At 42.3% G+C, this 71,786-nt stretch overlaps 2 protein-coding genes across 9 annotated transcripts; one reads left to right on the forward strand and one right to left on the reverse strand.

Annotated features, from left to right (window-relative positions):
• Positions 1 to 1,903: 1,903 nt before the first annotated feature.
• On the reverse strand, positions 1,904 to 8,795 carry ZNF740 (zinc finger protein 740). Of its 2 annotated transcripts, XM_003405048.4 has the most exons (7): positions 8,653 to 8,795; positions 7,498 to 7,812; positions 4,898 to 5,047; positions 4,465 to 4,554; positions 3,844 to 3,967; positions 3,334 to 3,452; positions 1,904 to 2,352 (listed from the first exon to the last, which is right to left on the reverse strand). In XM_003405048.4, exons 2-7 carry the CDS (start codon positions 7,504 to 7,506, stop codon positions 2,263 to 2,265), a joined length of 582 nt encoding a protein of 193 aa, XP_003405096.1. In that variant the 5' UTR covers positions 7,507 to 7,812; positions 8,653 to 8,795; the 3' UTR covers positions 1,904 to 2,262. The 2 variants fall into 2 exon arrangements, with proteins under 2 accessions (XP_003405096.1, XP_023412708.1); XM_023556940.2 differs by lacking the exons at positions 7,498 to 7,812; positions 8,653 to 8,795 and adding an exon at positions 7,297 to 7,491.
• On the forward strand, positions 8,118 to 51,234 carry CSAD (cysteine sulfinic acid decarboxylase). Of its 7 annotated transcripts, none has more exons than XM_010597045.3 (16): positions 8,118 to 8,275; positions 30,005 to 30,037; positions 30,294 to 30,430; positions 31,140 to 31,266; positions 31,353 to 31,443; positions 31,865 to 31,971; positions 32,410 to 32,525; positions 33,221 to 33,300; positions 33,604 to 33,658; positions 46,792 to 46,908; positions 46,958 to 47,049; positions 47,341 to 47,422; positions 47,859 to 48,058; positions 48,279 to 48,330; positions 48,459 to 48,548; positions 49,701 to 51,234. In XM_010597045.3, exons 3-16 carry the CDS (start codon positions 30,305 to 30,307, stop codon positions 49,872 to 49,874), a joined length of 1,509 nt encoding a protein of 502 aa, XP_010595347.1. In that variant the 5' UTR covers positions 8,118 to 8,275; positions 30,005 to 30,037; positions 30,294 to 30,304; the 3' UTR covers positions 49,875 to 51,234. The 7 variants fall into 7 exon arrangements, with proteins under 7 accessions (XP_010595347.1, XP_010595355.1, XP_010595360.1 ...); XM_010597053.3 differs by having other exon boundaries at positions 8,195 to 8,404; XM_010597058.3 differs by having other exon boundaries at positions 8,195 to 8,404; positions 46,985 to 47,049; positions 49,701 to 51,233.
• Positions 51,235 to 71,786: the final 20,552 nt, after the last annotated feature.

Consider the following 71,786-nt stretch of genomic DNA (forward strand, 5'->3'; position numbering starts at 1 on the left):
CCCTCCACCCCACACCCCAATCCTGGATTAGCTACAAGTGGCAGGGAGAGAGATCCCCTCTTTTCAAAAGTGTTTTTGGGAGAATAATTTTTTCTAAATGTATCCTGCTTTCCAGAATATATTCCCAGAGACGAAACAGAAAAACCCCAGCCTCATCAGAGCCCTCTACCAGGAAGGGGGCTGGCTCATATGCAGAAAGATGCGCCTGCTTGCAGGGACCACAGGACAAATTCAAAGGCTGAGGTCTAAGATCTTGACAGTATCAAACGGGAGCTTCGGTATAAAGCTGGAAGAGTATAAAACAGCAAACACATTCTCCGGTCTCTCCCACAAGGCATCTCAGATGCTGTCAGGGAAAATCTAAAAGGTCCCCTGCCTTTTTCCCCTAAAATGTTCATACCTCAGAAATATGGAAGACCCCCCTTGAGACTAGCCAGGAGTTTGCTGCTGCTGTTTATTCCCTACACTTCCTGGGAAATGAAATCACACTTCCTGGAGGTTGCCATCTCAGGCCTCCATGACAACTTGGTGTTCAGATTTACCCAGTCTCCATGATTATTCCTAAGATAGTTCCCCTGTCCCCATAGGTCAGGGCAGGCCACAGTGGGGGTCAACCAATCCCTAGCACTTCCCATAAGGATCCTTTCCCTAACAGGAAGAAAGCGTTTTTATTTCACCTTAGAAAGCTCATGTTCACAAGCCCCTGGCTTGGATCAGAACACCCTAACAACCAGTCTATTCAATCAATTTTTTAAAACCCTCCAAAACAAAGCTCTCCTGTCCCCTAAACTGAGTTCCTCAGCTCCTGCTGGGTTCCCAAGTACCCTTCAGGTTTGGGAGGGAGGAGGTTGTTTTACCCACACCCTCCCTGAAGTTGAGGGCCTGAAAAGGGTTTGGCTCAATAATACGCCATCTCCTCCAAGCACACAAACACGAACACTCACATACCACATACACACCTGATCACTTTTTGGGGAGTCAATAGGGTGGTGGTGTGGGAGCAGAGAGGAGCAAAGAATGTTGGTTAAGAATAAAACCTAAATACTTTAGGTTTCTCCCTCAGTTCTTTCTCTGCAGACTCCACCCTCTCTCACCATTCACTGTTGGGTAGGAATGGCCATCAAGAAGGAAGCCAAGATCTTGTTCTTTGGGACAAAAAACCAGATCCCTTCTCTACCTGAATACAGTGATAGGACTCGGGCAGGCAGAACAGCCCCTACTGCTCAACGGTCATGTCAGAGGACACCAAATTTGTTTTTTTTTTCCAACAGCTGTTGCCCAACTTTGGACTAGTCTTGGGCTGTTCCTAAGAGGGCACAAAGAGAGAACTCACTTTGACATCCATTTCTCCCACTCAACACCTCTGTCTGGCTTCAGAAGTCAATGGCAGTGAGGTAGCCACAAACTATCTCCAAAAACTGCCCAAAGAGAGAAGGAAAGGAAAGGGCTTTATGGGCCACTCCCACCCAAGTTTCCTCCAAAAAGGCACTTGAGCTGACCCCATCAGGTACCTGTGTGGCACGGGCCATTACAATACCCATGGGCACAACTCACGCTTGTCCCCTGAGGAAGTAAGAGGTACCTGTTCACTCTTCTTGGATCCAGCCCTTATCTGTTCCTCCCGCTGTTCTTCCTTTTGTCCCCACAGTGTGTAAGGAGGCCCAAGTAAGCTCAGCTGCCATCCCTGATCCTAGTCTCCCTTATACAGGAGGTGAGGTACAGGGCTGTGGAATACTGAGGATCGACTGCAACTAAAAACTCAATTTCCGGGGAGGGCTGGACTAGCCATAGTCCCTGCTTTGTACCAGGACTCTATGCATCCAGATGACCTCTATTCATAGTTTACCTGCTGAAATTGCTTTTGAATAAACAAAAACAAGAACAAAACAAAGAAACAAAAAAATTCTTTTCCCCAATCTTTTCCTTTTCAGCTGCCAGCTGGAGTCCAAGGTTGTGGGAGCCACACTTCAGTCTTGGTCCTGTACCTTGAGTCCCCCTCTTACAACCTCAGCCAAGGGTCCAGAGACTAGTTCGCCCACCCAGGAATGCTGTAGAACTTCCCCGAGATACTCATAGTCTCAGATTATTTACAGAACTGAGGCTCTGGGGCTTCTGTCCCCTGATGTACTCTTCTGGTCTCTTGGGTCCACTCCTCCAGGAGGGGGCAGATACAGACAGGGTGGTGGTGGGACCATCGACCAGAGGGGGTGAGCTCTTCGGTAGATTCTTCTGATCACTCCCACCACCTGGGGCCCCTTGCACCTATAGAGAAAACTGCCCGTCGGAAGTCTTGGACTGGCACCCTTGGCACATCCGTTTGTGTCTGAGTAATCGATCTGTCCGAGAAAAACACTGAGAAGAGAGGGAGGGTTAAGTGCCTAAAAGAAACTCGGCCACCTGTTGGCACACATCACACTCTATGTCTCCTCAGTATGTACACAGATGGCATAAGCACACAGCAGTTAGGAATGCAAGCTCTGGAGCCAGAGTGCCCAGGTCTGAGTCCTGGCTGCAGACTTACTACCTGTGTGACCTTGGGCAAATTATCTAACAGTCCTGAATCGGTATGCTCATTTGTAAGAAAGGGCTAAAATGATCTGCTCACAGCAAGGCTCCTTTAGTCACCAAAATTTACTGAATATCTATCTTGAGGCAGGTACAGCTCTTGGTGCTGAGGATATACTTGAGAACCAGTGGGACAAAGTCTCTGCCCTCATGGAACTTTCATTCTCGTGTTTTGAATATTCGATGTAAGAGCATGGAATAATGCTTGAGACCCAGCAAAACATCCAGGAAGTGTTAGCTGTTATCATTCCCATCTCTTGTTCTTGTCCAATTTTGGTCCTGGCTCTGACATTCTCATCAGATCGGACACTGCCATCCAGGGCAGAGATTTTCTCTCTTCCTCCAAAGTACAGGAGCTTTGAAGTTTGATTGAATCCCAGCTCTGGTCTTTATCTCCTGTGTCCTTGGGAAACTTAACCGCTCTGAATCTCAACTTCCCCATATATGAAATGAGGATAAAGACAACTTTACACAGTAGTTCATTACAGAGCTACTGTGAGGATTAGATGAAATAATCTACGTAAAGTAACTTGTTACAGTGCCAGACATAAACATTTAAGAAATGCTACTGTTATCTTTATTATGATTATTCTAACGGCTCCCACCATTAATCAACTGCATAAGAACAGCAAGTTGCACCTCTTCTGAGGCACTGACCCTATCAGGGTAAGGAACACCAGGTGGCTCCTTGTCGAGGCAGAGTGGGGAATGGCCCTGGTCAAGGAAAATTTTGTGTGTGGAGGTTGGGGGATGACATATAAGCCTTACCTGATGGCACCGTTCACATTGGTAAGGCTTTTCACCACTGTGTACACGCTTGTGGCGCTCCAGGTGGTACTTCTGGATGAAGCGCATATCACATATATCACACTCAAATGGCTTCTCACCTGGTCCAGGTAGAGAGAGAAGTGAATTTCAGGAGATATATATATGGTAGGGAAACTCATTCCAGGTGTAGTCCCAAACTAATTCTTATTAACGTATAACAGAAAAAAATAAAATCAAACCCACTGTCATCGTATAATGTATAGACACCTAAAAAACCCAGAAAAAATACCCAGTGCCGTCTAAGCTACCATAAATGGGGAGAGGTCCTCAAAGCTGATGGTCCCACTGGCAGCAGACAGAGAGCCATGCAACCTCTTTACCTCATTCACTTACCTTCTTCCTCCATTTCTAGTATGTGCACTTTAAAATAAATCCAACTAAGGTTCTACACACACACAGAACACAAGCGATAGACTACTCTCTCCCTTTGAATATAGACAAGAGACTTACCAGTGTGAATGAGGATGTGCCTCTTGAGGTGGTAACTGCTCCTAAAGGCTCCAAAGCAGTGTTGACAAATAAAATTTTTGGGAATCTTTACTTGAAAAGAACCATTTTGTTCCACTACCACCACCTAGGGCAAATATCAGGCAAGTCATGAGGCTACTCCTCTGTGTCTTTCCTGGAGATACCATTCTACTGTGTCCTCCTCCAGCTGCTGGACAAAGGAACCTGTCTGTGGCTTGGTTTGCTCTTCTCCCTGCTTTGACTAAAGATGCTATCATCTCTCATATTGCTTAACATTAATAGACCCCCTTCTGGGGAAGGAGGTGTGGTGGGTAAGCTGTCTGCCTTGTCAAACCTAACACTCTGAATATGACCGGAGGGGAAATCTGCCTGGACCTCTGCCAAAGGGTCTCATGCCTACCCACTTCTTTCCCTTAGCAAAGGTGTTCCAGAGAGGGCAGAGATCAACTACCACAGTGGTTTCTGGATGAAATCAAGGTGACACATTTACTGGCTGTGACGGACCAAAATGTCCAGGAAAAGCTCAAAGTTGAGTCACAGGGGAGGAGGAGGATTACACCATTACCCAACTGCACAAGTTGAGGGAATTACCCCATTACCTGCCTTTTTAACAGTCTTCTTTGAATGAGAGGCCTCAGCCAAGCTGTCATCATCTTTGCGGCTCCGGGACTTATCACTGTCTTTTCGGTGGCCCTTTAAATACAAATCAAATCTAAACTCATAGTCCACCTCAGAATACAAGACAGGAAACCAGATGCTGTTTTCAGACATACAATTATAAATGAGAGTAAACCACCTGCACCAAAGATTTAGAGAAAGTATCCACTCATCTCCTCTCTATGGACCCTGGCCTTAAGGGGTATAGAGAAAACACCTTCATTAGCGCTCTAAAATATCCACTTCATTCATTCCCCAACTGGATTCCTTTTCCCCACTTCCCTAAAAGAAAGCACTGAGGAATCAAAGCCTGGCATCTCCAGGCAGAGAGCTTGGGCCACCCGACCCCCAGGTGCCACAATGGACTCAAGCGCTGTACCTGACTCGAGCACCTCAGGACATCAGGGCTACCTGCCCGCTCGCCATTCTCGGCCTGCTTGTTGGCAATCTGGCTCAGCATCATCTTCTTGCTGGCTGCAGTGGGAACCAGACTCACACCTGCTAGGCCTTCACAAGCCAGGAGACTTGCCTAAGTTGAAAGGAGATAAGGTGTCAGGTCACCTGGCAGGGCAGGGCAAAACAGGCCGCCAGCCTATAGAACTACGCAGGGCAAAACAGGCTGCCATCCTATAGAACTACGCAGGGCAAAACAGGCTGCCATCCTATAGAACTACGCAGGGCAAAACAGGCTGCCATCCTATAGAACTACCTTTTATACCCAACTACAGACAAACTGCTTCTCTCCAGAGTGTCACTCTTCACTTCCAAACCCTGCTTCTTTCAAGAGTCCTCCCTAACTCATCTCACCAGGAACTAATTACTTATTCTGAAGTCCCTCACCATTTATATACAGATCAAGCGAATAATCAAGTATTATCAACACGTCAGTGTCATCAGTACTGTTACCACATACAATATGTGTACGTATGTATTACTTTGAAGATACCTCTAAGCCTCAACTGTGAATGGGCATGAGGGTCTGTTCTGTTGACCCACTGAAATGACAGATTCCTAGGGGACCTTTCTTCTTCTCCCAATAGCACTCAGGTTCACAGAACCCATTTCTGAGTGGCAGACCTCACCGGTGCCAACTATATATTCTATCATGTCCCACAAATATGTTTATCAGTAAACTCAGGTCATTTCTCCCTTCGCATTTAAAATTCCCCAAGCGTTGTCAATTACAAAGGGTATAAAAATTAAACCACTTGGAAAGATTCTAGAGTTGAATATACAACTTTTCTTGACCCCCTAGGCCATTTATATGTGTGCATGTATGTCCAAATTTCTTCACTTTCCCTGCTTCACATATAGTTTAAAAAGCTACTTAAGCAAGGGATGTTTAAGCAAATTTTCACTTTTCATCACTACATGCTTCAAATGAACTTTGCTTAGTTAGCACTAGAGAGTATACTTTTTTTTACCGAAGAAAACTTTCAAAAAACAGTTGGTCAGCAAACTCCCAAAAGCGACTTACAGAAAAATTTGTTTTTCTATTATTACTATAACCCGGGACGCCTTTGCCCTGCTTCAGGGACTCTGGAGCAAAAGGTCTGGAGTTAAAAAAACCTTAGCTCTGCTGTTCACAAACTGTGTAATCTTGGGCAAGTTACTCAACCTCCTTAAGCCTTAAATGCAAAATGCCTATTGGAACACCTATCCTCATAGGTTTGATGAGAATTAAATGAAGACATAAAATGCTTAGTGGTGCCCAGTGCTAAGCTACTGCTTAGTGAAAGGCAGCCTTCTCAGAACAAGAGTTGCTGCAAAGTGCGATGCAAACAGACAAAGGAAGAAGAAACTGAGGGGTTCCTACTCAGCATGGAAAGGAGGAAGCTGTGCATGCGAGGCAGCTGGAAGAAAGCCAATTATACTATAATCAGGCTGCCATCCTGGAGAGACTGGTAGGGGAGGTTCCCTGGAAGAGAGCTTAGAGCAGCTTTGGGGATGCATGCACACAGCACTTCTACACATACAACTACAATAGCCTATCTGGTCATTCTGATTCTCCAATCCATCCTCCACTCCACAATGACAATTACCTTCTAAATACACCGATCTGCAGTCACTCTTGTTTAACATTCTTCAGAGTCCCTATTCCCTAAAGAATAAAGTCTAATTCCTTAGCAAGACATAAAAGCCCCTTGGGTTAGACTCTGTTTTCTCCTCCAGGAGACAACTCTCCCCTCCACCATTATCCACGTGAAAATCTCTCACCCCATTAGCAGCCAACTACCCATAGTTCCCCCATCTGCATCACGTTCTCCTATGCCTCTAAGCCCCAGCCCATGCAGTTCCCCTTGTCTGAATGTCCTTCTCTGTCTGAATGTCTTATCCAGCAAAATCCTATGTATCCTTCAAGCCTCATCTTTGTTCACTCAGACAGAGGTATTATTCCCTACTCTGCAATGTACATACCTCTATTATTAAACATTCCTTCTATCAATAAAGATTCACTGAATTTCTACCACTAGCCAGCCACTACGCAAGGTGCTCTGAGGAGAAAGATAAAAAATATAGTGTGTCTCCATCCCCTATCCCTGCCAACTAGCCTGGAAGCTCGCTGAGGGCAGGAACAGTGTCTTATTCATCTTTACATTCCTAGCACAATGCCTTACATGTAACAGCAGCTCAATAAATTCTTGCTGAAAAACAAATGAAGCATTCACCAGACTGTTCACTCCCTCATGCCCCTTAGCAGTTAATATGCCAAGTATGAACTGAGTACATGTTGCTTTGTAAATGTCCCATCGGTGCCTGTGATTTAGTATAGCCTACCTCCTTCATTTGACTGGAAGCTCCCTGAAGGCAGGGGCTGTGGCCTGTCTCCTTTCCTTCCTCTAGATTTCCCCCTGGTGCTTAATAGAGAGCTTGGCTCACTGGGGTTGCTCAATATGTTGACTAAGGCAGCATTCGAGAGTGAAAATGCAAACACGCTTCCCAGTGATCTTGAAGTAGGAGGACTCTAGAGCTTTTTACCTGAGCCATGCTGATTTCTCACTTAATGCAACCCCAAATGTTCAGGAGTTTCTTAATCCACTTTTCCTTAAGACACTGTAGCTTGAAGAACTGTCACCAAATCACTGTAACGACTCCTTTGTGTCCCTTCAGTCCTGCTGCCATATTGAACTGCCTTTGCCTTCAAATAGAACTTAGTGTCCTCCGAAGTAAAGACAGGTGTTCCAAGAATCCCTGGACTCTGCCTGCCTCCTGCCTATTGTCTGAAAAAGAGTCTGCCAGTCTTGGTTTTCCAGTTGAATTCTCTCGTTGAGGCTCACGATCTGTTTCGGAAACCTGAAACCAGAAAGGGAGATGGGGCCATTAAGAGCAACATCCTCAGGCCATACAACCTGTGGTGGGGATGAGCTTTTTTGCTGGAAGCTCTTGAGGCTCAAAAAGTAGTCATGAGACTAGCAGAGTTTTCTTTCTAGGTCAGTAGAAGAAACAGGTCTCTAGGGCAAGGAGGGGTTGCCAACAGGAGCAAAAGTAACTGGGGCTCCTTATGGAGGAGCTTTGCCCACAGAGCAAGCACTGGGATTTGCTAATACAGGAATGGAAGAAGGGGGCGGAGGCCCTTTGAGGCTTCTGTGCCGAGTGGGCTGGCCCAGAAAACTAGCAGTCTACATAGGCGGCCTGGAGAACCGAGGTGAAAGAAACCTCAGGGGCCATCGCTGAACGCCTGGTGGCCAGCAGAAACTGGACTGGCAGTGTGCGCCCAGACTGGCTCACTCCTGCGGGTTCTCTGAGTCGCCCGAAGGTACGGAAACTCGCTGCGGAGGTGAAGGGCAGGGAGGCGAAGCTCTGCGCGGCACGTCCCCTCCCTTCTGCCAGCCAGCAGCTGAGCGGGCGGCACCAACCCAGAGAAGAGCGCCGTGGAGCGCGCAAGGTGCGTGCTCGCGCCCGTGCTCCCTCAATCAATACCCGCTCTCCCGGGCCAGGGACGCGGCCGGACGCGCGGGTTGGGGGCGGTGCGCGCGCGCGGCCCCTTCCCCTCCTTCCGCGAGCCCCCTCCCTTCGCCACGCGCCCCTCCTCTCTTCCCCTCCCCCTTCCCGCGCGGCGCCCCGCGGCCTGCGAGCTGCTGAAGCGCTGCCGTCTGCCCGGACGACGCTGACCTCTCTGGGGCGTATTCCTACCTGCCAGGCGTGGCCTCTCACTGTCTCCCCCGCCACGCGGCGCCTCCTCCAGGCCCCAGCAAACCGTGCCAACCCCGCGGCCGCCACTGCCCCCGCCGGGACTGAGGCAAGTTTACAAACACCAACCCGGGGCCCGTTTCCCCGGAAGCACTTCCCCCTCCCCCTCGTCCGCTCCGCCGAGCAGCAACATCCACTTCCGGGCTTGGGAGTCTGACGGGCGGGGGCAACCTGAAAGAGGGTGAGGCTGGGGACGCAGAGAGGGGTGGGTGCAGCCAGTGAGTGGGCGGTGCCGGCGCTGGGAGGGACGGCAAGAGGATGGGCTAGCGGGACGGCGCCTGCGTTATGGCGAGGGTGAGCCTTGGCGGCCATCTTGACTGAGGGCACGAAGAAGGGTCCTGAAATAATTATGTGCTGGGTACTCGTTGTGAGGGTTTGCTAGGTGAGTTGCTTAAATCTGTTTGAAAAGCGCTATCACTTTCCCTCACTCAGGGACGTTTCCTTCGTCGCTTCTGGACCTGAAGCCCCAAGTAGGGCCAGAATAGCTTGTACCGGTATTTTTACGGAACTTGGCCAGGGTTGTCCACCCTGAGGCTTTCCATCAGGCCGAGATCTGTAGATTCTGGGCCTCCCTACCGTGAACACTCAACCACAGGTTGAAAATGAGTCCTCTCTCAGACGCTTTCTCTACGCCGCACTGCTCAAGTCTCTGCAGATGTCCGCACGCCCCAGGCCGGCCCATTTACCTTATGCCGCTAACCCCCTTTATTCCAGACGGTCCAGCGTCTTAACATTGGCCTCCTCGCCTGGAAAAGGCCATGGGACTCCCCTCAAGGAGGCGATAGGTTCGATAGAGACTTAGCGCTACAGATTGGCCCCTGAGCTAGACTTTTTGGGAAAATAGAAACGAACCTTTCCTCAAACTCTATCCCCAGCTTTAGGCATTAGGGAGGGCCCCTGCTGAAGATGGACTATGTGTAAAGTTCACTTGATGAAAGGAAGAAAGCATTTAGATCTCAGTTTCTGCTGTAGGTGCTAACAGGTTGTGAGTTTAGGAGAATTATTGGCGATACCTAAAACTCTATGAAAAAAGTCAAGGATTCCCAACCATTTTCTGTACACAAGCTTTATTTCTTTGAGCACCCCACATTTTGGGCCATTGAAAGTAAGTTCTTCGTGCTCTAAGGCTTGTCATAAAATTGAGACAAAGTGGAGAGAAATGTCACCAGAAATAAGTTTTTTAATTTATTATTTTCAATATAAAAATTTTTTTTATTGTGCTTTAGGTGAAAGTTTACAAATCAGCTTCCCAGTAAACAGTTAATACACAAATTGCTTTGTGACATTGGTTGTCAATCCCGCAATGTGTCAACACTCCCTTTCACCCAGATTCCTTGTTTCCATTCCTTCAGTTTTCCTGTCCCTTCTTGCCTTTTGTCTTTGCTTTTGGGCTGGTATGCCCGTTTAGTCTTGTACACTTCATGGAACTACAAAGCACACCCCTCATGTGTGTTATTGTTTGCCCTGTAGACTTGTCTGATCTTTGGCTGAAGGGTGAACCTCGACAGTGACTTCAGTACTGAGTTAAAAGGGTGTCCAGGGGGCCATACTCTTGGGGTTTCTCCAGCGTCTGTCAGACCAGCAAGTCTGGTATTTTTGTGTGTGTGTGAATTTTAATTTTGTTCTCCATTTTCTTCCCGCTCTGTCCGGGACACTCTCTTATGATCTCTGTCAGAATAGTCAGTAGTGCTAACCAGGCACCATCTAGTTGTTCTGGGCTCAATCTAGAGGAGATTGTGGCAATTGTGGTCCATTAGTCCTAATAAGTCTTCTTTAAAAGTAGTTCATACTTATTGAGCCCTGGTGGTGCAGTGGTTAAAGCACTGGACTACTAACCGAAGGGTCAGGGGTTTGGAACCATTAGCGGCTCCTCAGGAGAAAGATATGGAAGTCTGCTATGAATCATAGACATTTACAGCCTTGGAAACCCTGTGGGGTTGCTATGAGTCAGAATCGATGGCAGTGGGTTTGGGGTTTTTTTTTGTTTGTTTATTTTTCAAAAAATCCAAGCAATGCAAAAGTATAAAAGGCAAAAAATGTTTAGTGTCACCTTCTACTATCCCACGCTACTGAATGCAGTCACTGTTTTCAGTTCGGCATATTTTCCTATGCTCATACAAAAATATTTTTTCATCTAGTACATATTTATTGAGCACCTGCGATGTGCCACACAAATGTATTTTAGGTGTCTTCTAAGTCAGTTTACATTTTTTTAATATTAATTTTATTATTTTTTAAAAATATGCACGGCAAAACCTACTCCCATTCCACAGTCTCTAGACATAATGATGGATGAAGTTGGTTACATTTTTCATATTGTGTCAACATTCTTGTTATTTCTTTTCTAGTTGTTTCACTTCCATTTACCTAAAATCCCTGCCTACTAACATTCTCGCTTATGCTTTAAAATAGTTGTTGAAACAGATATATAGACCAGTGGAACAGAATTAAGAATCCAGACATAAATCCATCCACAAGTGAGCAACTGATATTTGACAAAGGCCCAAAGTCAGTTAAATATGGAAAAGACAGTCTTTTTAACAAATGGTGCTGGCATAACTGGATATCCATCTGCAAAAAAACGAAACAAGACCTGTACCTCACACCATGCACAAAAACTAACTCAAAATGGATCAAAGACCTAAATGTAAAATCTAAAACGATAAAAGGTCATGGAAAAAAAAATAGGGACAACGTTAGGAGCCCTAATATGTGGCATAAACAGTATACAAAACATTACTAACAATGCACAAGCACCAGAAGAGAAACTAGATAACGGGGTACTCCTAAAAATCAAACACCTGTGCTCATCCAAAGACTTCACCAAAAGAGTAAAAAGATTACCTACAGACTGGGAAAAACTTTTTAGCTGTAATATTTCCGATCAGCATCTGATCTCTAAAACCTACATGATACCACAAAAACTCAACCACAAAAAGACAAATAACTCAATTAAAAAATGGGCAAAGGATATGAACGGGCACTTCACTAAAGAAGACATTCAGGTAGCTAATAGATCCATGAGGAAATGCTCATGATCATTAGCCATTAGAGAAATGCGAATCAAATTTACAGTGAGATTCCATCTTGGTCCAACAAGGCAGGCATTAATCCAAAAAACACAACAGAATAAATGTTAGAGTGGCTGTGGAGAGACTGAAACACTTATATACTGCTGGTGGGAATGTAAAATGGTACAACCCCTTTGGAAATCTATTTGGCGCGTCCTTCAAAAGCTAAAAGTAGAACTACCATACAATCCAGTAATCCCCCTCCTTGGAATATATCCTAGAGAAATAAGAACCTTTACACAAACAGATATGTGCACACCTATGTTCACTGCAGCACTGTTTATAATAGCAAAAAGTTGGAAGCAACCAAGGTGCCTGTCAGCGGGTGAATGTGTAAGTAAATTATGATATATTCACACAATGGAATACTACGCATCGATAAAGAACAGTGATGAATCTGTGAAACATTTCATAACATGGAGGAATCTGGAAGGCATTATGCTGAATGAAATTAGTTGCAAAAGGACAAATATTGTATAAGACCACTATTACAAGAACTCGAGAAATAGTTTAAGCAGAGAAGAAGATATTCTTTGGTGGTTACAAGAGTGGGGAGGGAGGGAGGGAGAGGGGTTTTCACTAATTAGATAGTAGATAAGAACTATTTTTGGTGAAGGGAAAGACAACACACAATACCGAAGAGGTCAGCACAACTGGACTAAACCAGAAGCAAAGAAGTGTCCTAAATAAACAGAACACTTCAAATGCCGGAGTAGCAGGGACGGGGGTTTGGGGACCATGGTTTCAGGGGACATCTAGGTCAATTGGCAAAATAAAATTTATTAAGAAAACATTCTGCATCCCACTTTGGAGAGTGGCATCTGGGGTCTTAAACGCTAGCCACTGGCCATCTAAGATGCATCAATTGGTCTCAACCCACCTGGAGCAAGGAAGAATGAAAAACACCAAGGACAAAAGGTAATTATGAGCCCAAGAGGCAGAAGGGGTGACATAAACTAGAGACTTACATCATCCTGAGACCAGAAGAATTAGTTGGTGCCCGCCCACAACCAATAACTGCCCTAACAGGGAACACAACAGGGAACCCCTGAGGGAGCAGGAGAGCAGTGGGATGCAGACCCCAAATTCTCGTAAAAAGACCAGATTTAATGGTCTGACTGAGACTAGAAGGACCTCGGAAGTCATGGTCCCCAGACCTGTTATCCCAAGATAGGAACCATTCCCAAAGCCAACTCTTCAGACAGGGATTGGACTGGACTATAAGATGGAAAATGATGCTGGTGAGAAGTGAGCTTTTTGGCTCAAGTAGACACATTAGACTATATGGGCAACTCCTGTCTGGAGGGGAGATGAGAAGTCAGAGGGGGACAGAAGCTGGCTGAATGGACATGGGAATACAGGGTGTTGAGGAGTATGCTGTCTCATTAAGGAGAAAGCAACTAGGAGTATGTAGCAAAGTGTATGTAAATTTTTATATGAGAGATTGATTTGTAAACTTTCACTTAAAGTACAATAAAAAAAAAATAGCTGTTGACCCTTTAGGCTTATATAGATAACGCTTTTTTTTTTTGAGCACAATGCTCAAGGTTGACAATGTTTTAAGTCATTTTATATTTAAAAAATTGTTGCATACTATTCTGTTTTATGTTTGTACTTTATCTAGCCCTAGTAGTAACATAATGAACTCAAGTTAGTTCCAGCTTTTTGCTTTTTATACAGTGCCTTAATGAACATCCTTATATAGTTAACCTTTTGGATTTATAGATTTGTAGATAAGATATGTGTATTTTAAATTTTGATATGTTCTGTGAAATTGACTTTCAAAAATTTGTAACAGCTTATAAGCCCACTCAGAACAGTGTGTAAATATCCCCATTTCCTACAACTTTGGCAATTCTGGATGCTGTGAATTTTTTATACAGTTGACAGTTTGGTAGGTGAAAAATAGCATTTTATTGTTGTTTTACTTTGTGTGTTAATAATAGTAAAGTTGAGCATCTCATTGCTTTTTGACCCTTTTAATTATTTCTTTAAATTGCCTGTTCATATCCTTTGTCCATTAAAGAAAAAGTAGACAATTTGTCTGTTTCTTATTGATTGGTAGAAATCCTGTCACTATTCAGGGTATTAACTCTTCATTCTTTGTCATATGTATTTCAGTTTTTTCTGTCTCAGTTTTTCATTTATCTTTCAACTTTTTAAAAGGCTGGAAGTCTGCTTTATGGGAAAATAGTTGAAATATTTCTGTCAAAGACAGGAACAAGACAAGAATGTTTATCATCAAAACTAATATTCTACTAGAGGTCCTAGCCACCTACAAGTCTCATTATTTTCATACAATATATTCATCTACAAAGAGAATCAACTTACAAAATATTAAAACAAGGGAATACAACAACATGGCCGATGTAAGATTAACAAACAAAAATTATACAAATAAACTACAAGAACAATACCAGCTGTAAAATTTCATAGATTATCTTATTCACAGTAAAAAATTATATGTCAAGAAATTTAATAGGAAACTGCAAATGATGTATTAAGAAAACCATACTATTTTAGTGAAAGACAAAAAGGACTTGATCGAGTGGAGAGTTTTACCATGTCTACGAATAGGAAAACTCTATATCGCATAGAAAAACCGTTGCCATCAAGTGATTCTGACTCATAGTGACCCTATAGGACAGAGTAGAACTGCCCCATGGGGTTTCTGAGGAGTGGCTGGTGAATTCGAACTGGCCGACTTTTTGCTTAGCAGCCAAGCTCTTAATCACTGCACCACCGGGGCTCCTAATACTGCATAGAATTTAATTTAATGTAACATATAATAAAAATTGGAAACCCTGGTGGCGTAGTGGTTAAGAGTTATGGCTGCTAACCAAAAGGTCGGCATTTGAAATCTAACAGGTGCTCCTTGGAAACTGTATGGGGCAGTTCTACTCTTTCCTGTAGGGTCACTATGAGTCAGAATTGATTCGACGGCAGCGGGTTTTGGTTTTTTATAGTAAAAATTAATGCCTAATACTGCATAGACATTGATTTTTGCTGTTAAAAAAAACCAAACCCATTGCTATCAAGCTGATTCTGACTGATAGGGACCCTATAGGACAGAATAGAACTGCCCTGTAGGATTTCCAAGGAGAGCTTGGTGGATTCGAACTGCTGACCATTTGCTTAGCAGCCGTAGCTCTTAACCACTATGCTATCAGGGTTTCATATATATAGATTACATTAATTAAACTCTAAGTAAAGTAGGATTTTGTGTGGAACTTAATGCTGATCTAAAAATTTACAGGGAAAAGAATAATTGCAAGGAGAGGCAAAAACATTTTGAAAAATATTGAGTAGGTAAAATATTGAGAGATAAAGCCATGAGTGATTTTGAACCACTTTAATGGTGTCTTCCTTTACACAGAATTTTCAAAATTTTATGTAGTGAGATTTGCCTGTGGCTTCTGTGACATGCTACCTTAAAATTATTAAAACATCTCCCTGTACTTCCTTCTGGTAGTCTTATCCTTTTGTATTTTCAGTTTCTTTTTATCTTGGCTGATGTTTGTTTTCATGTATGGTGAAAGGTAGTGAGAAATGTCAGAGTTAAATGGAACCAGTGTTGTAATGAGAGAGGTAGGAACTTAGTAGTCAGAAAATCAGTGATCTAGGCTTGCTCCCATATCGCTTTGTAATCTTGGACAAATTAGTTCACCTTCTCCAGCCAAAGAGTCCTCATCTTGAAAAGGAGGATGAATAAATAAATACCTACTGTGGCTAATTTCTAGCACTACCGTGAGGGTAAAATGAGATAATAGGTGAGAAGGCTTTGAGAAGAAAACATCCTTTGCTAAGCTATCATTAATATAGATTCCTCTTGGTTTATGCAAATCAAGTATGAGTGGAATGCAGCATTATTTTTCAGTACCTGGAAATAGTTGATTGTTTCAGCAAATGTTTACTGAGTCCCTTTGTGCAAGAAGGAAACTTAACATTTTTTCAGGTGCCTATGTTTGGAAACCGTGGTGGCGTAGTGGTTAAGAGCTGTGGCTGCTAACCAAAAGGTTGGCAGTTTGAATCCACCAGGTGCTCCTTGGAAACCTTATGGGGGCAGTTCTACTCTGTCCTTATAGGGTTGCTATGAGTTGGAATAGACTCTATGGCAACGGGTTTTATTTTTTTATGTTTATCCACCCAGAGGTACCTGGGAAGACAGGCCTGGCAATCTGCTTCCAAAAGGTCCCAGCCTTGAAAACCGTGTGGAGCAGTTCTACTCAGCATACATGGGTCACCATAAGATGGAATTGACTCATGGGCAACTAATAACAACAACATTCTGTGTTTGGTGCTTTATTAAAGAAGGTAAAATTTAGCCCTCTCCCCCCAGAAATTTATGATCTAGAAGCAGAGAAAACAACATACACAAGAAGAGAGTTGATGCCTCTGTATTAATGTGGGTGTTTAATCAGTGGGGCTTTTTGACAGGTGGCAGAGAGGGCAGCGTTTTAACTAACAGTAAACCTGATTGGAAGCGCTTTTGAGAGGCAACTACCTTTATCCCTTTGCCCCAGGCAAGCCTCTTCCTTTGTGACCTTCCCTAACCCAGTTCTCTAGCGCACCCCTCCCCTTATTCAAATTGCACGGTAAAGATTACTAGTAGGTCTTTCCCCCACACCAGCTCCCTGTCTCCTCCTGCAGAGCCTGAGTATTTTCTCCTTGAAATCAGCCCTGGGCTAATTGAGTGGAGTTACCCATTCATTCCTGCCTTTCCTTCCTGAGCTCCCCACTCTGTTGTGGGGATCATGCCTTTATTTTATACTCGAGTCTCTGTGCTGACCTTTTGGCCACGCACAGGGCAGACACAGCATCTGGGCTAGTAGACAGTACATGGTGGCTGAACTAGCTGAACCCATTCCCCTGTCAGAGAGCCAGCTGGGGCTCTGTAATAGAGAGATGAACAGTATATGCATACCTTTGCCACCCTTTAGTCCATTTTGATGATAGTGAATTGAGGAATTGGGAAAGCACATCAGGTACTCACTAGGGACATTTCCTTGAGTTTGATGATTTGTATATTTTGGAAGTTCTTGTTACCCCTTAATCTTTTTGTAATTTAAAAATAATCTTTACTTTTTTACATTACGTAAGTAATATTAAATTGCTGCATAAAATTATAAAAACCAGTTCCTGTCAAGTTGATTCCGACTTTCGATGACCCCATGTGTGTCAGAGCATTACTGTGCTCCATAGGGTTCTCAGTGGTGGATATTTTGGAAGTAGGTCTCCTTTCGGTTAGCAGCTGAGCGCATTAACCATTTGCACCACCCACGGACTCCTATAAAAATATAGGTGAGTATAAATAAGAAAATTAAAGACACCCATAATTCTAATACCCAAAAATAACCAGAGTTAATATTTTGAAGTCTTTTCCCTTCTTTTTCAGGTTTTTTTTTTTTTTTTTTTTTTCCGATTAAACACATGTATACTGGAGGGAGAGGGGTATGGGAAGTGACTGCTAATGGGTATGGAGTTTCTGTTTGGGATGATGAAAATGTTCTGAAATTGGGTAGTGGTGATTAATGCAGAACTTTGTGGGTCTACTAAAAACGACTGAGTTGTACACTTTAAAAAAATGAACTTTATGGTGTATGAATTATATCTCAGTAAAGCTGTTATTTTTTAAAATGCATGTAGCTACATTCATATAAAAACCCATTGTTGTCTAGTCGATTCTGACTCTGGCGACCCTACAGGACAGAGAAGAACTGCCCGATAGGGTTTCCAAGGAGCGGCTGGTGGATTCAAACTGCTGGCTTCTTGGTTAGCAGCCAAACGTTTAACCACTGTGCTACCAGGTATTGCTTTTTTCTGAACTATTTAAGAGAAAGTTGCAGATAGCATCTCCTGTGTTGCTAAGCGTTTCAGCACTTTTTCTAAGAACCAGAACATACATAAGCACAATACAGTGATCAAATTCAGGAAATTTAACATTGATAGAATACTGTTATTTATCACACCGTCCATATTCACGTTCCACCAGTTGTTCCAATAATGTTCTTTATAGTAGATTTTTTCATTCCTTATCCAGGAGTCAATCTAGATTACCCATTACATTTGGTTATAACGTCTCTAGCCTCCTATTTGGAACAGTTCCTCAACCTTTCTTTGATTTTTATGACATAGATGTTTTTGAAGAGCATAGGCTAGTTGTTTTGTAGAATGACCCTCAATTTAGACATACCAGTTTCCTCATGATTAAATTCAGGCATAAGTGATTTTGAGTGCTTCTCTGTGCCTCACATCAGGAGGCCCATGATGTCAGTCTGTCCCATTATTGGTGATGTTACCTTTGGTCACTTGGATCAAGGTGGTGTGTCCCAGGTTTCTTAACTAAAGTTACCATTTTTCCCTTTAAAGTATTTTTAAGGAAAGGAATATTAAAACATAGCCCAGAGGTGAAGCTTTACGCAGGTTTTAATGTTGTGCTGATATTTTTGAAGGAGAGAAAGAGAAAGGTATAACAGCATTGGAAGATTAAAAGGAAAAAAAATTAGTCAAGGATTAGGAGGCAGGAGATCAGTTGGAACTATTGGAGTAAACCAGGCATGATCCTGGCAGGGAAATGCCAGTAGAGATGGAGAGAAGTGGAAGGATTTAGGGAGGAGGGGGAGAGAATAGTTCAAGGATGGCATTCAGCTCTCTGGTTTGAGCAACTGGTAGTGGATGATGCCATTCACCAAGCTAAAGACACCAGAAAGAAGAGCAGGTTTGACAGGGCCGATAATGAGCTCAGATTTGGACATATTGAGTGTAAAATACCTGTAGGAGGAGTGGCCTCATGGATTTGGGGCTCAGGAGAGAGGTCTGGGATAGAAAAGTCACCAGCATGTAGCCCTGGCAGTGGGCAGGATTGCCCAGGGAGAAGTGCAGAGTGCAGATGGAGGAGGCCCAGGGACAGAACCCTGAGGAACTCTAGCATTTAAGGGAGGTCAGAGGAAGGTGAAACTGCCAAGAAAATTGGGGAATGGTCAGAGAGAGGGGGAAAGCTAGGGGTAGTAATATGGAAGCCAGTGGAAGAAAATGTTTCAAGTTGGGACTGGTGAACCATGATTGATGGCTCCAGAGGGGTCAAATAAGATAAAGATGAGATATGTCCATTGGATTGGAGGCAGGGAAATTCTTGGTAACCTTGAAGGTGAAAGCCACATGGCAGTGGGCTGAGCAAAGTTGAGAGAAGAAAAAGTGAAGACAGAGTGGAGGCAACTCTTTCAAGAAGGTTGGCTGTGAAGAGGTGGTTGGAAGGGGACATGTGAGAGGCTTGAACAATTTTAAATGCTATGAGAAAGAGGCAGTAGGAAGGAGAGTTGAAATGAGAGGGAGTAATGAAGAGGGCATTACTGAGGGGAAAGGGGAGGAAACCTTTAGACCAGCGGTTCAGAATCAGATGTCTGTGGTGAAAGGTGGGTAATGCAGACTGAGGTGAAACAGAATGCAAACCCCTACTAAAGTGCTTGTGTGCCATGGCCTTGTAAGGGGATTTTACATCTTCATTCTTTGCTCTGTATTTTGCAGTGCCCCCTGTGGAAGGAATATATATCCTCACCCAACTGCCCTACGGCTTAGCCATGTGACTTTATGTGGTCAATGGAATGTGAGCATATATGCCGTATGCTAGGTCTGAGCAGAAATTTTTAGGGTTGTTGCATGGTTTTCCCTGCCTTTGCTCTTTTCCCTCTGTCACGAGAACAGTGTGTCTCAGAGGCTGTTCCTTACAATGGGACTCAGAATAAAGATATGTGAATGAGCTGCAGTCAACCCCAATGCCAACATAAGCCATGAAAGAGAAGTAAATTTCCGTTGTTGTAAGCCAGTGACATATGGAGGTCATTTGTTACCACAGAAAAACTAATACAGGAGTGCAACCAAATTAAAAATACACTGAGATACCGTTTTTCACTCTTTAAGTACGAAAGGTCCAGAAGTTTGACCACGTGTTCTGTTGCTGAGGCTAAGAACACAGGTATTTTCATACATTGATACAACCTGTATGGATGTTGATAATCTCTATCAAAATTATAAATGTAGATGACTATAATAAAAAAGATGAATAATAACAAGTGTTGGTGTGAGGATGTGGAAAAATTGGAACCCTTATGAATTGCTGGTGGGAATGTAAAATAACGTGGTTCACCACTTTCTCAGAAAGTTAAAACACAGAGAGTTACCATATGACTCAGCAGTTCTACTCCCACGTACTCAAGGGAAATGAAAACATATATCCACACAAAAACTTATATATCAGTATTCATAGCCACGTTATTCGTAATAGGCCAGAAGTGGAAACAACAAATGTCCATCAACTGATAAATGTGTAAATCAGATATGGTATGTCCATAGTCCATACAATGGAATATTATCCCACCATAAAAAGGAATGAAGTACTGATGCATGCAACATGGATGAACCTTGAAAACATCATGCCAAGTGAAAGAAGCTCATCACAAAAAATCACATATTGTATGATTCATTTATATGAATGTCCAGATGAGGCAAATACGTAGAGACAGAAAGTAGGTTAGTGATTACCAGGACCCGGGGGCAGGGGAAAATGGGAGTGACTGCTAATGAGTTCCTTTTTGGGGTGATGAAAACGTTCTGGAATTAGATCGTGATGATGATTGCACAACTTCGTGAATATACTAAATACCACTGATTTTTATATACTTTCGCCCATTGCCGTCGAGTTGCTTCTGACTCATAGCGACTCTATAGGACAGAGTAGAACTGCCCATAGAGTTTCCAAGGAGTGGCTGGTGGATTCAAACTACCCGACCTTTTGGTTTTATGAGGTATATTTTATAGTATACGAATTACATCCCAACAAAATTGTTATATGAAAAAAAGGGGAATTTTTTCATGTACTGACATGTTAAGATGACCCATACGTTGTTAGCTGAAAAAGAGTAAGGTGCAGACCAGTGATTATATGCCATCTTTTGTGTGAAGAAGGAGGAAAATAAGAATATATACATTCACATTTGTTAGCATTTGCATTCAAAACCCTGGAAGGTACCCAAGAAACTAATGGAAGGGTTGCCTGTCAGAGTGGGGAGCAGGAATGGGACGTAAGGGACGGGGTCAGAATTAGATTCTTTACTACATTAATATTTTTATATTGTTTTGATTTTTGAACTATGTGAATGTATTGCTTAATCAAAAAATGGAAGGCATCGAAAGGACCATAATGAAATACAAATAATAATAATGAATGATTTAAAAACAATATTAAGAGGCAGCTCCAACAGCAGCTGATTGTTGCTTTTTATTAATTCAGGCACTGTGTTGCCAGGTATTCTGATTTTTTCTCAAGAAGCTGGAAGCATTTTATTAATGTGAAATAACTTCGAGTGCTGGCAATTATTTTAAAAAGTTTTTAGACATACTGTGTAAGCCAAACAAAACCCTGACTGTAGGTGGGATTTGGCTTACTCCCAGTTTGTTACTTTGGCTTTAGACTGTGAATTTCCTGAGGGCAGAGCTCTCCACATTACCTCCAGTGACCACCTAAGCCCTTGGCTGTAATCTTTACGGAAGGAGATAGCTAGGGAGCTAGGGAGTGGCTGGGTGGATTTGAACTGCCAACCTTTGATAGTCTGAGTGCAAACAATTTGCACCACCCAGGGACCATACATACTAGGTACCTGTCCATACCTGTTGCTCTGGAGTTGATTCCCACTCATAGAGATCCTATAGGACAGAGTAGGACTGCCCCATAGGAATTCCAAGGCTGTAATCTTTGTGGAAAAGACTGCCAGATCTTTCTCCTGTGGAACAGCTGGTGGGTTCAAACTGCCGACCTTTTGGTTTGTAGCCAAGCGCTTAACCACTGTGCCACCAGGGCTCCTTACATACTAGGTACTAAGTAAATATTTAATGAATGAAGAGATCCAGAGCTCAGGTTGCAAAAAGTTGTGAATTTTGATGGCTTTTTTTTTAACCCTAAGAAAATTGAAATTAGAGAGGGAGGGAGGGAGGGAGCAGGTAGATGGGTCAGTAGTTTGACAGGTGTGGAAAAATTTTGAAAGAGTTGCTACAGACAATTAGAGCTGACAGTTGAAAACTAGTTGTGTTGCGGGGCAGCATTGAGTGTCCAGTTGAACACAGTCCCCACTTATTTTTCCCTCTGAAGACTGATAGTCCGGTGTTTTTCTGGTACCACCTTCATTACAGCTTGACAAATCCCTTCACTTCTCTCCTTTGTTGGAGAAGTTTGATGCAATCTGGTTCTCTTTCATTTCTGGTCTAGTTTTGGTTTGGTTGGTTTTATCTCTGGAAGTCTTGGGATCTTCCATTACTCTGAAATGATTTTATAATACGACTACATGTTGGGCATTCAGTGGATTATTTGAATCTATCCTTCTGTTCTGAAAAACTTTGTTTGAGAATTTCTTTCCCTCCTTTTTTTTCTTCTCTAGTTTTGAAACTTCTTGTTTGTTGAATATTGGACTTTTTGGATTGACCTTCTAAAGTTCTTATGTTTTCTTTCTTATTGTCCATCTCTATAATTTTTGTCTTTCTGTGTGTTTTTTTTGACTTTATCTTAGTCTTTTTGTGTGATTTTTCATTGACTCAAGATACAACCTAATCTTGGAGATTGAGTCCTGCTTCATTAACATAACTGCCTCCAGTCCTGCCTCATTAACATCAAAGAGGTAGGATGTACAACGTACAGGAAAATCACATCAAATGACAAAATGGGGGACAGTCACACAATGCTAGCACTTCTCCTTGTTCTCTGCGTATTTCTTTTTGAGAGCAACCTATTTTTTTCATGGATGCAATATCATATTTTTGAGGCCTTCTGCTGCTTCCTGTGTTTCTCTGCTTGCACCGAATGCCTTTGTTCAGTTTGTCTGTTCATGTAGGTCATGGTTGGGGTTTTCCTCAAGTGTGTGGTAATCCTTGGCTCTCTGCTCACATTTAAGAGCAAGGCACTTAAGACGTATTGGAAGGTATTGACTGTATTTTATTGTATTGACTGGTGATTGGGCAAGGACTGAAATAAGAGCATCCGTACATCTCTTCTCTGGGGCTCTGGAGTTGAGTTTCTCCAGAGAGGAATCTTCCAGTCTCCTGGCTCTAAAGGGTTTACCTCTGGCTACCAGTTCTGAGAGCTGATTGGGGGGAAGGGATTAATTTGATATGTAATGTTCTCTTAATCCTCCTATTTTCAGTATAGTGCCTCATCTTTACCTCCTGCTGCACCTGGTGCCCCTAAGTCCCAGCTTCCTTGTTTCATTTTCTCCGGGGGACAAACCTCCTGCTTCCTTGGAAATAGGTGGAGTGGAGGGGTGTTGCCTGGGTGATTATGCTGGGGGAGGAGAATGAGGGTCTCACTGTTCCTTGCACAGATTTTTATGTAATCCCTGTGTTTTCGGCTGTGCCCTTCCCTCCTGCCCTCCAAGATAGCTTGTTGTTGTTAGTGCCTTCTAGTCAATTCTGGAAAACCCTGTGGTGTAGTGCTTAAGAGCTATGACTGCTAACCAAAAGGTTGGCAGTTTGAATCCACCAGGTGCTCCTTTGAAACTGTATGGGGCAGTTCTACTCTGTCCTATAGGGTCGCTACAAGTTGGAATCAACTCAATGGCAATGGGTTTAGTCAATTCTGATTCTATGGATTGAATTGTGTTCCCCCCAAATGTTTCAACTTAGCTAGGCTATGATTCCCAGTAATGACGCAGGATTAGAGGCAGTTATGTAATGAAGCAGGACTCAGTCTATAAGAATAGGTTGTATCTTGAGTCAGTCTCTTTTGAAATATAAAAGAGAGAAGCAGAAGCTAGCAAGGGGGGAACCTCATGCCATCAAGAATGAAGAACCAGGAGAGGAGAGCGTCCTATGTACTTGGGGTCCCTGTGCTGAGAAGCTCCTAGACCAGGGGAGATTGAAAACAAGGACTTTCCTCTAGAACTGACAGAGAGAGAAAACTTTCAGCTGGAACTGGCACCCTGAATTTGGACTTCTGGCCTCCTAGACTGTGAGAATAAATTTCTCTTTGTTAAAGCCATCCATTTGTGGTATTTCTGTTATAGCAGCACAAGATAACTAAGGCAGAATTTGGTACTGGGAATGGGATGCTGCTCTAACAGATACCTAAAATGTAGACTTAGGTAGAGTTTGGAAGAGTTTTAAAGTGCCTAATAGTAAAAGCCTAGATTTCCTTCAAGAGACTGTTGGTGGGATTGTGGACATCAAAGATGATTCTGATGAGGACACAGAAGGAAGTGAGGAGAGCTGTTACACCGGAGATGGCGCAGATGGCGAGAAGGAGCAGAACCGAGAACCGGCTCGACACAGCACTGTAGCTAACCCATGGAAAGAGAGAGCTGAGTTCTATTGCTTTGCAGGAAGTCTACTTATCCTTGGAGTTAAAGAGATTTGGAATACTTGCCCAAGTAGGGCAGAAGCCAGCTGGCCCAAGGGCCTGAGGGCGGAGAGGCCAAGGAACCAGGAAACAGAAGCTGAAGAGAAAAGGAACACAGGAAGCAGAGCTGCCTCAGTCTCAAAGAATGGAACCATGGCCTGCTGGATCTCAGAGAGTGGAGCCATAGCCTTCTAGGTTTCAAAGAGTCAGATCTTCACCATCTTGGTTCTGGAGTGTGGGGCTGGCTTTCACAAGTGCCAGTGGGATGGGGTCAGATCTGCTGCCCAAAGCTGAAGGGGCAGGGCTGCCATGCCCAAGGGGGAGAAGAATGGGGCCTCCCGGGGCTGAGGGGGTAGAGTTGCCATTCAGATGGACTAGGAGAACAGGGTCACCCAAAGCTGAGGAACCAGAGTTGCCATTCCAGTGGGTCTAGAAGGTGGAGCTGAAGCCCAGGGCCGAGGGACCTCCACCCAGAATCCGGACAGGGCAGGGCCATTACCTAAATGGTCTCAGAGAACAGAGGATTATTTTTCAAGCCTTGAAAGCTAATGTAATATGTTCTGCTAACCTACTTGGTGCCTGCTATCTGTTCTTTCCCTCCAATTTCTACTATTTGTAATGGAAATGTCTACCTTGTACTTTGTGCCTGTTCCACCATTACACTTTGGAAGCAGATATATTTTAGATTTCACAGATGAAGAGGAAGTTTTGGATTTTGGACTTTGAGTTGATTTAAGACTTTTGCTATGATATGATGGGGTAAATGTGTTTTGCATGTGGCAAGGACATGAATTTTTGGGGGCTAAAGGGTGGAATATTACAGATTAAATTGTGTCCCCTCAAAATGTGTGTCAATTTAGCTAGGCCATGATTGCCAGTATTGTGTGATTGTCCACCATTTTTTCATCCGATGTGATTTTCCTAAGTGTTGTAAATCCTACCTTTATGATGTTAATGAGGCAGGATTAGAGGCAGTTATGGTAATGAGGTTGAACTCAATCTACAAGATTAGGTTGTTTCTTGAGTCATTCTTTTTTGTGTGTGTGTCATACAAATTTTATTCTTTTTACAATAATTGTTGTTAAACTTAAGTTGGAATCCAATTGAATGTCAATGAGGAGGCAACATGAAATATGAAGATAGAAGGTATAAAGGGAGCCTGGCTTTAAATTATATGACAGATGATATAAAAAATGAGCAGACGGTATGTATTTTATATCCCAGATCACAGGTTGAAAAACTTGGCTCTATGAGGGCCAGATTTCTATTTCTTAGACTTCGCAGACCACATAGTCTTTTTGTTGCAGTTACTCAATTCTGCTGTTAAATGGGGCGAAAGCAGTCTTAGACAGTCTGTAAATGAAGAGCATGACTGGATTTCAGTTAAACTTTCTTTATGGACACTTATATTTGAATTTTATATAATTTTCACATGTTACGAAATATCTTTCTTTTTATTCTTTTATTTTTATTGTGCTTTAAGTGAAAGTTTACAAATCAAGTCAGTCTCACACACAAAAACTTATATACACCTTGCTGAATACTCCCAATTGCTCTACCCCTAATGAGGCAGCCCGCCCCCTCCCTCCACTCTCTCTTTTTGTGTCCATTTCACCAGCTTCTAACCCCCTCTACCCTCTCATCTCCCCTCCAGGGAGGAGATGCCAACATAGTCTCAAGCGTCCACCTATTCCAAGAAGCTCTCTCCTAACCAGCATCTCTCTCCAACCCATTGCCCAGTCCAATCCATGTCTGAAGAGTTGGCTTTGGGAATGGTTCCTGTCCTGGGCCAGCAGAAGGTCTGGGGACCATGGCCACCGGGGTCCTTCTAGTCTCAGACCATTAATTCTGGTCTTTTTATGAGAATTTGGGGTCTGCATCCCACTGCTCTCCTGCTCCCTCAGGGGTTCTCTGTTGTGTTCCCTCTCAGGGCAGTCATCCGTTGTAGCCAGGCACCATCTAGCTCTTCTGGTCTCAGGCTGATGTAGTCTCTGGTTTATGTGGCCCTTTCTGTCTCTCGGGCTCGTAATTACCTTATGTCCTTGGTGTTCTTCATTCTCCTTTGCTCCAGGTGGGTTGAGACCAATTGAAGCATCTTAGATGGCCACTTGCTAGCGTTTAAGACCCCAGACACTTCTCTCCAAGGTGGGATGCAAAATGTTTTCTTAATAGATTTTATTACGCCAGTTGACTTAGACGTCCCCTGAAACCATGGTCCCCAAACCCCTGCCCCTGCTACGCTGGCCTTCGAAGCATTCAGTTTATTCTGGAAACTTCTTTGCTTTGGGTTTAGTCCAGTTGTGCTGGCCTCTCCTGTATTGTGTGTTGTCTTTCCCATCACCTAAAGTAGTTCTTATAAACTATTTAATTAGTGAATACCCCTCTCCCACGCTCCCTCCCCCCTCTCATAACCATCAAAGAATATTTTCTTCTCTGTTTAAACTGTATCTTGAGTACTTACAATAGTGGTCTTATACAATATTTGTCCTTTTGCAACTGACTAATTTCACTCAGCATAATATCTTCCAGATTCCTCCATGTTATGAAATGTTTCATAGATTTATCACTGTTCTTTAGCGATTCATAGTGTTCCATTGTGTGAATATACCATAATTTATTTATCTATTCATCGATTGATAGGCACCTTGGTTGCTTCCATCTTTTTGCTACTGTAAACAGTGCTGCAATGAACATGGGTGTGAGTATATGCATTCCTGTAAAGGCTCTTATTTTTCTAGGCTATATTCCAAGGAGTGGGATTGCTGGATCATATGGTAGTTCTATTTCTAGATTTTTAAGGAAGCACCAAATTGATTTCCAAAGTGGTTGTACCATTTTACATTCCCACCAGCAGTGTATAAGTATTCCAGTCTCTCCATAGGCTCTCCAGCATTTATTATGTTGTGTTTTTTAGATTAATGCCAATCTTGTTGGAGTGAGATGAAATCTCATTGTAGTTTTGATTTGCATTTCTCTAATGGCTAATGATCATGAGCATTTCCTCCTGTATCTGTTAGCCACCTGAATGTCTTCTTTAGTGAAGCGTCTGTTCATATCCTTTGCCCATTTTTTAATTGGGTTATTTGTCTTTTTGCGGTTGAGTTTTTGCAGTATTGTGTAGATTTTAGAAATCAGGTGCTGATCAGAAATGTCATAGCTAAAAACTTTTTCCCAGTCTGTAGGTAATCTTTTTACTCTTTTGGTGAAGTCTTCGGATGAGCAAAGGTGTTTTGATTTTTAGGAGTTCCCAGTTATCTGGTTTCTCTTCTGCGTTGTTAGTAATGTTTTGTATACTGTTTATGCCATGTATTTGGGCTCCTAGTGTTGTCCCTATTTTTTCTTCCATGATCTTTATCGTTTTAGATTTTACATTTAGGTCTTTGATCCGTTTTGCGTTAGTTTTTGTGCATGGTGTGACGCATGGGTGTTGTTTCATTTTTTTTGCAGATGGATATCCAGCTATGCCAGCACCATTTGTTAAATAGACTGTCTTTTCCGTATTTAACAGACTTTGGGTCTTTGTCAAATATCAGCTGCGCATATGTGGGTGGATTTATGTCTGGATTCTCGATTCTGTTCCATTGGTCTATGTATCTTGTTGTTGTACCAATACCAGGCTGTTTTAACTACAGTGGTGGTATAATAGGTTCTAAAATCAGGTAGGGTGAGGCCTCCCACTTTGCTCTTCTTTTTCAGTAAGGCTTTACTTATCCAGGACCTCTTTCCCTTCCATATGAGGTTGGTGATTTGTTTCTCCATAACATTAAAAAATGTTGTTGGAATTTGGATCAGAATTGCATTGTATCTATAGATCACTTTTGGTAGAACAGACATTTTTACCATGTTAAGTCTTTCTATCCATGAGCAAGGTATGTTTTTCCACTTTTGTAGGTCTCTTTTGGTTTCTTGCAGTAGTGTCTCCTAGTTTTCTATGTATAGGTCTTCTACATCTCTGGTAAGACTTATTCCTAAGTATCTTCTTGGGGGCTACTGTAAATGGTATTGATTTGGTGATTTCCTCTTCAATGTTCTTTTTATCGGTGTAGAGGAATCCAACTGATTTTTGTGTGTTTATCTTGTATCTTGAAACTCTGCTGAACGCTTCTACTAGTTTCAGTAGTTTTCTTGAGAATTCTTTAGGGTTTTCTGTGTATAGGATAATGTCATCCAGAGCAGATTTTCTTGATCCTCTTGCCCACTCATTGAGTGACCTTGGTGACCCCCCAGGCCTTGATGCTTGCTCCCTCTCCCTGGCCATCTCTCTGCATACTCTCTCCCTTGGGGAATGGAGGCCATCGTAAGGTTTCAGTTATACCTTGACTCTCAAATTTGCTTTCCACTCTAGCATCTCATCACAGCTCTGGGCCTGACTTCCCTTGTAAGTATCTGTAGTCCCAGGAGGCCTCCACTTGGATGAGTCTTAATGCAGTATTTCTAAGAAATAACTTTTATTTTCAATCCAGCTTCCCCTTTCTGCATCCCTATTTCTTCTAGGGACACCATCGTTTTTCCAGTCACCCAGAAGTAAAACCCTAGGGTCACCTTTGATTCTTCTTTCTCCATAATTGTTGAATTCAGTGGAATCCAGTGAGTGAACAGACCTGCGGATGTTTATAACTGTCCTTTGCTACCAACACCACCCTTATTCAAGTGTGGATCACCTCTTGCCTGGTTTACTACAACAGCCTATTAATTCTTCTGCATCCTTCTGCTGAACTGGTCTTCGGAGAGCAGTAGTTTCATCCTGTTACTCCTTGTCATGGAATCTTTCAGTGACTTCCCATTTCCTGCAGGATAAAATTCAGATCCCTTGGCCTGGCTGACCTTCTAGGCTCCCCATAATCTTGTGCGGCTCTATCCACCCTATCTTTGCTCCCCTGTCACCCTGTGCAGACCTTCTACGCAGGCCAGCAGGTACCTTCACTGACCTCAAAACAAGCCCTGCTCATTAGCAATGTAAGCCCATGGTATTCCTTTACCCTGGCCCTGAATGCCCCTTCTTCTTCCTCCCTTTCACCCATCCCAATTCTCCTACCCACTTTCAGGATTCAGCTCCAATTCCACTGCAGCTCTTCCCCAGTTGTCAGCCTCCATCAGTCTTCTCCCTTCCTGAGTCCTGAAAGCACATAGGTTTGGCATCCTGTCATGCCCTGGTCCACAACTGTTGCACATGCATCTTTGTCTTTACAATGGGACAGGGAGGTTCCCTCAGTTCCCAGAACAGTGTCATGAAGACAGTTGGTGCTCATTTTAAACAACTCTAGTTTAATGAGCACTTTCAGTTTGCAAGGCACAGGGCTATGGTTGTTTAACAAAATGCTTCCTCATTATAACCTCCTTCCCTTCCTTTTCTAATATAGTGCTTTAGAAATCAGACCCATTCTGAAAAAACTCTGAAGGTTGGGATGCAAAAGAGACTGGCCTCTGAGGTCTGCCTGACCATTTCATCCCTGCAGCTGGCCTCTCACAAGCTTCCTACCCCCTTAGCCCCCAGATCCTGTCCCCACTTCCCTTGGCTCCTGGTCACACATTCCCTGTGTCTCTACTCCGGGCCCTTTGATTCACAGTGGGAATCGTCTCTTCCCTGCTTGCTCTCCACACCTTTCAACCCTGAGATTAATGTATTGTAGCATGTGTTTTTGTCTTTAACTTTATTTCAGTTCCCCTTCAGCTAATGATTATTCAGGAGACTTAGCCTACTATCTCTATCTAAAATCTGTCTAAGTTCTCCTTAGGGCAACGGTCATGAGAAGTGATGTCATGGTCACCTGACTGCTGCCTATACCTCACTCCCTCCACTGTTCTGGTCCTGCTCTTCTGAAAAGCTAATTGTGTACTCTGTCTTCAGCTCACCTGAACAGAAAGAGACCTGAGCAGAAAGGTAAGCCTCTTGTCTTTGCATTAGGTGGGTGGTGGACACTGTAATTCACCCGCTTAGTGCTAACCACCCTCTTTCTCCTACCTGTTTCCACTGGCTTTTTCCCTGGACCCTCTCACTTGCTCTTTCTGTGCAGTGAAGGTTGGGACTGAGCTGTCAGACTGGGGCCTTGGGCCTGTTGAGCGGTTGGGGTCCTTGCTGACTAGGTCCAGGTGGGGTATGTAGGCTATGGAGGGAATAATACCTGTTCTGCTCGCAGATTTTGTCTTGATGGCTGACTCAGAACCACTCTCCTCCCTTGATGGGGATCCCATGGCCACAGAAGCCCTGCTGTGGGACGTGTTTGGGATCATTGTGGACGAGGCCATTCAGAAAGGGACCAGTGCCTGTGAGAAGGTGGGTAATTTCTCCCTCCTCCTCTTCCCCATCAAACCTTCCCTTTCCCTTTCAAACTCTGACACAGACCTTCCTTCCTTTGAGAAGGCTTCTCCCCAGAATTCATCACTGGCTTCCTGTATGCCTTAGGAATTTAGATACTGAGTCTCACTGTATTTATTTCCCCTTGCTATAGGGCCTCCATGAGTCGGAGTCGACTCAATGGCAAAGGGTTTAGTTTTTTTTTGGTATGTGTTGCTTTGAAAATATTCCTAAGGTGACTTTTTTAAACTGTGCTTTAGATGAAGGTTTACAAAGCAAATTAGTTTCCCACTAAACAATTAATACACATATTATCTTGTGACATCAGTTACCAACCCTGTGACGTATCAGCACTTGCCCCTTCTCGACCTTGGGTTCCCCATTTCCATTCATTTAGCTCTCCTGTCCTCTCCTACCTTCTCGTCCTTGCCCCTGAGCTGGTGTGACCATTTACTCTCATACACATGGTTGAGCTATGTGTATTATTGCTTGTTTTATGAGCCTGTCTAATCTTTGGCTAAAGAATGAACCTCAGGAATGACTTCAGCACTGAGTTCAAAGGGTGTCCAGGGCCTGCCTACGTTGATGTTTTTAATGTAAGTTGGTTGTACGTTGTGTCTATTGAGATGTAGTTCAGGCAACCAATCTGTGGGTTTATATACCCCCGAGTCTCCCTTTCTTCTCCTAGGTCTGTGAGTGGAAGGAACCAGAGGAACTAAAAGAGCTGCTGGATTTGGAGCTGCGGAGCCAGGGGGAGTCGAAAGAGCAGATCCTGGAGCGGTGCCGGACTGTGATTCGCTACAGTGTGAAGACCTGTGGGTCCTGGGATCTGGTGGAAGGAATCTCTGGGGTTCGTACCCCAGTTCAACCCTGAACTCGCTGTCCTACCACCCCCCTGCAGGTCACCCTCGGTTCTTCAACCAGCTCTTTTCAGGGTTGGATCCCCACTCTCTTGCTGGACGGATTATCACCGAGAGCCTCAACACCAGCCAGTGAGCCATCCCACAGACCCTCTCCACCACCTCAAAAATTTGGGCATCGGGGAGAGAGTGCCTTTGTGGGTAGAGGATAATTTTTTTTTCTTCTCTCTCTCTTCTGTACTGCTTCTTGGGAATCTCTGTTGGTAGAGTCTTTTCTCACGTATCCTTTGGACCCCCATTCTCCAAGCTTTCCCATGCCTCCTCATGGGCAGTGGTGACTATAATTGACTTGCTTAGTGCTAACTACCTTCTTCTATCCCATTGTTTTCTCATTCCTGCTTCTCTGGTTCGTTGTCACCAACTTGTTCTTTTTTGTGGACCCTTTCCCCCGCTCATTGTCACCACCCCTTTCTTTGGTTCCTCTCTAGATTAAGGGCCTAATCCACAGCCCCTCTATCTTCTGTCCCTTTCTCATTGTTCCTTCTCCTGGCAGGTACACATATGAAATTGCCCCTGTGTTTATACTCATGGAAGAGGAGGTGCTGAAGAAACTCCGGGCCCTGGTGGGCTGGAGCTTTGGGGATGGGGTCTTCTGCCCTGGTATGTGAGAAGCAGGGGACCATTTCCTTGGCTTTTTTAAGGGCTCTACCTCCCCCACATTCTCTTGCTTGAACAACTGGCAGGACAGGGTCATTCTTCTTTGTTGTCTTTCCAGCTGGGTCCTGGCCAGACCGGGGAGGACAGTGCCTAGCCTGCCTTATCCTAGCCTTTGCCTACCAGTCCCTAGGATCAGTGGTGTAGTGCTTGCTCCCTCTGGTCGGGGCTTTCTCCTGGGAGCCACCCAGGGTGTGGAGGGGGTAGTTGGGAGGATGCTGGAGCTGTGCCAGTTATCCCTGTGCCCTTCATAGAGCCCAGCCGTGACCTGAGAGCCAGTCACCTCTCCTTTGGTCAGCTTTTCTGGGCAGAGGGGCAAGGAGAGGCAAGTTCCAGCCTTGATCCACTGCCCTACCCTCTTGCTACCACCTCTTCCTGTGACAGGTGGCTCCATCTCCAACATGTATGCTATGAACCTGGCCCGCTATCAGCGCTACCCAGATTGCAAGCAGAGGGGCCTCCGGTCACTGCCACTGCTGGCCCTCTTCACATCAGAGGAGGTGGGAAAGAGGCACAGCGCAACCCTGGGCTCTTCATTCCAACCTCTAGCCAGCTGAGTCAGAGACTCCTGAGGTCATCTGCTTGCCCTGACCCATCTCCTCTGAGATCAGCTTGTCCCTGGGCAGATATGCTTTCTTCCAATTAAGAGGGCCAAGTGAACTTTAGCCCCTGTTCGCTTTGCCTTCTGTTTGGGGGCGGGGTGAGGAGAAACAGGTCCAGTGAACACAGTCTACGCTCTTGACACTCAAAAGTGTGGTCCATGGGCCAGTAGCGTTGGTATCTCCTGGGAGCCCTGATGGCACAGTGGTCAAGAGCTCAGCTTTTAACCAAAAAGGTTGGCAGTTCAAATCCACCAGTTGCTCCTTGGAAACCCTATGGGGCAGTTCTACTCTGTCCTATAGGGTTGCTATGAGTTGGAATTGACACCATGGCAATGGGCAATGGGTTTGGTTTTTTCTGAGGGGAGCTGGTTAGAAATGCAGAATCTCAGGCCACACCCCAGATCTACTGACTGTGACTGTATTTTAGCAAGACACCCAGGTGATCAGTGTGTACGTTAACATTTGAGAAGCCCTGGTGTACAGGATCCCATCGATTGCAGCTCACACTTTACCAGTCTCTAGCCTCCTCATTGACCCTGCCCTCTGGCCTCTGGTCCATGTTGTCCTAACCTGCCTTCTGCCTTCCTCTGCAGTGTCACTATTCCATCAAGAAAGGAGCTGCTTTTCTGGGACTTGGCACTGACAGTGTTCGAGTGGTCAAGGCGGATGAGAGGTGAAGGTCCTTCTGTCCATATGACTCTGACCCAGTTTCTCACAGTGTACCTTCCTGTTGCCAGAATGCTCTGGTCTCAGGCCCATAACCTGGTGGGCATCCCTCCCCTTTCTTTTCCTGCAGAATTGCTTTTCCTACCCCTCGTGTCTTCCACCCTGTTCCCTGAGATTTGTTTTGCCCCTTTTAGGGAGAAGCCAGCATTAGGGCCTCTGCATTGCTAACTCTACCTTACTCTATTTAACAGTTTCTCCTCCTGGCCTAGAGAATCTATGACTTCTCTATCCACCCAGTTTTCTCTTCCAGAGGGAAAATGATCCCTGAGGATCTGGAGAGGCAGATCAGCCTGGCCGAGGCTGAGGTAAGTGAGCCAGGGGTGCTGGGCAGTAGAGCAGGGCCCCACCACCCCTTTCTTGGAACTTTGTTGGGGTTCTCCCTACTGGATGCACCTGTCTTAGTTATCTGCTGCTGCTATAACAGAAATACCACAAGTGGGTGGCTTTAATGAAGAGATTTTTTTTTTCTCTTTTTAATTTTTATTGTACTAAAAGGGAAAGTTTACAAACCAAGTCAGCCACTCATACAAAAATTTATATGCACCTTGCTGTATACTGGGTATACTCCTAGTTGCTCTCCCACTAATGAGACAGCACACTCCTTTTCTCCACCCTCTATTTTCGTGTCCATTCAGCCAGTTTCTGTCTCCCTCGGCCTTCTCATCTCCCCTCCAGACAGGAACTGCCTGCATAGTCTAATGTGTCTACTTGATCCAAGAAGCCCACTCCTCACCAGTATCATTTTCTATCCCATAGTCCAGTCCAATCCCTGTCTGAAGAGTTGGCTTTGGGAATGGTTCCTATCTTGGGCTAACAGAAGGTCTGGACACCATGACCCCCGGGATCCTTCTGATCTCAGTCAGACCATTAAGTCTGGTCTTTTTATGAGAATTTGAGGTCTGCATCCCACTGCTCTCCTGCTCCCTCAGGGGTTCTCTGTTGTGTTCCCTGTCAGGGCACTCATCGGTTGTAGCTGGGCACCATCTAGTTCTTCTGGTCTCAGGCTGATGTAGTCTCTGGTTTATGTGGCCCTTTCTGTCTCCTGGGCTCATAATTACCTTGTGTCTTTGGTGTTCTTCATTCTCCTTTGCTCCAGGTGGGTTGAGACCAATTGATGCATCTTAGATGGCTACTGGCTAGCGTTTAAGATCCCACACACCACTCTCCAAAGTGGGATATAGAATGTTTTCTTAATTGATTTTATTATGCCAATTGACCTAGATGTCCTCTGAGCCTATGGTACCCCCGCTGCTGCTACGCTGGCCTTCAAAGTGTTTGGTTTATTCAGGAAACTCCTTTGCTTTTGGTTTAGTCCAGTTGTGCTGACCTCTCCTGTATCGTGTGTTGTCTTTCCCTTCACCTAAAATAGTTCTTGTCTACTATCTAATTAGCGAATACCTCTCTTCCTCTCTCCCTCTGCACCGTCATAACCATCAAAGAATATTTTCTTCTCTGTTTAAACTATTTCTTGAGTTCTTTTAATAGTGGTATCATACAATATTTTCCCTTTTATAACAGGCTAATTTCACTCAGCATAATGCCTTCCAGGTTCCTCCATGTTATGAAATGTTTCACAGATTTGTCATTGTTCTTTATCGATGCGTAGTATTCCATTGTGTGAATATACCATAATTTATCCGTTCATCCGTTGATGGGCACCTTGGTTGATTCTATCTTTTTGCTATTGTAAACAGTGCTGCAATGAACATGGGTGTGCATATATCTCTTTGTGTAAAGGCTCTTATTTTTCTAGGCTATATTCCAAGGAGTGGGATTGCCGGATCCTATGGTAGTTCTATATCTAGCTTTTTAAGGAAGTGCCAAATTGATTTCCAAAGTGGTTGTACCATTTTATATTCCCACCAACAGTGTATAAGTGTGAATGAACAGAATTTTTTTTTCTCACAGTGTAGAAGCATAGAAGTCTGAATTCAGGGCACCAGCTCTAGGGGAGAGCTGTCTTTCTCTCTCTCTCTGCTTTGGGGGGAGGTCCTTGGCATTCATGTGGCATGTATCTTCCCCTCCATTTGTGCTTACTTGCTTAATCTGCTCTTTTATATCTTAAAAGAGATTAACCTAAAACACCCCTACTACTGCCTCATTACCATAACACAAATCATTCCCAAATGGGATTATAACTATAGGTATAAAAAAAAAAACGAAAAAAAACCCAACCTGTTGCTGTTGTCGAGTCAGTTCCGACTCATAGCTACCCTCTAGGACAGAACAGAACTGCCCCATAGGGTTTCCAGGGAGCGCCTGGTAGGTTTAAACTGTCGACCTTTTGGTTAGTAGCCAAGCTCTTAAACCCTATGCCACCAGGGTTACCACAGGTATAGGGTTTAGGATTTATAACATGTATTTTTGGGGACGTGTTTAAATGCAATAACAACTCCCTTCGTCCCTCTTCTTGATCTTCATGCCCATCTCCCCTGTGAGCTGGAGTGCTCCCTAGGAACCTGAGGGCCCAGGCCTCTCTGGGCTACCCTCAGGGATTCTGAGATACCCAGGCAGGATCAGAGTCTGACAGGCAAGACCGAGTCACTGAATGGAGTCCCAGGCAGCACCACAGGCAGGTGTTGGGGGCCTGAAGTATAGTGTGGAAGGCTTCTATGCAGGGGGAGATGCTGAGGAAGATAGTGGGACAGCGGTAAAGACTGCAGGCTGTGAGTGGTGGGAAATGCGGAGGCACTAGCACTCTGCTGCACGTTGAGGGGATGTAAAATGCTGCAATCGTCTTGGAGGGCAGTTGGCATAAATAGTTTGCGCTTATCTACTAACTGAAGGTTGGCTGTTCTAACCCCCCCAGTGGCACCGTGGAAGAAAGGCCTAAAAGATACCGCCAAGAAAACCCTATGGAGCAGTTCCACTCTAACACATGGGGCGCTGTGAATCACAATCAACTGGATGGCAATTTTTTTTTTTTTAATACAATTTTTTAAGGGGCCTGGGTGGTACAAGCAGTTTGCGATTGGCTGCTAACCTAAAGGTGGCGGTTCAAACCCACCCAGCAGCTCCTTGTTGTTTGGTGTCATTAAGTTGGTTCTGACTCATATTGACCCTGTGCACAACAGAACGAAACACTGCCTGGTCCTGCGCCATGTCCACAATTGATGTTATGCTTGAGCCCATTGCTGCAGCCACTGTGTCAGTCCATCTCGCTGAGTGTCTTCCTCTTTCTTACTGACCCTCTACTCTACCAAGCATGATGTCCTTCTTCAGAGACTGATGCCTCCTGATAACACGTCCAAAGTATGTGAGATGTAGTCTCGCCATCTTTGCTTCTGAGGAGCATTCTGGTTGTACTTCTTCTGAGACAGACTTGTTCATTCCTTAAATCCCTAGCAGTGGAACTCCTGGGTCAGTGGATAGATACATTTAAAAAACAATATGTTGTTAGCTGCAACCAAGTCAGCCCCCAACTCACAGCAACACGTGTGTTGGCAGAATAATCTTTACGGAAGCAGTTTGCCAGGCCTTTCTTCCATGGAGCTATAAAAGAGCAGATTATAGCTAGGAAATCCCTGTAGAGCAGTTCTACTCTGACAACAACAAGTTGCTGTGACTTGAAGGCTGACTTGACAGCGTTAACAACAACAACATATACTTTTTTAAATGTATCTATCCACCAACTCAGGAGTTCCAGGGCTAGGGATTTATGCTATAAATTATCATCACAAGTGTATATAATTCTGTGCATGAGAATGTTTATTGGAGCAAAGTGTAAAATTAAAAAAAAAAATGGAGACAACTTAAAATGTCTATCAGTAGAGAAAATAAATTATGGTATATCTGTGTGTCTTAGAGCCCTGGTGACGCAGTGATTAAGAGCTTGGCTGCTAACCAAAAGCTTAGGAGTTCGAATCCACCAGCCACCCCTTGGAAGGACTATGGGGCAGTTCTACTCTGTCCTATAGGGTTTCTATGAGTCAAAATCAATTGACAACAACAGGTGTGGGTTTTTTTTGTGTGTGTGTGTGACTCACTTTCTTCCTCTGTAAAATGGGCGTAATGCTGACATTACCACATAGAGCTATTGTAAGGATTACATGAATTAGTATATGCAAAGCACTTAAAACAGTGCCTGACACATAGAAGTACTATATAAATATTAGTTTCCATTTCTGCTGCTGCTGCTACTGTTGTTACTATTATTATGAGTACCGTATAGCCATTAAAAAGAATAAGATAGGAATATTTATACTAACATGAGAATATCTTCCTATATAAAGTATATACTGTGGACACTATGAGCCTATTTTTGTTATTTAAAAAAAAAAAAACCAAACGTGTTGCTGTCGAGTCAATTCTGACTCACAGTGAACCTGAAGAACAGAGTATAACTGTCCTGTAGGGTTTCCAAGGAACACCTAGTAGATTCGAACTGCCTACCTTTTGGTTAGCAGGCGAACTCATAACCACGACACCACCAGGGTGTCCATTTTTGTTATTTAGAAAAGTTTATATTCATTGGCATATAGATGTTATCTTTGAGCAGCTGAATGGGCAGCAGTTAGAATAGTGGAGTTCCACTTTTTATTGTTTGAACTTCTTTTGGTAACAGTTTTACTGAGATATGATTCACATACCACGTAATTCACCCATTTAAAGTATACAATGCAATGATTTTAGTATATTCACCAACCATCAACACGGTCCATTTTAGAGCATTTTCATCATCCTAAAAAGAAACTGTACCTTTCAGCCATCAATCCCCAACCTCCGTATCTCTCTCCAGCTCTAGGAAATCACCAAACTACTTTTGTTTCTATGGATTTGCCTATTCTGGACATTTATAAATGGATTTATATTATAAGTGGTCTTTCATGATTGGTTTCTTTCACATAATATCCATTTATGCTTGAAAACATAATGTTTTCAAGATTCATCTATGTTGTATTATGTATCAGTACTTCATTCCTTTTTATGGCTAAATAAATAATATTTCATTATATAGCCATACCACGTTTTATTTATCCATGCATCAGTTGATGGACATTTGGGTTGTTTTTACTTTTTGGATGTTAAGAATAACGGTATTATGAACATTCATGTACAAGTTTTTGTGTGAACATATGTTTACATTTCTTTTGGGTATATAGCCAGACTGGAATTGCTGGGTCATATGATAACTCTATATTTAATCTATTGAGGGACTGCCAGACTATTTTCCATAGTAGCTGGACCAATTTACAATCCCACCAGTAGTTTTTAAACAGTTCTAATTTTCCCACGTTTCCACCAACATTTGTTATTATTTGTTGTCTCAGCTTCTTAGTGCTGCTGTAACAGAAATACCACAAGTGGGTTTAGGAGGCTGGAAGTCCAAATTCAAGACACTGGCTGTAGGGGAAGGCTCACTTTCTATGAGTTCTGGGGAGTTTCTGTAGCCCTGGTGTTCCTCGATTTCCTTGTCAATCTTCACGATCTTTACATGCATCTATCTTTCCTCTGGAAACCCTGGTGGTATACTGGTTAAGTGCTATGGCTGCTAACCTAAAGGTCGGCAGTTCAAATCCACCAGGCACTCCTTGGAAACTCTATGGGGCAGTTCTACTCTGTCCTATAGGGTCGCTATGAGGCAATGGGTTTGGTTTTTGGTTTTTTATCTTTCCTCCGTTTGTGCTTCCTTCTGTGTCTAATCTGCTCTTCTTATAACTCAGAAATATTAGGTTTAGGACACGCCCTGCACTGATCGGCCTCATTAGCATAACAAAGACAATCCTGTTCCCAACCAATACTACATCCACAGGTATAGATAGGGGTTAGAATTCTAATACATACTTTGGGGGTACTCAGTTCAATCCATAACATCCGTCTCGTTGATTATAGCCATCCTTTTATTGTTGTTGTTGTCAGGTGCCATCGAGTCGGTTCCAACTCATAGTGACTCTGTGCGCCATAGAAACACTGCCCAGTCCTGCACCATCCTTACAGTTGCTGTTATGTTTGAGCCCATTGTTGCAGCCATTTTGTCAGTCCATCTCATTGAGGGTGTTCCCCTTTTTCACTGATCCTCTACTTTATCAAGCATGATGTCCTTCTCTAGGGACTGGTCCTTCCTGATAACATGTCCAGAGTACTTGAGACGAAGTCTCCTCATCCTCTCTTCTAAGGAGCATTTTGGCTGTGCTTTTTGCAAGACAGATTTGTGCATTCTTCTATCAGTCCACGGTCTATTCAATATTCTTTGCCAACACCATAATGCAAAGGCATCAGTTCTTCATCGGTCTTCCTTATTCATTGTCCAGCTTTCACATGCATATGAGGCGATTGAAAACACCGTGGCTTGGGTCAGGTCAAGTGCACCTTATTGAGTGACAGCTTTGCTTTTTAACACTTGAAAGAGGTCATTTGCAGCAGATTTGCCTGTTGAAATACATCATTTGATTTCTTGACTGCTGCTTCCATGGCTGTTGATTGTGGATCCAAAGTAAAATGAGATCCTTGACAACTTTAATTTTTCCTCCATTTATTATGATGCTGCTTGTTGGCCCAGTTATGAGAATTTTTGTCTTCTTTACATTGAGGTATAATCCATACTGAAGGTTGTACTCTTTGATCTTCTTCAGTAAGTGCTTCAAGTTCTCTTCACTTTCAGCAGGCAAGGTTGTGTCATCTGCATATTGCAGGTTGTTAATGAGCCTTCTTCCAATCCTGATACCATGTTCTTCTTGACATAATGCAGCTTCTTGGACTCTTTGCTCAGCATACAGATTGAATAAGTATGGTGGAAGTGTGCAACCCTGATGTACACCTTTCCTGTTTTAAACCACACCGTATCCCCTTGTTCTGTTTGAACAACTGTCTCTTGGTCTAAGTACAGGTTCTTCGTGAGCACCAGTAAGTGTACTAGAATTCTCGATGTTATCCATAATTTGTTATGATCCACACAGTTGAATGCTTTTGCATAGTCAGTAAAACACAGGTAAACATTTTTCTGGTACTCTCTGCTTCCAGCGAAGTTCCATCTGACATCAGCACTGATATCCCTTGTTCCACATCCTCTTCTGAATCCAGATTGAATTTCTGGGAGTTCCCTGTTGATGTACTGTGTAAATTTGAGTAATAGTCATATTAACTAGTCTTCCTTGTAGGTGTATGGATGTTATCCTATCACTGACAGCGTTGTACTTCAGGATAGATCTTGAAATGTTCTTTTTGAAGATGAATGTGACGCCATTCCTCTTCAATTTGTCATTCCCAGCATAGTAGACCATATGATAGTCTGATACAAAATGGCCAATACCAGTCTATTTCAGCTCACTAATGCCTAGGATATGTGTTCCAATTTTATTTTTGATGACCTCCAATTTTCCTACATTCATACTTGGTACATTCTAAAGTTGGAAATGAAGACGGATCGGTAGTTGGAAACTATGGCCTTGGTGATAGAAACAATGCTGGAGATCGAATGATAGAATTTTGCAAGACTAATGACTTCTTCATTGCAAATACCTTCTTTCACCAACATAAATGGCGACTGTACACATGGACCTCACCAGATGGAACACACAGGAATCAAATTGACTACATCTGTGGAAAGAGATGTTAGAAAAGCTCAATATCATCAGTCAGAACAAGGCCAGGGGCCAACTGTGGAACGGACCATCATTTGCTCATATGCAAGTTCAAGCTGAAACTGAAGAAAATCAGAGCAAGTCCATGAGAGGCAAAATATGACCTTGAGTATATCCCACCTGAATTTAGAGACCATCTCAAGAGTAGATTTGATGGTGCTGGCATAACTGGATATCCATTTGCAAAAAAATGAAACAGGACCCATACCTCACATCATGCACAAAAACTAACTCCAGGTGGATCAAAGACCTAAACATAAAGACTAAAACGATAAAGATCATGGAAGAAAAAATAGGGACAACGTCAGAAGCCCTAATACAAGGCATAAACAGAATACAAAACATTACTAAAAATGTTGAAGAGAAACCAGATATCTGGGAGCTCGTAAAAATCAAACGCCTATGCTCATCTAAAGACTTCACCAAAAGAGTAAAAAGACCACCTACAGATTGGGAAAAAAATTTCAGCTATGACATCTCTGACCAGCGCCTCTTCTCTAAAATCTATATGATTCTGTTAAAACTGAACCACAAAAAGACAAACAACCCAATCAAAAAATGGGCAAAGGATATGAACACGCACTTCACTAAAGAAGATATTTAGGCAGCTAACAGACACATGAGAAAATGCTCTCGATCATTAGCCATTAGAGAAATGCAAATTAAAACTATGATGAGATTCCATCTCACTCCAACAAGGCTGGCATGAATCCAAAAAACATAAAATGATAAATGTTGGAGGGGCTGCGGAGAGATTGGAACTCTTATACACTGCTGGTGGGAATGTAAAATGGTACAACCTCTTTGGAAATCTAGCTGGCATTTTCTTAAAAAGTTAGAAATAGAACTACCATACAACCCAGAAATCCCACTCCTAGGAATATACCCTGGAGAAATAAGAGCCTTTACACGAACAGATATATGCACACCCATGTTTATTGCAGCACTGTTTACAATAGCAAAAAGCTGGAAGCAACCAAGGTTCCATCAACAGATGAATGGTTAAATAAATTATGGTATATTCACACAATGGAATACTACGCTTCTATAAGGAACAGTGATGAGTCTGTGAAACATTTCATAACATGGAGGAACCTGGAAGGCATTATGCTGAGTGAAATTAGATGCAAAAGGACAAATACTGTATAAGACCACTATTGTAAGTTCTTCAGAAATAGTATAAACTGAGAAGAACACATTCTTTTGTGGTTACGAGATGGGGGAGGGAGGGAGGGTGGGAGAGGGTTATTTACTGATTAGTTAGTAGATAAGAACTACTTTAGGTGAAGGGAAGGACAATACTCAATACAGGGAAGGTCAGCTCAACTGGACTGGACCAAAAGCAAAGAAGTTTCCGGGATAAACTGAATGCTTCAAAGGTCAGCGGAGCAAGGGCGGGGGTTTGGGGACTATGGCTTAAGGGGACTTCTAAGTCAATTGGCATAATAAACTCTATTATGAAAACATTCTGCATCCCACTTTGAACTGTGGTGTCTGGGGTCTTAAAGGCTAACAAGCGGCCATCTAAGATGCATCAATTGGTCTCAACCCACCTGGATCAAAGGAGAATGAAGAACACCAAGGGTCACACGATAACTATGAGCCCGAGACAGAAAGGGCCACATGAACTAGAGACTTACATCATCCTGAGACCAGAAGAACTAGATGGTGCCCGGCCACAACCGATGACTGCCCTGACAGGGAGCACAACAGAGAACCCCTGAGGGAGCAGGAGAACAGTGGGATGCAGACCCCAAATTCTCATAAAAAGCCCAGACTTAATGGTCTGACTGAGACTAGAAGAATCCCGGTGGTCATGGTCCCCAAACCTTCTGTTGGCCCAGGACAGGAACCATTCCCGAAGACTACTCATCAGACGTGGAAGGGACTGGACAATGGGTTGGAGAGAGATGCTGATGAAGAGTGAGCTACTTGTATCAGGTGGGCACTTGAGACTGTATTGGCACCTCCTGTCTGGAGGGGAGATGGGAGGATAGAGAGGGTTAAAAACTGGCAAAACGGTCACAAAAGGAGAGACTGGAAGAAGGGAGCAGGCTAACTCATTAGGGGGAGAGTAAATGGGAGTATGTAGTAAGGTGTATATAAGCTTATATGTGACAGACTGACTTGATTTGTAAACTTAAAGCGCAATAAAAATTATTAAAAAAAAAAAAGTAGATTTGACGCATTGAACACTAGTGACCGAAGACCAGATGAGTTGTGAAATGACATCATATATGAAGAAAGCAAGAGTCATTGAAAAGACAGGAAAGAAAGAAAAGACCAGGATGGATGTCAGAGGAGACTCTCAAACTTACTCACGAACACCCAGCAGCTAAAGCAAAAGGAAGAAATGATGAAGTAAAAGAACTGAACAGAATATTTCAAAGGGTGGCTCGAGAAGACGAAGTAAAGTATTATAATGACATGTGCAAAGAGCTGGAGATAGAAAACCAAAAGGGAAGAACATGCTTGGCGTTTCTCAAGCTGAAAGAACTGAGGAAAAAATTCAATCCTTGAGTTGAAATAGGGAAGGATTCTACAGGGAACATATTGAACAACGCAGGAAGCATCAAAAGAAGATGGAAGGAATATACATAGTCACTATAGCAAAAATAATTAATTGATGTTCAACCATTTCAAGAGGTGGCATATGATCAGGAACCGATGGTACCGAAGGAAGAAGTCCAAGCTGCTCTGAAGGCATTGGCGAAAAACAAGGCTGCAGGAATTGATGGAATATCAATTGAGACGTTTCAACAAACAGATGTAGTGCTGGAGGTGCTCAATCATCTATGCCAAGAAATATGGAAGATAGCGTCCTGGCCAACTGACTGGGAGAGATCCATATTTATGCCTACTCCCAAGAAATGTGATCCAGCCGAACGTGGAAATTACAGAACAATATCATTAATGTCACACGCAAGCAAAACTTTGCTAAAGATTATTCAAAAACAGCTGTAGCAGTATATCGACAGGGAACTGCCAGAAATTCAGGCTGGTTTCAGAAGAGGACGTGGAACCAGGGACATCATTGCTGATGTCAGATGGGTCCTGGCTGAAAGCAGAGAATACCAGAAGGATGTTTACCTGTGTTTTATTGACTGTGCAAAGGCATTCGACTATGTGGATCATAACAAATTATGGATAACATTGTGAAGAATGGGAACTCCAGAACACTTAATTGTGCTTTTGAGGAACCTTTACATAGATCAAGAGGCAGTTGTTTGGACAGAACAAGTGGATACTGATTGGTTTAAAATCAGGAAAGGTGTGTGTCAGGGTTGTATCCTTTCACCATACCTATTCAGTCTGTTTGCTGAGCAGATAATCCGAGAAGCTGGACTGTATGAAGATGAATGGGGCATCAGGATTGGAGGAAGACTCATTAACAACCTGTGTTATGCAGATGACACAACCTTGCTTGCTGAAAGTGAAGAGGACTTGAAGCACTTACTAATGAAGATCAGAGACCACAGTCTTCAGCATGGATTGCACCTCAACATAAAGAATACAAAAATCCTCGCAACTGGACCGATAAGCAACATCATGATAAACAGAGAAAAGATTGAAGTTGTCAAGGATTTCATTTTACTTGGATCCACAATCAATACCCATGGAAGCAGCAGTCAAGAAATCAAAAGACGCATTCCACTGGGTAAATCTGCTGCGAAGATGTCACCACTCTGTAGTTCCTATTTTTTTCCACCACCCTTAACAGAAACGCAGTACCCCTTAAGTAATATTGCCCAATTTCCCCCAGCCCAACTGTTACTCAGTAGGTTTGATTTTGGTTTCATCTTTCAAATGAGGCGTGTCCCTGCTGCCCCCTTTTGCCTGAAATGGAACCCTGGTGGCATAGTGGTTAAGAGCTCCGCTGCTTACCAAAAGGTTGGCAGTTCAAATCCACTAGCCGCTCATTGGAAACCCTGTGGAGCAGTTCTACCCTGTCCTATCCGATCACTGTGAGTTAGAATCGACCTGACAACAGCTAACAACAACAAGAACCAGCCTGGTAACCACTAATAAACTTTGGTCCCTGTGCATTTGCCTATTCTGGGTATTTCATATAAGTCGGTCATCTAATGTTTGTTCTTTTGTGTTAGACTTATCTCACTCACCATATTTTCACAGTTCATCCATGTCATCCATGTAGCAGAACTTCATTTCTCTTTATAGCTGAATAATATTCCATTGTATGCATATACCACATTTTGTCCATCCAGTCATTGGTTGACGAATACTCAGGTTGTTTCTACCTTCTGGCTCTTGTGAATAAGCTGCAATAAACATTGGTGTGCAAGTGTCTGTTTGAGTCCCAGCTTTCATTTCTTTTGGTTATATACCTAGGAATGAAATTGCTGAGCCATATGATAGTTCTATGTTTAACTTTTTGAGGAATGAGCATACTGTTTTCCATAGGGGATGCACCATTTTACAACCCCACCAGCAATGGATGAGGGTGTCAGTTTCTCCACATCCTTACCAACACTTGGCTGTTTTTCATTTTTTCTGATAATAGCCATCTAGTGGGGATGAAGTGGTATCTCATTGTGGTTTTGATTTGTGTTTCCCTAGTGGCTATGGAAAACCCTGATGGCATAGTGGTTAATAAGAGTTCAGCTGCTAACCAAAAGGTCAGCAGTTTGAATTCACCAGGTGCTCCTTGCAAACCCTATGGGGCAGTTCTACTCTGTCCTGTAGGGTCAATATGAGTCAATGGCAGTGGGTTGGGTTTCAGTGGCTAATGACAGCTGAACATCTTTTCATATGCTTATTGGCCATTTGTATATCTTCTTTGGTGAACTATCTATCCAAGTGATTTGACCTCCCTATTTTTTTTCTTTTTTAATTGTGGTGAAAAATGTATAAAACAAAAGGTATGCCATCCCAACAATTTCTACAGGTAAAATTCAGTGCTGTTATCTTCAAGTTGCGCAAGCATTCCTACAATCCTTTTCTAAACCATTCCACCACCTTTAGCATAAACTCACTGCCCTCCAAGGACAAACTCCCCCTTTCCCTTCTCTCCTGCCTCTGGTTAGCACTAATAATCTTTGGTTTCTACGTATTTGCCTATTTCATATAAGTGAGATCATACAGTATTTGTTCTTTTGCAGCTGACTTATTTTGCTCAGCATGATGTTTTCAAGATTCACCCATGTTGTGGCATGCATCAGGACTTCATTTCTTTTCATGGCTGAATAGTATTCTATCATGTGTATATACCACATTTTGTTTATCTGTTCATCTGTTTATGAACATTTCGGTTGTTTCCACTTTTGGGCCATTTTTAAATAGAGTCTTTTTGTTGTTGAGTTCTAGAAGTTCATACAGTCTGAATTAAATTATTATAAGATATGTAATTCCCAAATGTCTTCTCCCAGTCTGTAGGTTGTCTCTTCACTTTGTTGATAAATCCTTTAATGTATAGAAGTTTTTCATTTTGATGAAATTCGGTTTATCTATTTTGTCTTTTGTTGGGCATGCTTTTGGGGTCATACCTAAGAATCTGTTGTTAAAAAGTAGATCCCAAAGCATTACTCTTATGTTTTGTTCTAAGAATTTTATAGCTTTAGTTCTTATATTTAGGTCTTTGATCCATTTTGAGTTAATTTTGATGTACCGTGTGAGGTATGGGTCCAACTTCATTCTTTTGTTGGGGCAAGTTTCTTAATATTTCTGAATCCCTTTGTCCCTGTCTGCAAATTAAAGGGGTCAATACCATATTGTTGTGATGTTGAAACGGGCTCAGGCCAGACATGCAAATAGCTTAGAGCTGGGGCCCGGCACTAGGCTCTGAGTAGCTTTTGAGACGACCCTATGGTCTGTTTCTCCCCTCTGCATCTTTGCCACAGGGTGCCGTGCCATTCCTGGTCAGTGCCACCTCTGGCACCACCGTGCTGGGGGCCTTTGACCCCCTGGAGGCAATTGCTGATGTGTGCCAGCGTCATGGACTGTGGCTGCATGTGGATGTGAGTGAGCCTTGGGCCTGGGGATGGGAGGGACTGAACCGAGGCCAAGGCCCATGTTGTTCCTCCTGCTCTGCAGGCCGCCTGGGGTGGGAGTGTCCTGTTGTCACAGACACACAGACACCTTCTGGATGGAATCCAGAGGTAGGTATGATTCCCTTCTCCCTGAATCCCTTCTTCAAATCCTTGATCCAGAGAATAGCCATAGACTAGGGAGCTTAGGATGAGGTTGGGGGAAAGGGGCAGGTGGGGATGATTAGAGACATGGTTGATTGGGGCTGGGAGGTCAGAGGTCAGACATGGGAAGTCTTCCTGACTGGTGGGTGGAGGTGAGACTAAAGCTTCTTCCCTGGAGATCTAGAAGAGGAATGGGGGCTCCGGTTGGGCAGCTTGAAGATGGGCCAACTGATCCAACTTTGCTGTGCTGTACCCCAGGGCTAACTCCGTGGCATGGAATCCCCACAAGTTCCTCACAGCAGGCCTGCAGTGCTCAGCTCTTCTTCTCCAGGATACCTCGGTGGGACTGCCTCTGCCCCAACCCCAACCCCTGGCCTGGCCCCAACCCTGTCCAGCTCCACCTGTCACTCTGGAGCTCCGGCTTTTTCCCCTACCCCACCTTAGAGAGGGCCCAGGCCTTGCTGTGTTCTCTATCTGAAGCTGAATATCTGTGACCACCCTAATCCCCCATACTGGCCTCCCTTCCTCCCTCAGTGGCCTTTCTTCATGCAAAGGAAAAAGTTTCCAGCTTAAAGTTGCAACAGGAGGGATCCTGGGTAGAGTTTGGGAAGAACTCTGGGTGTTGGAAAAACATCAGAAGAAGGAGCCTGAGTCAACTTGCATCCAATTCTAAGGAGAGAAATGGGCAGACTGAGCTAAGAAATACTCTGATGCAGTCGCAGAGGAAAGCCTTGTTGGAGAGGGTGGGGTCTGACAGTGTTTCCACACCTACACAGAACCTGCTCAAGCGCTGCCATGGGTCCCAGGCCAGCTACCTGTTCCAGCAGGACAAATTCTACGATGTAGCTCTGGACACAGGAGACAAGGTGGTGCAGTGTGGCCGCCGTGTGGACTGTCTGAAGCTGTGGCTCATGTGGAAGGCACAGGGCGGGCAGGGGCTGGAGCAGCGTGTTGACCAGGCTTTTGCCCTTGCTCGGTAGGAGTGGGGAGGGGTTCCAGTCCTTCAACTTTGAGTCTGTCCCGCTCTCTCCTTTCCTGCTTTCAGGGCTACCCCCACGTCGCTCCCCTCTCTCTCGTTGTCTCTTTGGCCAATTCTCCATTCTCCGTGGGTCTCTACATATCTACCCACCCAACTATTTTTTTCTGTGTATCTTATGTTTCTGTTTCTGTCTTTTCTCCTCCATTTGTGTTTACAGGTACCTGGTGGAGGAAATAAAGAAGAGGGAAGGATTTGAGTTGGTCATGGAGGTATGATACCATACCCCCATTCCCAGCCTGTCCCACACACCAGAGACCTGATGGGGGAAGTAGGGACAGTGAGAGAGAAAATGGTCTCCTTCCTCAGCTCACATCTTCCCCTTCCTCATGCCTCCCAGCCTGAATTTGTCAACGTGTGTTTCTGGTTCGTGCCCCCCAGCCTGCGGGGGAAACAGGAGAGCCCTGATTACAGTGAAAAGTTGGCTAAGGTAGGTTTTCTCTTCTTGGCTCTGTGTAACCGGTTTTCAGGGACCTGGGCGTAGTGGTTAAGTGCTGTGGGTGCTAACCAAAAGGTCAGCAGTTCAAATCTATGGGGCAGTTCTACTCTGTCCTATAGGGTCACTATGAGTCAAAATCGACTTGACCGCAATGGTTCTGGTTTTGATGTTGCTGATGCGCCTCTGCCCCCTGCTGGCTTTGAGTGGTATGGCAGCTCCCTTTGCTGGTCCCTTGCTCCTGAGGTGGGATTGTGGACTGGGAGAAAACACCAACTTCTCTTTTTTACAGTGGTGGGGGATCAATGTATGTTTATGGAAATTAAGAATAACAGAGAGGGGCATTATAGGAGAAGTCACCAGTGTGCAGTACCTAGACCTCTGTGCTGGGCCTTTGCTGAGAGCTGAGGCCCCAGGACAGAGATGTGAGGCAGAAAGATCACAGAAGCACTTTACTCACTGTTGCTGGGGACCAAACAGCCCAGTATGGCCAGTCCAGCCATGCTTTCTAGAGGCAAGGAGAATGTCCTGTCTTGGTCCCTAAGTATAGATCAGTACCAGGTGCTGCAGATGACCCAAAAGGACAAACATTTTCTTGCCCTTAAGGAGATTTTAATGTTATTTCAGAAAACAAAGGGTACCTATTTGAAACCATTGTGTTCAAAGAAGCTTTATAAATTACATGTTTCATCATAGGGTACAGATGAAAGGTATTATAGGAATTAAGAGAGCAGAGAAAGCATTAAGGATGACTAAGACTTGGAGCTAGACCCAAAGCAGTGTTGGGAATCAGGGAAAAGCCAGAATTTGGCAGAAAATGATAGCTTTTGGAGATAGGAGAGATGGGGGAAAAAGCAGGTAGAATAGCCATCTGCTTTTGAAAATCAGCCAGTGAAAACCCTGCGGATCACAACAGTCAGATCCACAGAGGGTTGGAGGCCAACTTGACAGCAGCTAACAACAACAACAGAGCGGGCAAAGCAGGTTGGGTGTGGTCAAAAGGTAAACTGGGGCTGTGATCAGGATCAGAGCAAGGAAGGCTTCCTCAGGAGGGTGGCTGGATAGGGAGGGAAAGCATCTTGGGCTAGCAGGGCTAGCCAGAAAACCAGCCCACCTCTCACCTGACCCCAGGCTGCATTCCCACAGGTGGCGCCCGTACTCAAGGAACGCATGGTGAAGGAGGGCTCCATGATGATTGGCTACCAGCCCCATGGGGCCCGGGCCAACTTCTTCCGAATGGTTGTGGTCAACCCCATGCTGACCCAGGCCGATATGGACTTCCTCCTGGACGAGCTGGAACGGCTAGGTCAGGACCTGTGAGCCTCTCCCACCACCACCTGTCACCGAGTCTCTCTCTGTATTCCCTTCTTGTGTTCTCAAGAACAACCTTTCCTTTCTGGAAAACAAAGTGGCCTTAACGCTGTTTAGATGCATTGACCGTCTAAATTCTCTACTAAATATTTAATGTTGTTATTATTATTAGTTGCCACTGGCTCAATTCCGACTCATGGCGAACCCATGTGTGCAGAGTAGAACTGCTTCATAGGGTTTTCAAGGTAACAGAGAATATATATTAAAACAAAACAAAACATAGTATATTCATATGATGAAATGTTATTCTGTCCTTAAAATTAATGTTTATAAAGAGAATTTTTATTGACTGAGAAAAAAATGCCTTTAATATAATGTTGAAAAAGCTGGATATAAGATTTTATATACAGTAATATCTGAACTGTGTTCAAACACACATAGGATAGGGGGCATCTAGGTCAATTGGCATAACATAGCTCATAAAGTCAGTGTTGTACATTCTACTTTGTTGAGTGTCTCTGGGGTCTTAAAAACTTGTAAGTGGCCATCTAAGATACAATTATTGGTCTCTCCCTGTCTGAAGCAAAGACAAGTAAAGAAGACCAAAGACTCAAGGAAACAATTAGTCCAAAGGACTAATGGCCCACAGGAACCACTACTAGCCTAGACCAGAAGAACTAGATAGTGCCCTGCTGCCACTACCAGCCATTCTGTCCAGGATTACAATAGAGGATCCCGGACAGAGTGGGAGAAATATGTAGAACAAAATCCAAATTCATAAGACCAGACTTACTGGTCTGATAGAAGCTGGAGTTGCTCACGAGACTATGACCCTTGATCACCCTTCTTACTTGGACCTGAAGTTACTCCTAGAGATCACCTTTCAGCCAAATAAGAGACAGGCCTCCAAAATAAACAATAACACCCGTGAGGAAAGTACTCCTTAGAAGAATGAACTATATGAGACCAAAGGGAAACATTTGCCCAAAAGCAAAGATGAGAAGGCAGGAAGGGGCAGGAATACCAGACAAATGGGTAAAGGAAACTCAGGGTGGAATTGGGGAGAGTGCTGATACTTTGTGGGATTGCAACCAATGTCATGGAACACTTTGTGAATAAATTATTGAATGGGAAACTAATTTGCTCTGTAAACTTTCACGTAAAGCACAATAAAAACAACAAAACACATAGGAAAAGTTTGATGAAGTGAAATATGCCCAAATGATACTAGTTTTCTCTGGGATGGAATAATGGGCAGTTTTTAAATCTACGTCTTTATATCTTTTGTGCTCCTCTCTTATTATATGATGACTATGCATTACTTTTGTAATAGAAAAGTAATAAAGTTATAAGTTCTGTTATAGTCTCTTGGGATGTTTTAAAGTTTGTTATCTTTAAGCTCAATCAGACGATGGAAAATATAACTTTTTCTTTATGGAAAAAAGGTGGGGGGGAGAGTAGATGTAAGAGAGACTTAAGATGGGAAGAATATTTTTCCCAATAATCTTTTGTGGGAGGGCAAAAACCAGAAGTGAAGTTGCTCAAAATCAATGGCACTTTAGTAAAACTGAAAACAAAGTGCACACTGGTTGTATCTTGGGAGCGGAGCCTTGTCTGTTTATCATTCTTGAAAAATCCTTATGCATACACATATGCACAAGAATTTTCCTTCTGTGATTAAAACAACAGAAGCCAAGTTAAAAACAAAACCAGTAACTAAACCACTGTTAGATCCTCCGGTTTTGCTACCGTCTTACATAAAAATATCCTCTTAACACTTAAAATCCTGGGCTGGTATCCCTCCTCTGTCACTTTCTGGGAAAGAGGCATTTTGCTACACAAACTATTAAGGACTAGTCACAAGCCAACCAGAACTTTTTGTTATTTCCAACTCCTAAAAATATCATTTATGAAAACAATAAAATGGTCATGTAAAAGTCATCCAAACCTATTTGAAGAGGCAAATACAGACTGTACAAACCATAGCAAAAGAACATCCAAATCACAGACCCAATTCTCTTGACCATATGGGGAGAAGAAGCCTTTCTATTCATAATTCCCTTATAAACTTGTTGTTCTTGTTATAAATGGTATTTTAATTTCTTCCAGATAATAAAATTGCTTTGAGAATATTCATCATTTGAATTTCAAGCTCTAATCTTAAATGATCCTGTATGCCTTAAAATGTCTCAAATATAGTAAAAAAGCAAACAAGAAAAATCCTTATTTTCAACCCAAAGCAAAGCGAGCAAGTAAAAACAAAAACAAACTCTTCAGGTTCTTTGAACCATCTCCATTTGGGAAATAGTTTTAAGAGAAGGCCAGAAACACAGGACATAAAATCACTTAATCACCTATTTTTTTTCCAAGGTCATAAAACTGCTGTTACTTTTCTTCTCTTCCCAAAATTCAACCTCAGAACCTCTGGATTCAAGCATCAGTCTCTCTGTCTGTCTCTTCCCTCTCTCCCGTCAGCATTTCCTGAACTCCCACTATGTGTAACCCCTTTCCCTGCCCTCAAAGAGTTTTTCAGATTTTTTGGCGCTTCCTTAAAAAGCTAGAAATAGAGGTACCGTACAATCCGGCAATCCCACTCCTTGGAATATAGCCTAGAGAAATAAGAGCCTTTACACAAATAGACAGATGCACATCCCATGTTCATCGCAGCGCTGTTCACAGTAGCAAAGAGATGGAGACAATCTAAGTGCCCGTTAACGGACGAATGGATAAGCAAATTATGGTATAGTCACACAACGGAATACTAAACAATAAAGAACAATGATGGATCCATGAAACATCTCACAACATGAATGAATCTGGAAGGCATTATGCTGAGTGAACTTAGTCGCAAAAGGACAAATATTGTATGAGACTACTATTATAAGAACTCAAGGTTTAAACACAGAAGAAAATATTATTTGATAGTTATGAGGGTGGGGAGGGAGGGAGAGGAGAATTCACTAACTAGATTTAAAAAAAAAAAAAGGCCAAATCCACTGCCTTCTGAGTTGATTCCAACTCATAGTGACCCTATAGGACAGAGTAGAACTGCCCCATAGAGCTTCCAAGGAGCACCTGGTGGTTTCAAACTGCCAACCTTCTGGTTAGCAGCTGTTGCACTTAACCACTACGCCACCAGGGTTTCCTTACTAGATAAGGTTTCCTAACTAGATAGTAGACAAGAACTAGGTAAAGGGAAAAAGACAACACAAAATACAGGGGAAGTCAGCACAACTGGACTAAGTTTTCTGAACACAACCAAACAATCTGAGGGGCAGAGTAGCAGGGGCGGGGGTCTGGGGACCATGGCTTCAGGGGACATCTAGGTCAATTGGCATAACAAAGTTTATTAAGAAAATGTTCTGCATCCTGCTTTGATGAGTGGCGTCTGGGTTCTTAAAAGCTATGAGCAGCCATCTAAGATGCATCAATTGGTGCCAACCCACCTAAAGCAAAGGAGAATGAAGAACAACAAAGACAATGAAAATATGAGCCCAAGAGAGAAAATGAACCACATAAACCAGAGACCCCATCAGCCTGAGATCAGAACTGGATGGTACCTGGCTACCACCAATGACCACCCTGACATGGAACACAACAGAGAACCCTTGATGGAGCAGGAGAAAAGTGGGGTGCAGAACTCAAATTCCTATAAAAAGACCAGACTTAATGGTCTAAGACTAGAGGAACCCCAGAAGACATGGTCCTCAGACTCTGTTAACCCAGAACTAAAACCATTCCTGAAACCAACTCTTCAGACAAAGATTAGACTGGACTATACACCAAAATGATACTCGTGAAGAGTATGCTTTTTAGTTCAAGTAGATACATGAGACTAAATGGGCAGCTCCTGTCCGGAGACGACACGACAAGGCAGAAAGGGATAGGAGCTGGTTGAATGGACACGGGAGATCTGGGGTGGAAAGGGGCAGGTGTGCTGTCACATTATAGGGATAGCAACTAGGGTCACATAACAAATAGTGTATAAATTTTTGTATGAGAAGCTAACTTGAGCTGTGAACTTTCACCTAAAGCACAATAAAAAAAGGAGGAGGAGAAAAATATTTTAAAGATTTGACACCAGTCATCCTTCATCTGGAGCCCTGGTGGCACAGTGGTTAAGTGCTTGGCTGCTAACCAAAAGGGTGGTAGTTCAAAACCACAACCATTCAATGGGAAAAAGATGTGGCAGTCTGCTTCCATAAAGATTTACAGCCTTGAGAACCCTGTGGGACAGGTTTCTGGGGCCCTGATGGTGCAGTGGTTAAGAGCTACAGCGTGCCACAGCTGCTAACCAAAAGGTAAGCAGTTCGAATCCACCAGCTGTTCCTTGAAAAACTTGTGGAGTAGTTCTCTATCCTATAGGGTCACTATGAGTTGGAATCGACTCCATGGCAATGGGTTTTGTAGGGTCTCTATCACTTGACAAATTTGGTTTTGGTTTTACCCTTCAACTGAGCCATACCCCTGCTGTCCCATTTTGCCTAGAATGTTCATCTATTTGCCTGGCTGGATTCCTGGTTGCCTTCAGATCTTTGTTCTGATGTCACCTCCTCAGTGAATCTTTCCTGCCTATTCTATTTGAAATTACATTTGCGTCTCCCATTCTTGCACTGCTATCCCCTTAGCTGTCCTGTTTTTCTCATATAAGCATCTGGCATACTCTGTATTTTACTTATTTTTAAATTTTCTGTCTCACTCAACTAGAATGTAAGTTTTCTAAGAGCAGAAATTTTGTATGGCTGCCTCTTAAAATGGTGTCAGGTACTTAACTAACCAGTAATCAATTGCCTATGAATTGATTCTGACTTATGGTGACCCCATGTGTTTCAGAGTAGAACTGTGTTCCATAGGGTTTTCACAGCTGTGATCTTTCAGGAGCAGATTACCAGGCCTTTCTTCCGGGGCACCGCTGAGTGGGTTCAAACCACCAACTTTTCAGTTAGCAGCCCAGTGTCTTACCGTAACCATTTCCACCACTAAGGCTGTGCAGTTTGGTGTGCTAAGGGAAACCAAAAGCCAGAGCTTTAAAGGGGGAAGTGATGTGCCCTGGAAGCTAGCACAGTGACAGCAGAGAAAATGGAAGATAACCTGATTTTTTTTTTTTTTTTAATTGTGCTCTGGGTGAAAGCTTACAGAGCAAATTAGCTTCTCATTCAAAAATGTATACACAAACTGTTTCATGACATTGGTTCCAATCCCCACAATTTGTCATAACTCCCCCCGTTTCACCACAGGGTCCCTGTTGCATTCATTCAGTTTTCTGGTCCCTTCCTGCCTTTGCTTTTTGGGCAGTTGTTGCCTGTTTGGTCACATATACTTGATTGATCTAAGAAGCATGTTCCTCGTGTGTGTCATTGTCTAATCTTTGGCTGAAAGGTGAACTTCGGGAGTGGCTTCAGTTCTGAGTTTGAAGGGTGTCTGCAGGCCATCATCTTGGAGGTTCCTCCAGTCTCTGTCAGACCAGTAAGTCTGGTCTTTTTCGTGAATTTGAATTTTGTTCTATGTTTTTTCCCACTCTGTCCAGGACCTTCTATTGTGGTCCTTTGTAGAGTGGTCAGTGGCGGTAGCGGCACCACTAGTTCTTCTGGCCTTGTGCTGGTGGAGGCTGTGGTTCATGTGGTCCACTAGTCCTTTGGACAGGTTAACTTGATTTTGCCCTTTTTCTTCTAGGCTGATACTTTGTCAGTTATTGGGAGCCAGTTTCTACATGTTAGAGGGATCCAGTCAATCTAATGGCCTAGTTTTGAAAATATTCCTGGAGTTCATTTTTAGCAAATTCTCTTGTGCCAACATAATTAGCTTGCACATCTCCTTAGTTTATAGCATGTTATTTTAAACTTTTTGTTATGACCACATACATCTTAAAGTTAGCTCAGGTGTTGAAGTGCTTTTAATGTCAACTAGAGGTGGAAAAAAGAGAAGATTCAGATCATCAGTACCAGGAATGAGAGAAGTGACAACACTACAAACACTAAAAGGATAATAAGGAAACACATTTATGTCAATAAATTCCACAACATGGATGAAATGGATAACATTTTTTGAAAGACACAAACTACCAAAGCTTACTCAAGAAGAAATAGCTGAACTGAGTAGTCCTTATGTATTAAAGAAACTGAATTTGTAGTTTAAAATCTCTCCTCTAAAGAAAATCCCAGTGTCAACATCTGGCATACATAACATTCAAGTCTATCTTCACTGGCAGAGGGAACAGCAACAACACCGCCTAATTTCTGTAGTTAGAACATCCAGTAGAACGTTTTGTTGATCTTTTCAAAGAGCCACTTATTGGTTCCATTGATTTTTCTCTATTCTGTATTTCATTTATTTCTGCTTTAATTTTTATTAACTCCTTCCTTCTGTTTGCCTTGTCTTTTTTCAATGTCTTTTTCCAGTGTCTTAAATGCCATGAGTTGGAATCAACTCGCCGGCAGCTAACAACAGCAACAAAGTGGAAGCTTAGTTTATTGATTTGAAATTTTTCTTCTTTTTAAATATAGGTGTTTACAGCTATAGATTTTTTATAGATATTCTTTATCAGGTTGAGAAAGTTCCCTCTCTTCCCAGTCTGCTGAGAGTTTTTATCAGGAATGAATTTTAGATTTTAGCTAACGTCTTTTCTGCATCTATTGAGATGATAGTATGGTTTTTCTTTGTTAGTCTGTTTAATATGTTGAATTACATTGGTTAATTTTTGAAAATTAAACCAACCTTGAATTCCTGGGGTAAACCCCACTTAATCATGGTATATAACCCTTTTCTATATTGGTAGACTCAATTTGCTATAATGTGCTAAGAATGTTTACATCTATATTATGAGGGATATTGGTCTGTAGTTTTCTCATAATGTCTTCTGGTTTTCATATCATATTCATATTTGGGACCATATTCTGGGCAGTAAAACAAGTCTCAATGAGTTTTAAAAGATTCAAATTATACAAAGTATATTCTCTGACCAAAATAATTTAAATTAGAAGTCAATAACAGAACAATAGCTTGACAATCCTAAAGTATATGGAATCTAAAGAACATACTTATAAATAATCCATGAATCAAGGAAGAATTTAAAAGGGAAAATAGAAAGTATTTTGAGCTAAATAAAAAAAAAAATCAAAATTTATGGGATAAAGGTGAAGCAGTACTTAGAGGAAAATTTATAGCATTAAACACCTATATCAGAAAAGAAGAAAAGTCTATGTCCTCAGTTTCCACTTAAGAAGCTAGAAAACTAAGAACAAATTAAACCCAAAGTAAGCAGGAGAAATGAAATAATAAGGATTAAAGCACAGGTCAACGAAATTTAAAAAAAAAAGGAAAGAAGCTCAATGAAACAAAAGCTAGTTTTTTGAGAAGATCGGTAGCAATAAAACTCTAACTAGAGTGAACAGGAAACGAACTTTGAAAAAGAAAAAAGCTGGAGGACTTATACTACCTGATTTCAAGATTTATTGTAAAGTTACAGTAATCAAAACAGTGTGGTATGGGCATAAATATAGTTAAATAGATTAATGGAACAAAAATGAGAGTACAGAAATAGAACCACACATATACAATTGATTTTTAACAAAGGTGCAAGGACAATTCAGTGGAGAAAGGATAGTCTTTTCAACAAATGGTATTGGAACAACTGGCTATCTATATGCAAAATAAGTTAGATACCTAGTGCTTTTGAGAATATGAGGAAATGGGAATCCTCATCTCACACTTACATGATGAGAGTGTAAATGGCTCCAGGTGTACCCATTCTGGAGAACACCTGGCAGTTCTTAATGAAATTAAATATGCCTTAAGAACCAGCTCCTGCTCCCTTAGGCCCTTGCTAGATGGCTGCCACAAGGTAAAGGCATATGTAAAATGTAGTATGTGCATATAATGGAATACTATGCAGGTGTCAGTGGAAATAAATTAACTTTACCTGTGGTACCACTGACACATCTTTGATTAAAAAACAGTGATGAATGAAATAGAATGGGAAATAGCATGTTTTTCAACAATACCTATGGATTTGTCATATATTAATGGGAAGGGAAATGACAGAAAGCAATAGAGACTGGTTAAGAATCCATACTAAAATATGGAGAGGCACCTTTGTAGACACATGATTAAAACAAAAGTGAGAAACCAGTGAGAGTGAGCCCAGAAAACTGTTTCAGGAAGTTTGGCTATGACAGGGAGCTGAGAAGGGGGACAGCAGAGGACGTGGGATGAAGAGCAGGGATATTATAGCTGGGACATAGTAAAGGAGCCTATCTGGATGCTGATGGGAACAATTTGATAGAGAGGTGAAAGAAGGAGATGATGCATGGAGATCATCAAAGGGATAGAGTGTTTGAAAAGGTGAGAAGAGAGGGAATGGCCTTTGATGTGAAGAGGACTAATTCTCCAGGTAAACAGGAGAGAAGTGAAATAGACCAGGGCTGACCAGGTGGATATGCAGACTTGGAAATGGATGATGGAAGGACAGAATAGAATGATATAGTTCTTTTGGAGAGTGGGAAGGATCATTGGACATTGCTGAAATACCCGTTTGAGGTCTGTGTTCCAGAAAAGTAGAGTGTGTGCTATGGGAAGGGGGCTCCAAACAGTGGAGTGTGTGGGAGGGTGTCATGGGAGAGAGGAAGGCAGAATAGTGGAATACGAGAGTTATGGAAGTCACACAGAATAGTGGAGTGAGTGTTATATTGGGCACCCAGGGTAGGCAAGGAGATTTAGATAAGAAGACAGGACAAAATCAAAGGGGTGAAGGGAAGGCAACTTGGAAGCAAGTGGGTGGGTCCAGAGTTTGGGGGACACAGATGAGGCAACAGCGAGGAGAGAGGGCAAGACTTGCAGGCCTGGAGCCAGACTGAAAGCCAGAGGAAATCGCACTGGGCGGAAGGATAGCCCCAGAACTTTCCTTGTTTGCGAGTGCACTCCCACCCCAGACGCTTGCTGCCCCACATGCTTCCCAAAGTGCATGCACAGAGGTGCTGCATTCCCCATGGACCACTGAGGGTCCTGTAGTGAGGGCCGGGATGGCTCTGTTACGGCCCTCTGGGCACAAAGGTAATACAAGGGCACGAAAGCGTGAAAGCAATTCTGAGGCTGCACAAAGGAGGGTCCTTTTGGTCTGACCAACTTCTCCTCCTCTTCAGCTCTGCCTTACAGCATCTTGCCCTGGGATTTTTTTCAGCCCTCTGCCCAAGTCCCTTTCTCAGAGTAGGAGTCAGGGCTTAGGTGGGGACCACCTTTGAGGGCTTTTGTGAAGGAGGGGGCCTGGATGGAGCCTACTTCTGTAAAAGCCTTAGTACTATGAACAAGTTGAAGGGCCAAACATAAAAGGAGGAGACAATATCTCCCTGACAAATGGTGAATTTTTTAACCATAAAAGAGTATAATTTAAGATGAGGACGAGAGAAGGAGGAGGAAGAGGAAGAGGAGGAAAACAAGAAGGAGGGAGTGGGGAAGAAGAAGGAGGGCTGGGTTTGGTGTATTCTAAAGCAGTGGTTCTCAAAGTGTGATCCCTGGATCAGTAGCAACAGCATTCTCCGTACCCACCCAGAGCGAATAAATGAGTCATAAACTCTGGGGGTGGGCTTCGGCAATCTGTATTCAGTTCTTAAGGTGATTCTAATGCATACTCAAGTTTGAGAACCACTGTTCTAAGGGAATTTCCACTCTTCCACCTCCAGACACCAGCCTCTCCTGAGCCATGAGGCTGCTGGAGCCAGCAGGCAGGGTGCTGCAAGTGAAGGATTAGACTGGGGCTGAGCGAGGAGAAGGCCTGGTATAGAGAGCTGGTGAAGAGCTTTCTCACCCTCACCAAGCAGGAACATGGAGACCAGCTTTGGAGAGCCCCTGAGCAGAGATCAGGTCCATAGGAATATTGGAACAGTGTGACTCAGAAAGGCTTGACCCTTCGGGGGTGAGGTCATTATAACTGGTTTCCCTGCCCACCAGAAAGCAAAGGAACTTCTGGAAGAGGTATATGACAACTCAAGAAAATATTAGGAGCTGCTAGTGATTCATGTCCTGTACCAAAAAAATACTTTCTGGAACTAAAAAACATATTTTCAACTAAAATATTCAGTATATGTATTGAAAGAGAGGGTGGTCACTGCTGAGACTCAAATTAGTGGTTTGGAAGACTAAGTGGAAAAAATATCTCAAAGCACAGAGCAAATAATACAAAGAGATGGAAATTTTGAGGAAAATATGTGACTTGGAGAATAGGTCTGGTAGTCCTAAAATTCAAATACATTAGTTCCAAAAGGAGGAAAAGGAATAGATGGAGGAGAGGCAATAATTAAAGAACAGAGTAGTATTTTGCTGGTCTGAAGGAAGATCTCAGCTTGTAGATGGAAGGGCAAAGAAAGATACAAAAAAATACACACTTCTAGATGTCAAACCTCTGAGCTCCAAGGATAAGTTTTTTTTCAAATTCTAGACAGAGCAGGTTACCCATAAAGGGAAATGAATCAGATTGCATAGAACTTTTAATCTGCAACATTGGAAGCTAAAGTGAGAAAGCAGAGAAAAGGATGGCTATCAGGAATCTCATACCCAGCTGAGAAAGTATTCACCTGTCAGGGCAAAAGTAAGATATTTGGAGATACAAAAGGTTCAGAGAGTATAACAATCCCATACCTCACCTGAGGAAAGATTTGGTTGGAGAACAGAGACGTCAAGACAGAGGAAAATAAAGAGTAGTAAGAACAACTAACCTGGCAAAATATTATACCGTTAAAGCTTCGCAGGAGTTGATATACACCTAATTATCTCTAGAACCATAAATATTATACCTCTCAGCAAAACCTAAGAATTGGAAGCAGAGTGAGAGAGGTAAGTAAAAATATTCTAAAGTTTTCTTTTATAAGGTAGAAGTGGCAGAAAATAAAACATCTTAATTGAGGAAATAATTGGTATATTTTCAAGTAATGGTAGAGAAATACGGGTTTGATTATGAGTGCTGGGAAGGGAAGGTAATTATTAAGGGAATGGAAAACTATAGTAGAACTTCCAAAATAACAAAGCAGCAAAAAATAAAATGAATAAAGAACACACATTAAGATATAAGAAATGAAATCAAGTTTGCCATTCATTCCACTTGTGGAATCATAATTAACCCAAAAGAAGGCAGAAAAAAAAAAAAAGGGGACAAAGAACAGACAAAACAAATAAAAAGCAAGAGCAAGAGGGTAGATTTAAACCAGATATGTAATCATATTGTAAATGATCTAAAGGTTCCTGGGTGGCATGAATAGTTTGTAGTTGGCTGGTAACCAAAAAATTAGCAGTTCAAACCCACCCAGCAGCACTGCAGAAGAAACAGGTCTGGTGATTTGCTTCCGTAAAGTTTACAGCCCGGAAAACTGTATGGAACAGTTCTTCTTTGTAACTCATAGCATCTCCTAAGTCACTCATGCACACACACAAAAATGCAAATGGTCTAAACACCCCAATTAAATTATTATTAGTTATAGACTAATCTACCCAACAGAATATACATTCTTTTCAAGTGCACACTAAACACTTACGAAGATAGACCATGTTCTGTGCAATAAATCTACAAAAATTGAAAACAACTCAAATCATACGAAGGATGTTCTCCAACCAAAATTGTTTAAGTTAGAAATAAATAAGAAAAAGATATATGGAAAATCACCAAATATTTGGAAACTAGAGAATAACCCACTTCTAAATAACCCATAGGTCAAAGAATAAATCAAAAGTGAAAATTCCAAGTATTTTGAACTGGATGAAAATGGAAACACAACATATCAAAAGTTGTGAGAGGCACTTAAAGCACTGCTTTATAGCACTAAACATTTGTATTATAAAAGAAAAAAATCTCAAATCAATGACCTCAACTTCCACTTTAAGAATCTGGCAAAAAAAGAAAAATTAAACTCAAAGTAAGAAGAAGAAAGGAAATTAAAAGATTAGAGCAAAAATCAATGAAGTAGAAAACAGAAAAACCATAGAGAAACTCAATGAAATCAAAAGCTAGTTGTGTGTGTGTGTGTGTGTGTGTGTGTGTGTGTGTATGCGATTTAGGTGAAAGTTTACAGAGGAAATTAGTTTCTCCTTCAAACACTTATACATAAACTGTTTCATGGTATTGGCTGCAATCTCACATCGTCTGCACTTTGCCCTTTTCCCTTTCCACCCCAGTTCAGAGTGTCCATTCTTCCAGTTTTCCTGTCTCTTCCCTCCTTTTTGTCTTTGTTCCTAGGCACGTGTTGCTCTTTTGATCTCGTACGCTTGATTGATCTAAGAAGCATGTCCCTCACATGTGTTATTGTTTGTCTTATAAGCCTGCCTAATCTTTGGCTGAAAGGGGAACTTTGGGAACGGCTTCGAGTCTGAGTTAGAAGAGTGTCCAGGGGCCATAGTCTTGGGGGTTCCTCCATCTCTGTCACACCAGTAAGTCTGGTATTTTTTGTGAATTTGATAATTTGTTCTACATTTTTCTCCTACTCTGTCTGGGACCCTCTATTGCAGTCCCATGCAGAGCAGTCAGTAGTGGTAGCTGGGTACCATCTAGGTCTCCTTGTCTCAGGGGTGTGTGGGCTGTGGTTCATGTGGTCCATTAGAAAAGCTAGTTCTTTGAAAAGATCAATAAAATTGACTGATCAGGAAAAAACAGAGAAGACATAAATTACTAATATAAGAAATGAGAGAGTAGACATAACCACAAATGTTACAGATGAAAAGAATAATAAGGGAATGTTATGGGAAACTTTTTCCTCATTAATTTGACAACATAGATGAAATGGACAATTACCTTGGAAGTCACAGGCTACCAGAGCTTATGCAAGAAGAACTAGATAACCCAAACAACCCTATATTTATAAAACAAGTTGAATTTTTTTTAAAGAAATTTAATTTGGGGGGCAGGGCCAAGACGATGGAGTAGTTAGACACTTCCTATGGCCCCTTTTACAACAAGGACCCCCAAAATAAGTGAATTGATTATATATGACAATCTAGGAGCCCTGAACATCAAAGGCAAAACTGAAGAATTTGACTGAGCCTGGGAGAGGGGGGAGATGGTTCAGAAGCAGCAAGGAGTTGCCAGATCTGACCCAGCAGGAACTGGCACCCTGCAGGCCGGGATTGGCTGGCACCAGCAGTGATACAAGTGGTGGCGTTCGGAACATGTTTTCCACATCCAGAGAGACCGAGTGGCAGAGAGTCTACTCATGCCTCCAGAATCAGTGATAAGCGGCACTCAATTGGCAAAAGATAAGTACATGCATCTAACCTACTGCATGGATCAGAAAACACCTCTTTGGACAGATATCTCTCCCACTTACCTGCCCCCTTCCTGCTCTGCACTGGGTCTGAGCCAGCTTCACAGATTGCCATGTCCCCTGGGCCGGAAGCAGGACCTGTCACGCACTCCGAGCTGTTCTCCCGGCCTTGGAGAGGGAACAAATTAACAAAAATAATTTGCCAGCTTCTCTAACCTGGGAACTCAGGGCAGAAACTGCTGCTTTGCCTAGGCACAGTCATAAGGTGTTCACGGACTTTAAATGCCTTCCACTTCTGCATAGACCTGTGTGGGCCCATTTCAACACCATAGGTCCCCATTAGCACAGTACAAAGGATATATACCTGAAGTCTAACTAAGACTGTTTCAGCTACGTGGTTGGAGAGGCAGGTTCGTGACATTTGATACCGCTCTGCCTATTAAGCAGGGTCCTCACCTACCCACATCAGGGGCCTGAGGACTGGTGGCTCCACCCATGCCATCTAGCCACCCACAACAGGGGTCCAAGAATACGTGGTGTCTCCCAGTCCTTACAGCCGACAGCATTGGGTGACTATTATCCGGCTGCAGAAACTACCCACCTGCATGCTCTAGGCAACAGGGATACACTTTCTTCACAGATACTCAGGGGTGGCTGTCAGCCCCCTGCCTTCCTCAGTGCATAACCCCCTACCATAGCCAGATACCTGTACCCATACAAGTCACCCCTGCCCGTCTAGGACTGTAGGTGAGAGCCTGTACTACATATTTGGTGACTGACTACTTGGACACATGACCTGAACCCATTCAAGAAAAGAAAACAGACTCCTGGGCTCACACACCTAGTAACAGCTCTAACCACCTCATGAAAGGACGTTACAGCTTCAAAGGTGCCGATAATCAAACTAGCTCACTCAAGCAGCCTAACTGAGCATATCAAAACAAAACAAAGCAAGAAGCTAGGACATAGTAAGCAAACATAAATAAATACAATAACTTGTTGATGGCTCGGAGACAACAGTCAACATAAAATCACATAAAGAGGCAGCCCATGATAGCATCAGCAAGCTCCCAAAACAAATCAAGAAATCTCCCAGATGAAGAGAACTTCCTGGAATTACTGGAGGGGAATATAAAAGATTAATATATAGGATTCTTAAGGAGATCAGGCAAAATGCAGAACAAGCCCAGGAGCACACAGAGAAAGCGATAGAGGAATTTAAGAAGATTAGAGAAGAGCATAATGACAAAATTAATAGGCTGCAAGAATCCATAGAGAGCAAATAGAAATCCAGAAAATTAACAATAACATTTCAGAATTAGACAACTCAATAGAAAGTTATAGGAGCGGAATCAAGGAAATGTAAGTCAGAATTAGTGAGACTGAAGATAAAGCACTTGACATCAACATATTTGAGGAAAAATCAGATAAAAGAATTTTAAAAAGCGAAGAAACCCTGAGAATTATGTGAGACTCTATCATGAGGAATAAACTACAAGTGATTGTAGTACCAGAACAGGAGGGGATAACAGAAAATACGGAGAGAATTGTTGAAGATTTGTTGGCGGAAAACTTCCCTGATACCATGAAAGATGAAAAGATATCTATCCGAGATGCTCATTGAACCCCACACAAGGCAGATCCCAAAAGAAAGCCGCCAAGACATATTATAATCAAACTTGCCATAATCAAAGATAAAGAGAATTTTAAGAGCAGCTAGGGATAAATGAAAAGTCACCTACAAAAGAGAGTCAATAAGACTAAGCTTGGACTACTCAGCAGAAACCATGCAGGCAAGAAGGCAATGGGATGACATACATAAAGCCTTGAAGGAAAAAAAAATACTAGCCAAGAATTATATATCTAGCAAAACTGTCTCTCACATGCAATGGTGAAATTAGGACACTTCCAGATAAACAGAAGTTTTGGGAATTTTCAAAAACTGAACCAAAATTTTAAGAAATACTAAAGGGAATCCTCCAGTTAGAAAATCAACAACATCAGATAACAACCCAAGACTAGAACACAGGACAGAGCAACCAGATATCAATCCAGATACGGAAATCACAAAAATAAAACAAACCTAAAACACTGAAAATAGGGAAACAGAGATGTCAAAAGATGACAACATTAAAACAACAGATAGGGACAAAAATATGTAGTCATAGATCTTTCATATGGAGAGGAAGCCAAGGCGATATAAAGAAATAAAAGATTGGTTTAAACTCAGAAAAATAGAGGTAAATATGAAGGTAACCACAAAGGAAACTAACACTTCTACACATCAAAATAAAAAACAAGAAAAACATAACAAAAACAAAACAGAAAAAACAAACCCATTGCCATCAAGTCAATTTTGACTCACAGCGACCCTACCATAAAGAACTCAGCAAATACAAAATCAACAATGAAAAAGAGGAAAAGAAAATACATAATGAAAAATGACTCAGCAAGGAAAGTAGAACAAAGAAACTGTCAACAATACAAAAAAAAAAAAAGATGTCAAAATGACAGCACTAAACACAAACCTATCAATAATTACTCTGAATGTAAATGGACTAAATGCACCAATAAAGAGACAGAGAGTGGCAGACTGGATTAAAAAACATGATCCATCTATATGCTGCATACAAGAGACACACTTTAGACTTAGAGACACAAACAAACTAAAACTCAAAGGATGGAAAAAAATATATCAAGTGACAATCAAAAAGAGCAGGAGTGGCAATATTAATCTCTAACAAAATAGACTTTAAAGTAAAATCCACTACAAAGAATAAGGAAGGACACTGTATAATGATTAAAGGGTCAATACAGCAGGAGAACAAATCATAATAAATATTTATGCACTGAATGACAGGGCTCCAAAATACATAAATCAAACTATAACAGCACTGAAAAGAGAGATAGACAGCTCCACAGTAACAGTAGAAGACCACGCCACTTTCAGTGGACAGAACATTCAAACAGAAGCCCAATAAAGACACAGTAGATCTAAATGCCACAATCAACCAACTTGACCTCATAGACATATACAGAACACTCTAGAATAGACCACATATTAGGCCATAAAGCAAGCCTTAACAGAATCCAAAGCACCGAAATATTACAAAGCATCTTTTCTGACCATAAAGCCATTAAGGTAAAAATCAGTAACAGAAAAAGCAAGGGAAAAAAAAAAAATCAAACACATGGAAACTGAACAACACCTTGCTCAAAAACAACTGGGTTATAGAAGAAATCAAGGACGAAATAAATTCATAGGGAGGCAGGGCCAACATGGTGGAATGGCCAGATGCTTTCTGTGATCCCTCTTACAACAAAGACCTGAAAAAACAAGTGAAACTATTATATTTATGACAAGCTAGGAGCCCTGAATATCAAAGGCAAAGTTAGAAAACAGACTGAGTGGCAGGGGGAGGGAGAGATGGGTCAGAAAGAGAGATGAGTTGCCAGACCTGAATCACAGGGATCTGTCAGGTACCATTCCTGGGAGCGGCTGCAGTGAGCTGGTAGTAGCTTTCGGCCACAGTTTCCCAGGCGCATAGCCTACTCAAACGCCAGGAACCAAAGAAAAACAGTGCGCTCAGCAAAAGCTAAGTACTTGCGTATATTTTACCATGCCCCCCACCCCCAAGTTGGCTTCAGAAGCAGTTGATTTCCCTGGGCCTGAGATAGGTGCTGTTGAGCACCTGGAGCCATTCTCCTGGCCTTGGAGAAGGAATAAATTTGCAATTGGGGGAAAAGATAATTTGCCAGCTCCACTAACCTGGGGAGCTCTGGACAGTAGTGGCTAGTGTCCAGGCATAAACAGCCCGTGGACTTTGAATATCTCTCCACCTGCATGGACCTGTGAGGGCCTATTTCAAGAGAATAGGCCTTTGTTGGCAGACTGCAACTGTTTCAGCGGTGCAGTGGAGAGGTGGGTGTATGATGATTGACACCACTTTGCCTATTAAACAGGGTCCTCACCTACCCACATCAGGGACCTAAGGACTGGCGGCTCCACTCAGGTCGCCCAGCCATCTGCAAGAGGGGTCCGAGGATAACTGGTACCTCCCAGTCCTTACAACCAAAACCTTTGGGTGCCCATGGTCTGTCTGCAGAACACACCCACCTGTACACTCTAGGGAAGAGGGATGCACTTTCCTCAGAGTCACTTGGAAATTGATTCTCAGCCCCCTGCCTTGTTCAGAGCATGACCCTCTGCTGCAATCAGATACTGGTACCTACACCAATCACCCCTGCCCCTCTAAGACTGTAGGACAGAGCCTGTACTACACAATTGATGACCTGGACATGTGAGCTGAATCCATAAAAGAAAAGTGAATGGACTCCTAGACTGATATACCTGATAACAGCTCTAACCATCTGGTGACAGGATGTCAGAACTTCAAAGACGAATATAATCAAGCTAGCTCACTCAAGCAACCCATTTGGGTATATCAAAACAAAACAAAGCAAGAAGCTAGGATACAGTAAACAAAGATAAAATAAACAATTACAATAACTTATAGATGGATTGGAGACAACAATCAATATCAAATCACATAAAGAAACAGACCATGACTGCTTCAAAAAGCTCTCAAAACAAAGAATCAAGGGATCTTCTAGATGAAAGTGCCTTCCTGGAATTACCAGATGCAGAATACAAAAGACTAACGTACAGAACCCTTCAAGACATCAGGAAGGAGATCAGGCAATATGCAGAACAAGCCAAGGAACACTCAGATAAAAGAGTTGAAGAAATTATAAAGTTATTCAAGAAAGTAATGAAAAATCGAATAAGTTGCAAGAATCCATAGAGAGACAGCAATCAGAAATTCAGAAGATTAATAATAAAATTACAGAATTAGACAACTCAATAGAAAGTCAGAGGAGCAGAATTGAGCAAGTGGAAGGCAGAATTGGTGAGCTTGAAGATAAAAACACTTGGCAACAATATATTTGAAGAAAAATCAGATAAAAGAATTAAAAAAAAATGTAGAAACATTAAGAATCATGTGGAACTCTCTATCAAGAGAAATAACCTATGAGTGATTGGAGTACCAGAACAGGGAGGGATAACAGGAAATACAGAGAGAATTGTTGAAGTTTTGTTGGCAGAAAACTTCCCTGATATAGTGAAAGACAAAACAATACCTATACAAGATACTCACTGATCTCCACATAAGGTAGATTTTAAAAGAAAGTCACCAAGACATATTATAATCAAACTTGCCAAAACCAAAGATAAAGAGGGAATTTTAAGAGCAGCTAGGGATAAAAAAAAAAAAAAAAAGGGATAAACGAAGTCATCTACAAAGGGGAGTTAATAAGAATAAGCTCAGACTACTCAGCAGAAACCATGCAGGCAAGAAGGCAATGGGATGACTTATATAAAGCATTGAAGGAAAAAAATTGCCAGCCATGAATCGTATATCCAGCAAAACTGTCTTTCAAATATGAGGTGAAATTAAGACATTTCCAGATAAACAGAAGTTTAGAGAATTCATAAAAACCAAACCAAAACTACAAGAAATATTAATGGAGTTCTTTGGTTAGAAAATCAATAATATCAGGTATCAACCCAAGACTAGAACACTGGACAGAGCAATCAGAGGTCAACCCAGACAAGGAAATCACAAAAATAAATCAAGATTAAAAAAACACTGAAAACAGGGAAACAGCGACATTATTATGTAAAAGAAGACAACATTAAAACAAGAAAGAGGGACTAAGAAATGTAGTCATAGATCTTTCATACAGAGAGGAAGACAAGGCAATATAAAGAAACAAAAGTTAGGTTTAAACTTAGAAAAATAGGGGTGAATATTAAGATAACCACAAAGGAGACTAACTATCCTACTCATCAAAATAAAACACAAGAAAAAAATACTCAGTAGAAACAATATCAACAACGAATAAGAGGAAAAGACAATATATAAAGACAAATTACTCCACACAAAAAATTAAGTGGGAAAAAGAAACTGTCAAGAACACACACAAAAAAACATCAAAATGACAACACTAAACTCATACCTATCCATAATTATGCTGAATGTAAATGGACTAAATGTACCAATGAAGAGAGATAAAAAACCACGATCCATCTATATGCAGCCTACAAGAGACATACCTTAGACTTAGAGACACAAACAAACAAAAACTCAAAGGATGGAAAAAAAAAATCAAGCAAACAACAATCGAAAAAGAGCAGAGTGAGTGGCAATATTAATTTCTTTTTTTAAAATTTTTACTGTGCTTTAAGTGAAAGTTTACAAATCAGGTCAGTCTCTCATACAAAAATTTATATATACACCTTGCTATATACTCTTAATTGCTCTCCCCCTAATGACACAGCACACTCCTTCCCTCTACTCTCTCTTTTCATGTCCATTTGGCCAGCTTCTGACCCACTCTGCCTTCTCATCTCCCCTCCAGGCAGAAGATACCAACATAGTCTCATGTGTCTACTTGATCCAAGAAGCTCATTCTTCACCAGTATCATTTTCTATTCCATTTTCCAGTGTGATATTAATTCCCGACAAAATAGACTTTAAAGTTAAATCCACTAGAGAGGATAAGGAAGGACACTATATAACGATTAAAGGGACAATATACCAGAAGGATATAACCATATTAAATATTTATGCACCAATGATAGGGCTGCAAGATACATAAAACAAACTCTAACAGCATTGAAAAACGAGACCGACATCTCCACAATTATAGTAGGAGACTTCAACACACCACTTCTGGTGAAGGACAGGACATCCAGAAAGAAGCTCAATAAAGACATGGAAGATCTAAATGCCACAATCAACCAACTTGACCTCATAGATATATACAGAACACTCCACCCAACGGCAGCCAAGTGTACTTTCTTTTCTAGTGCACATGGAACATTCTCTAGAAAAGACCACATATTCAGTCATAAAGCAAGCCTTAGCAGAATCCAAAACATTGAAATATTACAAAGCATCTTCTCTGACCATAAGGCCATAAAAGTAGAAATCAACAACAGAAAAATCAGGGAAAAGAAATCAAACACTTGGAAACTGAACAATACCCTGTTCAAAAAAGACCGGGTTATAGAAGACATTAAGGATGGAATAAAGAAATTCATAAAATCCAGTGAGAATGAAAACACTTCCTATCAGAACCTTTGGGAGACAGTGAAAGCAGTTCTGAGAGGTCAATTTATATCAATAAATGCACACATCCAAAAAGGAGAAAGGGCCAAAAACAAAGAATTATCCCTACAACTTGAGCAAATAGAAAGAGAGCAACAAAAGAAATCTCAGGCACCAGAAGAAAGCAAATTATAAAAATTAGAGAAGAATTAAATGAAATAGAAAACAGAAAAACAATTGAAAGAAATAACAAGACCAAAAGCTGGTTCTTTGAAAAAATTAACAAAATATATAAACCATTGGCCAAACTGACAAAAGAAAAACAGGAGAGGAAGCAAATAACCCGAATACGAATGAGATGGGTGATATTAAAACAGACTCAACAGAAATTAAAAGAATCATATCAGATTACTACGAAAAATTGTACTCTAACAAATTTGAAAACCTAGAAGAAATGGATGAATTCCTAGAAACACACTACGTACCTAAGCTAACACAAACAGAGGTAGAACAACTAAATAGACCCATAACAAAAGAAGAGATTGAAAACGTAATAATAATAATAAAAAAAAAAACTCCCAACAAAACAAGTCCCAGCCCAGATGGCTTCACTGCAGAGTTCTACCAAACTTTCAGAGAAGAGTTAATACCACTACTACTAAAAGTATTTCAAAACATAGAAAAGGACAGAATACTCCCAAACTCATTCTATGAAGCCAGCATATCCCTGATACCAAAACCAGGTAAAGACACCACAAAAAAAGAAAATTCACAGACCTATATCCCTCATGCACTTAGAAGCAAAAATCCTCAACAAAATTCTAGCCAATAGAATTCAACAACATATCAAAAAAATAATTTACTGTGGCCCATTGGGATTCATACCAGGTATGCAGGGATGGTTCAACATTAGAAAAACAATTAACGTAATCCATCATATAAATAAAAGACAAGAATCACATGACTTTATCAATTGATGCAGAAAAGGAATTTAACGAAGTTCAACATCCGTTCAGGATAAAAACTCTCAGCAAAATAGGAATAGAAGGAAAATTCCTCAACATAATAAACGGCATTTATACAAAGCCAAAAGCCAGCCTCACCCTAAATGGAGAGAGTCTGAAACCATTCCTCTTGAGATTGGGAACCAGACAAGGATGCCATTTATCACCACTTTTATTTAACATTGTGCTGGAGGTCCTAGCCAGAGCAGTTAGGCTAGATAAAGAAATAAAGGGCATCCAGATCGGTAAGGAAGAAGTAAAAGTATCTCTGTTTGCAGATGACATGATCTTATACACAGAAAACCCTAAAGAATCCTCAAGAAAACTACTGAAACAAATAGAAGTGTTCAGCAGAGTATCAGGATATAAGATAAACATATAAAAATCAGTTGGATTCCTCTGCGCCAACAAAAAGAACATCGAAGGGGAAATCACCAAATCAATGCTATTTACAGTAGCCCCCAAGAAGATAAAATACTTAGGAATAAATCTTAGCAGAGATGTAAAAGACCTATACAGAGAAAACTACAAGACACTACTGCAAGAAACCAAGAGACCTACATA

This window comes from Loxodonta africana, chromosome 4 (genome assembly GCF_030014295.1).
Source record: "Loxodonta africana isolate mLoxAfr1 chromosome 4, mLoxAfr1.hap2, whole genome shotgun sequence".
In the NCBI taxonomy this organism is placed as follows: Eukaryota; Metazoa; Chordata; class Mammalia; order Proboscidea; family Elephantidae; genus Loxodonta; species Loxodonta africana.

Bases quoted from the DNA above. Each gene is read 5' to 3' on its own strand.
- CSAD (XM_010597045.3), top strand. From the start codon at position 30,305: ATGGCTGACTCAGAACCACTCTCCTCCCTTGATGGGGATCCCATGGCC. The intron at 48,059-48,278 runs GTAGGAGTGGGG...TTGTGTTTACAG, and splicing joins CAGGCTTTTGCCCTTGCTCG to GTACCTGGTGGAGGAAATAA. The intron at 48,549-49,700 runs GTAGGTTTTCTC...GCATTCCCACAG, and splicing joins ACAGTGAAAAGTTGGCTAAG to GTGGCGCCCGTACTCAAGGA.
- ZNF740 (XM_003405048.4), bottom strand. The intron at 4,555-4,897 runs GTACAGCGCTTG...TTGTATTTAAAG, and splicing joins TCCTGAGGTGCTCGAGTCAG to GGCCACCGAAAAGACAGTGA. The intron at 2,353-3,333 runs GTAAGGCTTATA...CTCTCTTCTCAG, and splicing joins AATGTGAACGGTGCCATCAG to TGTTTTTCTCGGACAGATCG.